The sequence below is a fragment of the Oncorhynchus kisutch genome, linkage group LG25, assembly GCF_002021735.2.
Source record: "Oncorhynchus kisutch isolate 150728-3 linkage group LG25, Okis_V2, whole genome shotgun sequence".
Classification (NCBI taxonomy): Eukaryota; Metazoa; Chordata; class Actinopteri; order Salmoniformes; family Salmonidae; genus Oncorhynchus; species Oncorhynchus kisutch.
Genome location: NC_034198.2, coordinates 43,269,092 through 43,334,710, shown reverse-complemented (window position 1 = coordinate 43,334,710; position 65,619 = coordinate 43,269,092). Strand labels below are relative to the sequence as shown.

Sequence of the window (65,619 nt, the reverse complement as noted above, 5' to 3'; positions counted from 1 at the left end):
ATTACCCTGGTCTACCATCTACTGTCATTATATTACCTGGTCTACCATCTACTGTCATTATATTACCCTGGTCTACCATCTACTGTCATTATATTACCCTGGTCACCATCTACTGTCATATATTACCCTGGTATTCAATCAACGGTCATTATTTTACTCTGGCGTCCATGTACTGTCATATATTACCCGGGTCTCCCACTACTGTCATTATATTACCCTGATCTCCATCTACTGTCATTATATACCTGGTCTACCATTACTGTCATATTTTACCGGTCTACAATCTACTGTCATTATATTACCGTTCTACCATCTACTGTCATTATATTACCATGGTCTAGAATCTACTGTCATTATATTACCCTGGTCTACCATTACTGTCATGATATTACCCTGGTCTACCTCTACTGTCATATATTACCTGGTATACCCTCTACTGTCATTATATTACCCTGGTCTACCCTCTACTGTCATTGTATTACCCTGGTAATCATCGACTGTCATTATTTTACCCTGATCTACAATCTACTGTCATTATATTAACATGGTCTACCATCTCCTGTCATTATATTACCCTGGTCTACCATCTACTGTCATTACATTACCCTGGTCTACCATCTACTGTCAGTACATTACCCTGGTCTACCATCTACTGTCATTATATTACCTGGTTACCATCTACTGTCTTTATTATATACCCTGGTTACCATCTACTGTCATTATATTACCCTGGTCTACCATCTACTGTCATGATATTACCCATGTTCCATCAACGTCATTATTTTACTCTGGTCTTCCATGTACTGTCATTATATTACCCTGGTCTATCATCTACTGTCATGATATTACCCTGGTCTACCATCTACTGTCATTATATAACCATGGTCTACCATCTACTGTCATATATTACCATGATCTCAATCTACTGTCATTATTATAACAATGGTCTACCAATACTGTCATTATATACCCTGGTATCCCATCTACTGTCATTATATTACCCTGGTCTACCATCTACTGTCATTATATTACCCTGGTCTACCATCTACTGTCATTATATTACCCTGGTCTACCATCTACTGTCAATATATTACCTGGTCTACCATCTACTGTCATGATATTACCCTTGTATTCAATCAACGGTCATTATTTTACTCTGGTCTTCCATGTACTGTCATTATATAACCCTGGTCTCCCCACTACTGTCATTATATTACCCTGATCTCCCATCTACTGTCATTATATTACCCTGGTCTACCATCTACTGTCATTATTTCCTGGTCTACCATCTACTGTCATTATTGCCTGTTCTACCATCTACTGTCATTATATTACCATGGCCTAGAATCTACTGTCATTATATTACCCTGGTCTACCATCTACTGTCATGATATTACCCTGGTCTACCCTCTACTGTCATTATATTACCCTGGTATCCCCTCTACTGTCATTATATTACCCTGGTCTACCCTCTACTGTCATTGTATTACCCTGGTCTATCATCGACTGTCATTATTTTACCCTGATCTACAATCTACTGTCATTATATTAAATGGTCTACCATCTCCTGTCATTATATTACCCTGGTCTACCATCTACTGTCATTACATTACCCTGGTCTACCATCTACTGTCAGTACATTACCCGTGGTCTATACCATCTACTGGTCATGTATATTACCCTGGATCCTACCATCTACTGGTCATTATATTACCCTGGTCGTACCATCTACTTCATTATACTTACCGCTGGTCTATCTACCATTCTACTAGTCATGCATATTACCCATTGTATTCAATCAACGGTCATTATTTTTACTCTGGTACTTCCATTGTACTGGTCATTATATTTACCCTGGGTCTATCATCTTACTGTCAATGATATATACCCCTCAGGTCTACCTGCTACTGTCATTATATAACCATGTCTCCCCAATGACTGTCATTATATTACCCTGATTCCCATCTACTGTCATTATATAACCATGGTCTCCCCAATACTGTCATTATATTACCACTGATATCCCATCTACTGTCATTATATTACCCTGGTCTACCATCTACTGTCATTATATTACCCTGGTCTGCCATCTACTGTAATTATATTACCCTGGTCATTCATCAACTGTCATTATATTACCCTGGTCTACCATCTACTGTCATTATATAACCATGGTTCCCAATACTGTCATTATATACCTGGATCTCCATCTACTGTCATTATATACCCTGGTCTACCATCTACTGTCATTATATAACCTGGTTCCCCACTACTGTCATTATATTACCCTGATCTCCCATCTACTGTCATTATATTACCCTGGTCTACCATCTACTGTCATTATATTACCCTGGTCTACCATCTACTGTCATTATTTTACCCTGGTCTACCATCTACTGTCATATATTACCATGGTCTAGAATCTACTGTCATTATATTACCCTGGTCCCATCTACTGTCATGATATTACCCTGGTCTACCCTCTACTGTCATTATATTACCCTAGTATCCCCTCTACTGTCATTATATTACCTGGTCTACCTCTACTGTCATGTATTACCCTGGTCTATCATCGACTGTCATTATTTTACCCTGATCTACAATCTACTGTCATTATATTAACATGGTCTACCATCTCCTGTCATTATATTACCCTGGTCTACCATTTACTGTCATTATATTACCCTGGTCTACCATCTACTGTCATTATATTACCCTGTTCTACCATCTACTGTCATTATATTACCCTGGTCAACATCAACTGTCATTATATTCCCCTTTTCTACCATCTACTGTCATTATATTGCCCTGGTCTACCACCTACAGTCATTATATTACCCTGGTCTTCCATCTACTGTCATTATATTACCCTGGTCTACCATCTACTGTCATTATTTTACCCTGATCTACAATCTACTGTCATTATATTACCCTGGTCTACCATCTACTGTCATTATATTACCCTGGTCTACCATCTACTGTCATTATATTACCCTGGTCTACCATCTACTGTCATGATATTAACCTGGTATTCAATCAACGGTCATTATTTACTCTGGTCTTCATGTACTGTCATTATATTACCCTGGTCTACCATCTACTGTCATGAATTACCCTGGACAACCATTACTGTCATATATTACCCTGGTCTACCATCTACTGTCATTATATTACCCTGGTATACCATCTACTGTCATTATATTACTGGTCTACCATCTACTGTCATTATATTACCCTGGTATTCAATCAACTGTCATTATTTTACCTGGTCTCCATCTACTGTCATTATATAACCTGGTCTCCCCACTACTGTCATATATTACCCTGATCTCCCATCTACTGTCATTTATTACCCTGGTCTACCATCTACTGTCATTATATTACCCTGGTCTACCATCTACTGTCATTATTTTACCCTGGTCTACCATCTACTGTCATTATATTACCCTGTTCATCTACTGTCATATTACCATGGCCTAGAATCTACTGTCATTATATTACCCTGGTCTACCATCTACTGTCATGATATTACCTGGTCTACCCATCTACTGTCATATTATATACCCTGGTATCCCTCTACTGTCATAATTACCCTGGTCTACCCTCTACTGTCATTATATTACCTGGTCTATCATCTACTGTCATTATTTACCCTGATCTACATCTACTGTCATTATATTAACCTGGTCTACCATCTACTGTCATTATATTACCTGGTCTACCATCTACTGTCATTACATTACCGTGGTACCATCTACTGTCATTATATTACCCTGGTCTACCATCTACTGTCATTATATTACCTGGTTACATCTACTGTCATTATATTACTGGTCTACCTACTGTCATGATATTACCCTGGTCATTCATCAACTGTCATTATATAACCATGGTCTATCCACTACTGTCATTATATTACCTTGGTCTACCATCTACTGTCATTATATAACCATGGTCTCCCCAATACTGTCATTATATTATCCTGATCTCCCGTCTACTGTCATTATATAACCATAGTCTCCCCAATACTGTGCATTATATTACCCTGATCTCCCATCTACTGTCATTATATTACCCTGGTCTACCATCTACTGTCATGATATTACCCTGGTCTACCATCTACTGTCATTATATTACCCTGGTCTACCATCTACTGTCATGATATTACCCTGGTCTACCATCTACTGTCATGATATTACCCGGACAACCATCTACTGTCATTATATTACCCTGGTATCCCCTCTACTGTCATTATATTAACCCTGGTCTTGCCATCTACTGTAATTATATTACCCTGGTCATTCATCAACTGTCATTATATTACCCTGGTCTACCATCTACTGTCATTATATAACCATGGTCTCCCCAATACTGTCATTATATTACCTGATCTCCCTCTACTGTCTTATATTACCTCTGGTCTACCAGCTACTGTCATTATATACCCTGGTCTACCATCTACTGTCATTATTTACCCTGGTCTACCATCTAATGTCATTATTTATACCCTGGTCTACCATCTACTGTCATTATATTACCCTGTTTCCATCTACTGTCATTATATTACCCTGGCCTAGAATCTACTGTCATTATATTACCCTGGTCTACCCTCTACTGTCATTGTATTACCCTGGTCTATCATCGACTGTCATTATTTTACCCTGATCTACAATCTACTGTCATTATATTAACATGGTCTACCATCTCCTGTCATTATATTACCCTGGTCTACCATTTACTGTCATTATATTACCTGGTCTACCATCTACTGTCATTATATTACCTGTTCTACCATCTACTGTCATTATATTACCCTGGTCTACCATCTACTGTCATTATATTACCCTGGTCTACCATCTACTGTCATTATATAACCCTGGTCTCCCCACTACTGTCATTATATTACCCTGATCTCCCATCTACTGTCATTATATTACCCTGGTCTACCATCTACTGTCATTATATTACCCTGGTCTACCATCTACTGTCATTATTTTACCCTGGTCTACCATCTACTGTCATTATATTACCTGTCTACCATCTACTGTCATTATATTACCATGGCCTAGAATCTACTGTCATTATATTACCTGGTCTAAATCCACTACTGTCATGATATTACCCTGGTCTACCCTCTACTGTCATTATATTACCCTAGTATCCCCTCTACTGTCATTATATTACCCTGGTCTACCCTCTACTGTCATTGTATTACCCTGGTCTATCATCGACTGTCATGATTTTAACCTGATCTAACAATCTACTGTCATTACATTAACATGGTCTAAACCATCTACTGTCATTATTTACCCTGTTCTACCATTTACTGTCATTATATTACCCTGGTCTACCATCTACTGTCATTATATTACCCTGTCTACCATCTACTGTCATTATATTACCCTGGTCAACCATCAACTGTCATTATATCCCCTTTCTACCATCTACTGTCATTATATTGCCCTGGTCTACCATCTACTGTCATTATATTACCCTGGTCTTCCATCTACTGTCATTATATTACCCTGGTCTACCATCTACTGTCATTATTTTACCCTGATTACAATCTACTGTCATTATATTACCCTGGTCTACCATCTACTGTCATTATATTACCTGGTCTACCATCTACTGTCATTATATTACCCTGGTCTACCATCTACTGTCATGATATTAACCTGGTATTCAATCAACGGTCATTATTTTACTCTGGTCTTCCATGTACTGTCATTATATAACCCTGGTCTCCCCACTACTGTCATTATATTACCCTGATCTCCCCATCTACTGTCATTATATTACCCTGGTCTACCATCTACTGTCATTATATTACCCTGGTCTACCATCTACCTGTCATTATTTTAACCCTGGTCTACCATCTACTGTCATTATATTACCCTGTTCATCTACTGTCATTATATTACCATGGCCTAGAATCTACTGTCATTATATTACCCTGGTCTACCATCTACTGTCATGATATTACCCTTGGTCTACCCTCTACTGTCATTATATTACCCTGGTATCCCCTCTACTGTCATTATATTACCCTGGTCTACCCTCTACTGTCATTGTATTACCCTGGTCTATCATCGACTGTCATTATTTTACCCTGATCTACAATCTACTGTCATTATATTAACATGGTCTACCATCTCCTGTCATTATATTACCCTGGGTCTACCATCTACTGTCAGTACATTACCCTGGTCTACCATCTACTGTCATTATATTACCCTGGTCCTACCATCTACTGTCATTATATTACCCTGGTCTACCATCTACTGTCATTATATTACCCTGGTCTACCATCTACTGTCATGATATTACCCTGGTCATTCATCAACTGTCATTATATAACCATGGTCCTCTCCACTACTGTCATTATATTACCTTGGTCTACCATCTACTGTCATTATATAACCATGGTCTCCCCAATACTGTCATTATATTATCCTGATCTCCCGTCTACTGTCATTATATAACCATAGTCTCCCCAATACTGTCATTATATTACCCTGATCTCCCATCTACTGTCATTATATTACCCTGGGTCTACCATCTACTGTCATTATATTACCCTGGTCTACCATCTACTGTCATTATATTACCCTGGTCTACCATCTACTGTCATTATATTACCCTGGTCTACCATCTACTGTCATTATATTACCCTGGTACCATCTACTGTCATTATATTACCTGGTCTACCATCTACTGTCATTATATTACCCTGGTCTACCATCTACTGTCATTATATTACCCTGGGTCATTCATCAACTGTCATTATATTACCCTGGTCTACCATCTACTGTCATTATATAACCATGGTCTCCCCTACTGTCATTATATTACCCTGTCTCCATCTACTGTCATTATATTACCCTGGTCTACCATCTACTGTCATTATATTACCCTGGTCTACCATCTACTGTCATTATTTACCCTGGTCTACCATCTACTGTCATTATATTACCCTGGTCTACCATCTACTGTCATTATATTACCCTGGTCTACCATCTACTGTCATTATATTACCATGGCCTAGAATCTACTGTCATTATATTACCCTGGTCTACCCTCTACTGTCATTATATTACCCTGGTCTATCATCTACTGTCATTATTTAACCTGATCTACAATCTACTGTCATTATATTAACATGGTCTACCATCTCCTGTCATTATATTACCCTGGTCTACCATTTACTGTCATTATATTACCCTGGTCTACCATCTACTGTCATTATATTACCCTGTTCTACCATCTACTGTCATTATATTACCCTGGTCTACCATCTACTGTCATTATATTACCCTGGTCTACCATCTACTGTCATTATATTACCCTGGTCTCCCCACTACTGTCATTATATTACCCTGTCTCCCATCTACTGTCATTATATTACCCTGGTCTACCATCTACTGTCATTATATTACCCTGGTCTACCATCTACTGTCATTATTTTACCCTGGTCTACCATCTACTGTCATTATATTACCCTGTTCTACCATCTACTGTCATTATATTACCATGGCCTAGAATCTACTGTCATTATATTACCCTGGTCTACCATCTACTGTCATGATATTACCCTGGTCTACCCTCTACTGTCATTATATTACCCTGGTATCCCCTCTACTGTCATTATATTACCCTGGTCTACCCTCTACTGTCATTGTATTACCCTGGTCTATCATCGACTGTCATTATTTTAACCTGATCTACAATCTACTGTCATTACATTAACATGGTCTACCATCTACTGTCATTATATTACCCTGGTCTACCATTACTGTCATTATATTACCCTGGTCTACCATCTACTGTCATTATATTACCCTGTTCTACCATCTACTGTCATTATATTACCCTGGTCAACCTCACTGTCATTATATTCCCTTTTCTACCATCTACTGTCATTATATTGCCCTGGTCTACCACCTACAGTCATTATATTACCCTGGTCTTCCATCTACTGTCATTATATTACCCTGGTCTACCATCTACTGTCATTATTTACCCTGATCTACAATCTACTGTCATTATATTACCCTGGTCTACCATCTACTGTCATTATATTACCCTGGTCTACCATCTACTGTCATTATATTACCCTGGTCTACCATCTACTGTCATGATATTACCCTGGTATTCAATCAACGGTCATTATTTTACTCTGGTCTTCCATGTACTGTCATTATATTACCCTGGTCTACCATCTACTGTCATGATATTACCCTGGTCTACCATCTACTGTCATTATATTACCCTGGTCTACCATCTACTGTCATTATATTACCCTGGTCTACCATCTACTGTCATTATATTACCCTGGTCTACCATCTACTGTCATTATATTACCCTGGTATTCATCAACTGTCATTATTTTACCCTGGTCTTCCATCTACTGTCATTATATAACCCTGTCTCCCCACTACTGTCATATATTACCCTGGTCTACCATCTACTGTCATTATATTACCCTGGTCTACCATCTACTGTCATTATATTACCCTGGTCTACCATCTACTGTCATTATTTACCCTGGTCTACCATCTACTGTCATTATATTACCTGTCATCTACTGTCATTATATTACCATGGCCTAGAATCTACTGTCATTATATTACCCTGGTCTACCATCTACTGTCATGATATTACCCTGGTCTACCCTCTACTGTCATTATATTACCCTGGTATCCCCTCTACTGTCATTATATTACCCTGGTCTACCCTCTACTGTCATTGTATTACCCTGGTCTATCATCTACTGTCATATTTACCTGATCTACCATCTACTGTCATTATATTACCATGGTCTACCATCTACTGTCATTATATTACCCTGGTCTACCATCTACTGTCATTATATTACCCTGGTCTACCATCTACTGTCATTATATTACCCTGGTCTACCATCTACTGTCATTATATTACCCTGGTCTACCATCTACTGTCATTATATTACCCTGGTCTACCATCTACTGTCATTATATTACCCTGGTCTACCATCTACTGTCATTATATAACCTGGTCTACCAATACTGTCATTATATTACCCTGGTCTACCATCTACTGTCATTATATAACCTGGTCTACCATCTACTGTCATTATATTACCCTGGTACCATCTACTGTCATTATATTACCCTGGTCTACCATCTACTGTCATTATTACCCTGGTCTACCATCTACTGTCATTATTTTACCCTGGTCTACCATCTACTGTCATTATATTACCCTGGTCTACCATCTACTGTCATTATATTACCCTGGTCTACCATCTACTGTCATTATTTACCCTGATCTACCATCTACTGTCATTATATTACCCTGGTTCCATCTACTGTCATTATATTACCCTGGTCTACCATCTACTGTCATTATATTACCCTGGTCTACCATCTACTGTCATTATATTACCCTGGTCTACCATCTACTGTCATTATATTACCCTACCATCTACTGTCATTATATTACCCTGGTCTACCATCTACTGTCATTATATTACCCTGGTCTACCATCTACTGTCATTATATTACCCTGGTCTTCCATCTACTGTCATTATATTACCCTGGTCTACCATCTACTGTCATTATATTACCCTGGTCTACCATCTACTGTCATTATATTACCCTGGTCTACCATCTACTGTCATTATATTACCCTGGTCTACCTCTACTGTCATTATATTACCCTGGTCTACCATCTACTGTCATTATATTACCCTGGTCTACCATCTACTGTCATTATATTACCCTGGTCTACCATCTACTGTCATTATATTACCCTGGTCTCCACTACTGTCATTATTTACCCTGGTCTACCATCTACTGTCATTATATAACCATGGTCTCCCCAATACTGTCATTATATTACCCTGGTCTCCATCTACTGTCATTATATTACCCTGGTCTACCATCTACTGTCATTATATTACCCTGGTCTACCATCTACTGTCATTATATTACCCTGGTCTACCATCTACTGTCATTATATTACCCTGGTCTACCATCTACTGTCATTATATTACCCTGGTCTACCATCTACTGTCATTATATTACCCTGGTCTACCATCTACTGTCATTATATTACCCTGGTCTACCATCTACTGTCATTATATTACCCTGGTCTCCGCTCTACTGTCATTATATTACCTGGTCTCCCTCTACTGTCATTGTATTACCCTGGTCTACCATCTACTGTCATTATATTACCCTGGTTACCATCTACTGTCATTATTTTACCTGGTCTACCATCTACTGTCATTATATTACCCTGGTCTACCATCTACTGTCATTATATTACCCTGGTCTACCATCTACTGTCATTATATTACCCTGGTCTACCATCTACTGTCATTATATTACCCTGTTCTACCATCTACTGTCATTATATTACCCTGGTCTACCATCTACTGTCATTATATTACCCTGGTCTACCATCTACTGTCATTATATAACCCTGGTCTCCCCACTACTGTCATTATATTACCCTGATCTCCCATCTACTGTCATTATATTACCCTGGTCTACCATCTACTGTCATTATATTACCCTGGTCTACCATCTACTGTCATTATATTACCCTGGTCTACCATCTACTGTCATTATATTACCCTGGTCTACCATCTACTGTCATTATATTACCCTGGTCTACCATCTACTGTCATTATATTACCCTGGTCTACCATCTACTGTCATGATATTACCCTGGTCTACCCTCTACTGTCATTATATTACCCTGGTATCCCTCTACTGTCATTATATTACCCTGGGTACCCTCTACTGTCATTGTATTACCCTGGTCTATCATCTACTGTCATTATTTACCTGATCTCATCTACTGTCATTATATTAACATGGTCTACCATCTACTGTCATTATATTACCCTGGTCTACCATCTACTGTCATTATATTACCCTGGTCTACCATCTACTGTCATTATATTACCCTGGTCTACCATCTACTGTCATTATATTACCCTGGTCAACCCTCAACTGTCATTATATTACCCTTTTCTACCATCTACTGTCATTATATTGCCCTGGTCTACCATCTACTGTCATTATATTACCCTGGTCTTCCATCTACTGTCATTATATTACCCTGGTCTACCATCTACTGTCATTATTTTACCCTGATCTACAATCTACTGTCATTATATTACCCTGGTCTACCATCTACTGTCATTATATTACCCTGGTCTACCATCTACTGTCATTATATTACCTGGTCTACCATCTACTGTCATGATATTAACCTGGTCTTCAATCTACTGTCATTATTTTACTCTGGTCTTCCATGTACTGTCATTATATTACCCTGGTCTACCATCTACTGTCATGATATACCTGGTCTACCATCTACTGTCATTATATTACCCTGGATCACCATCTACTGTCATTATATTACCCTGGTCTCCCATCTACTGTCATTATATTACCCTGGTCTACCATCTACTGTCATTATATTACCCTGGTCTACCATCTACTGTCATTATATAACCCTGGTCTCCCCACTACTGTCATTATATTACCCTGCTCTCCATCTACTGTCATTATATTACCCTGGTCTACCATCTACTGTCATTATATTACCCTGGTCTACCATCTACTGTCATATATTACCCTGGTCTACCATCTACTGTCATTATATTACCCTGGTCTATCATCTACTGTCATTATTTTAACCTGATCTACATCTACTGTCATTATATAACCTGGTCTACCATCTACTGTCATTATATTACCCTGGTCTACATCTACTGTCATTATATTACCCTGGTCTACCATCTACTGTCATTATATTACCCTGTCTACCATCTACTGTCATTATATTACCTGGTCTACCATCTACTGTCATTATATTACCCTGGTCTACCATCTACTGTCATTATATAACCCTGGTCTCCCCACTACTGTCATTATATTACCCTGATCTCCCATCTACTGTCATTATATTACCCTGGTCTACCATCTACTGTCATTATATTACCCTGGTCTACCATCTACTGTCATTATATTACCCTGGTCTACCATCTACTGTCATTATATTACCCTGTTCTACCATCTACTGTCATTATATTACCATGGCCTAGAATCTACTGTCATTATATTACCCTGGTCTACCATCTACTGTCATGATATTACCCTGGTCTACCCTCTACTGTCATTATATTACCCTGGTATCCCCTCTACTGTCATTATATTACCCTGGTCTACCCTCTACTGTCATTGTATTACCCTGGTCTATCATCGACTGTCATTATTTTACCCTGATCTACAATCTACTGTCATTATATTAACATGGTCTACCATCTCCTGTCATTATATTACCCTGGTCTACCCTCATTACTGTCATTATATTACCCTGGTCTACCATCTACTGTCATTATATACCTGTTCTACCATCTACTGTCATTATATTACCTGGTCAACCCATCAACTGTCATTATATTCCCCTTTCTACCATCTACTGTCATTATATTGGCCCGTGGTCTACCATCGTACAGTCATTATATTACTCCCTGGTCTGTTCCATCTACTGTCATTAGATTACCCTGGTCTACCAGCTACTGTAATTATTTACCCTGATCTACAATCTACTGTCATTATATGACCTGGTCTCACTCCATCTACTGTCATTATATTACGCGCCTGGTGCTACCGATCTACTGTCATTATATTAACCGGGTCTACCATCTAACTGTCATGATCTTAACCTGGTAGTGTCAATCAACGGTCCATTATTTTACTCTGGTCTTCCATGTACTGTCATTATATTACCCTGGTCTACCATCTACTGTCATGATTTACCCTGGTCTACCATCTACTGTCATGATATTACCCTGGACAACATCCGTACTGTCATGATATTACCCTGGTATCCCCTCTACTGTCTTTATATAACCCTGGTCTACCCATTACTGTCATTATATGACCCTGGTCTACCATCTACTGTCAATTATATAACCCTGGTCTCCCCACTACTGTCATTATATTTACCTGATCTACCATCTACTGTCATTATATTACCATGGTCTAGAATCTACTGTCATTATATTACCTGGTCTACCATCTACTGTCATGATTATTACCCTGGTCTACCCTCTACTGTCATTGTATTACCCTGGTCTATCATCGACTGTCATTATTTAACCTGATCTAAATCTACTGTCATTATATTAACATGGTCTACCATCTCCTGTCATTATATTACCCTGGTCTACCATTTACTGTCATTATATTACCCTGGTCTACCATCTACTGTCATTATATTACCCTGGTCTACCATCTACTGTCATTATATTACCCTGGTCTACAATCTACTGTCATTATATTACCCTGGTCTACCATCTACTGTCATTATATAACCATGGTCTCCCCACTACTGTCATTATATTACCCTGATCTCCCATCTACTGTCATTATATTACCCTGGTCTACCATCTACTGTCATTATATTACCCTGGTCTACCATCTACTGTCATTATATTACCCTGGTCTACCATCTACTGTCATGATATTACCCTGGTCTACCATCTACTGTCATTATATTACCCTGGTCTACCATCTACTGTCATGATATTACCCTGGACAACCATCTACTGTCATTATATTACCCTGGTATCCCCTCTACTGTCATTATATTACCCTGGTCTACCATCTACTGTCATTATATTACCCTGGTCTACCATCTACTGTCATTATTTTACCCTGGTCTACCATCTACTGTCATTATATTACCTGTTCTACCATCTACTGTCATTATATTACCTGGTCCTAGAATCTACTGTCATTATATTACCCTGGTATACCCTCTACTGTCATTGTATTACCCTGGTCTATCATCGACTGGCATTATTTTAACCTGATCTCAATCTACTGTCATTATATTAACATGGTCTACCATCTCTTGTCATTATATTACCCTGGTCTACCATTTTACTGTCATTATATTACCCTGGTCTACCATCTACTGTCATTATATTACCCTGTTCTACCATCTACTGTCATTATATTACCCTGGTTCTACCATCTACTGTCATTATATTACCCTGGTCTACCATCTACTGTCATTATATAACCCTGGTCTCCCCACTACTGTCATTATATTACCCTGATCTCCCATCTACTGTCATTATATTACCCTGGTCTACCATCTACTGTCATTATATTACCCTGGTCTACCATCTACTGTCATTATTTTACCCTGGTCTACCATCTACTGTCATTATATTACCCTGTTCTACCATCTACTGTCATTATATTACCATGGCCCTAGAATCTACTGTCATTATATTACCCTGGTCTACCATCTACTGTCATGATATTACCCTGGTCTACCCTCTACTGTCATTATATTACCCTGGTATCCCCTCTACTGTCATTATATAACCCTGGTCTACCCTCTACTGTCATTGTATTACCCTGGTCTATCATCGACTGTCATTATTTTAACCTGATCTACAATCTACGTGTCATTACATTAACATGGTCTATACCATCTCCTGTCATTATATTACCCTGGTCTACCATTTACTGTCATTATATTACCCTGGTCTACCATCTACTGTCATTATATTACCCTGTTCTACCATCTACTGTCATTATATTACCCTGGTCAACCCTCAACTGTCATTATATTCCCCTTTTCTACCATCTACTGTCATTATATTGCCCTGGTCTACCATCTACAGTCATTATATTACCCCTGGTCTTCCATCTACTGTCATTATATTACCCTGGTCTACCATCTACTGTCATTATTTTACCCTGATCTACAATCTACTGTCATTATATTACCCTGGTCTACCATCTACTGTCATTATATTACCCTGGTCTACCATCTACTGTCATTATATTACCCTGGTCTACCATCTACTGTCATGATATTAACCTGGTATTCAATCAACGGTCATTATTTTACTCTGGTCTTCCATGTACTGTCATTATATTACCCTGGTCTACCATCTACTGTCATGATATTACCCTGGTCTACCATCTACTGTCATGATATTACCCTGGACCAACCATCTACCTGTCATGATATTACCCTGGTATCCCTCTACTGTCTTTATATACCCTGGTCTACCATCTACTGTCATTATATTACCCTGGTCTACCATCTACTGTCATTATATAACCCTGGTCTCCCCACTACTGTCATATATTACCCTGATCTCCCATCTACTGTCATTATATTACCATGGCCTAGAATCTACTGTCATTATATTACCCTGGTCTACCATCTACTGTCATGATATTACCCTGGTCTACCCTCTACTGTCATTGTATTACCCTGGTCTATCATCGACTGTCATTATTTTAACCTGATCTACAATCTACTGTCATTATGTTAACATGGTCTACCATCTCCTGTCATTATATTACCCTGGTCTACCATTTACTGTCATTATATTACCCTGGTCTACCATCTACTGTCATTATATTACCCTGTTCTACCATCTACTGTCATTATATTACCCTGGTCTACCATCTACTGTATTATATTACCCTGGTCTACCATCTACTGTCATTATATAACCCTGGTCTCCCCACTACTGTCATTATATTACCCTGATCTCCCATCTACTGTCATTATATTACCCTGGTCTACCATCTACTGTCCATTATATTACCCTGGTCTACATCTACTGTCATTATTTTACCCTGGTCTACCATCTACTGTCATTATATTACCCTGTTCTACCATCTACTGTCATTATATTACCATGGCCTAGAATCTACTGTCATTATATTACCCTGGTCTACCATCTACTGTCATTATATTACCCTGGTATCCCCTCTACTGTCATTATATTACCCTGGTCTACCCTCTACTGTCATGTATTACCCTGGTCTATCATCGACTGTCATTATTTTAACCTGATCTACAATCTACTGTCATTACATTAACATGGTCTACCATCTCCTGTCATTATATTACCCTGGTCTACCATTTACTGTCATTATATACCCTGGTCTACCATCTACTGTCATTATATTAACCCTGTTTCTACCATCTACTGTCATTATATTACCCCTGGTCAACTCTCAACTGTCATTATATTCCCCTTTTCTACCATCTACTGTCATTATATTGCCCTGGTCTACCATTTACAGTCATTATATTACCTGGTCTTCCATCTACTGTCATTATATTACCCTGGTCTACCATCTACTATCATTATTTTACCCTGATCTACAATCTACTGTCATTATATTACCCTGGTCTACCATCTACTGTCATTATATTACCCTGGTCTACCATCTACTGTCATTATATTACCCTGGTCTACCATCTACTGTCATGATATTACCCTGGACAACCATCTACTGTCATTATATTACCCTGGTATCCCCTCTACTGTCATTATATTACCCTGGTCTACCATCTACTGTCATTATATTACCCTGGTCTACCATCTACTGTCATTATTTTACCCTGGTCTACCATCTACTGTCATTATATTACCCTGTTCTACCATCTACTGTCATTATATTACCATGGCCTAGAATCTACTGTCATTATATTACCCTGGTCTACCCTCTACTGTCATTGTATTACCTGGTATATCATCGACTGTCATTATTTTAAACCTGATCTACAATCTACTGTCATTATATTAACATGGTCTACCATCTCTTGTCATTATATTACCCTGGTCTACCATTTACTGTCATTATATTACCCTGGTCTATGCCATCTACTGTCATTATATTACCCCTGTTCTAACCATCTACTGTCATTATATTACCCTGGTCTACCATCTACTGTCATTATATTACCCTGGTCTACCATCTACTGTCATTATATAACCCTGGTCTCCCCACTACTGTCATTATATTACCCTGATCTCCCATCTACTGTCATTATATTACCCTGGTCTACCCATCTAACTGTCATTATATTACCCTGGTCTACCATCTACTGTCATTATTTTACCCTGGTCTACCATCTACTGTCATTATATTACCCTGTTCTACCATCTACTGTCATTATATTACCATGGCCTAGAATCTACTGTCATTATATTACCCTGGTCTACCATCTACTGTCATGATATTACCCTGGTCTACCCTCTACTGTCATTATATTACCCTGGTATCCCCTCTACTGTCATTATATACCCTGGTCTACCCTCTACTGTCATTGTATTAACCCTGGTCTATCATCGACTGTCATTATTTTAACCTGATCTACAATCTACTGTCATTACATTAACATGGTCTACCATCTCCTGTCATTATATTACCCTGGTCTACCATTTACTGTCATTATATTACCCTGGTCTACCATCTACTGTCATTATATTACCCTGTTCTACCATCTACTGTCATTATATTACCCTGGTCAACCCTCAACTGTCATTATATTCCCCTTTTCTACCATCTACTGTCATTATATTGCCCTGGTCTACCATCTACAGTCATTATATTACCCTGGTCTTCCATCTACTGTCATTATATTACCCTGGTCTACCATCTACTGTCATTATTTTACCCTGATCTACAATCTACTGTCATTATATTACCCTGGTCTACCATCTACTGTCATTATATTACCCTGGTCTACCATCTACTGTCATTTATTTACCCTGGTCTAGACCATCTACTGTCATGATATTAAACCTGGTATTCAATCAACGGCATTATTTTACTCTGGTCTTCCCATGTACTGTCATTATATTACCCTGGCTACATCTGACTGTCATGATATTACCCTGGGTACCATCTACTGTCATGATATTACCCCTGGGGCAACCATCTACTGTCATTACAACCTGGTCTACACCCCTGTAGTATTACCGCCCTGGTCTAACATCTACTGTCATTATATTACCCTGGTCCTACCATCGTACTGTCATTATATTACCCTGGGTCTACCATCTACTGTCATTATATAAAACCACTGGTCTCCCCACTTACTGTCATTATATTACCCTGGTCTCCCATCTACTGTCATTATATTACCCCTGGCCTCCCCCACTACCTGTCATTATATTACCCTGAATCTACCATCTACCCTGTCATAATATTACCCTGGCTACCCTGCTACTTGTCCATTAATTACCCTGGTCTATACATCGACTGTCATTATTTTAACCTGATCTACAATCTACTGTCATTATGTTAACATGGTCTACCATCTCCTGTCATTATATTACCCTGGTCTACCATTTACTGTCATTATATTACCCTGGTCTACCATCTACTGTCATTATATTACCCTGTTCTACCATCTACTGTCATTATATACCCTGGTCTACCATCTACTGTCATTATATTACCCTGGTCTACCATCTACTGTCATTATATAACCCTGGTCTCCCACTACTGTCATTATATTACCCTGATCTCCCATCTACTGTCATTATATTACCCTGGTCTACCATCTACTGTCATTATATTACCCTGGTCTACCATCTACTGTCATTATTTTACCCTGGTCTACCATCTACTGTCATTATATTACCCCTGTTCTACCATCTACTGTCATTATATTACCATGGCCTAGAATCTACTGTCATTATATTACCCTGGTCTACCATCTACTGTCATTATATTACCCTGGTATCCCCTCTACTGTCATTATATTACCCTGGTCTACCCTCTACTGTCATTGTATTACCCTGGTCTATCATCGACTGTCATTATTTTAACCTGATCTACAATCTACTGTCATTACATTAACATGGTCTACCATCTCCTGTCATTATATTACCCTGGTCTACCATTTACTGTCATTATATTACCCTGGTCTACCATCTACTGTCATTATATTACCCTGTTCTACCATCTACTGTCATTATATTACCCTGGTCAACTCTCAACTGTCATTATATTCCCCTTTTCTACCATCTACTGTCATTATATTGCCCTGGTCTACCATTTACAGTCATTATATTACCCTGGTCTTCCATCTACTGTCATTATATTACCCTGGTCTACCATCTACTATCATTATTTTACCCTGATCTACAATCTACTGTCATTATATTACCCTGGTCTACCATCTACTGTCATTATATTACCCTGGTCTACCATCTACTGTCATTATATTACCCTGGTCTACCATCTACTGTCATGATATTAACCTGGTATTCAATCAACGGTCATTATTTTACTCTGGTCTTCCATGTACTGTCATTATATTACCCTGGTCTACCATCTACTGTCATGATATTACCCTGGACAACCATCTACTGTCATTATATTACCCTGGTCTACAATCTACTGTCATTACATTACCCTGGTCTACCATCTACTGTCAGTACATTACCCTGGTCTAACATCTACTGTCATTATATTACCCTGGTCTACCATCTACTGTCATTATATTACCCTGGTCTACCATCTACTGTCATTATATTACCCTGGTCTACCATCTAATGTCATTATATTACCCTGGTCTACCATCTACTGTCATTATATTACCCTGGTCTCCCCACTACTGTCATTATATTACCCTGATCTCCCATCTACTGTCATTATATTACCCTGGTCTACCATCTACTGTCATTATATTACCCTGGTCTACCATCTACTGTCATTATTTTACCCTGATCTACAATCTACTGTCATTATGTTAACATGGTCTACCATCTCCTGTCATTATATTACCCTGGTCTACCATTTACTGTCATTATATTACCCTGGTCTACCATCTACTGTCATTATATTACCCTGTTCTACCATCTACTGTCATTATATTACCCTGGTCTACCATCTACTGTCATTATATTACCCTGGTCTACCATCTACTGTCATTATATAACCCTGGTCTCCCCACTACTGTCATTATAACTCACCCTTCCAAGCATTGGTGTTCAGTGTAGAATCTCGCCTGCCACGCGGGAGGCCCGTTCGATTCCCGGCCAATGCAAGAAGTTTTGAACATGTAATTTTGACAAGTATGCAAACCCTGAGGAGGAAATCTGTGTTAGATTGCCAGGCCAACAGAAATCTCTGGTCTTGGGCGAATTCTCAACTGACTCTTGAAAAATACGACTTTGCTTTCATTACAGTTTGACATTTACTCATTCTCAGTAGACTTTGGTGAATCCATTGCAGATTTCCAGTGTGTGGGTGGAAAAGAGTAACCAACTTGTCATTGACAACAGTCTTGAGGTTGGGATTTGTGACAATGTCCTGGGATTTCCCACAAACGCCTCACCTTCTAACTAGTATTGTGTGGCCTGTGAGCGGTATAGAGCAAAATCGATTACATGTACGTGTCTGTGAGAGTCTCAGCTTTCCATAGAGGGGTCGTAGTAGTTCCTAGCTCCAACCATTCAGTCTCTACAGATATTTATGTTAGAAGGGTTTAAGCCCAACACGCCAAACTTAGGGTTAGTACCAATGCTCCACGTTTTTTCAAAGGTATGACCCACCTGCTCCTCGTTAGTATAGTGGTGAGTATCCCCGCCTGTCACGCGGGAGACCGGGGTTCAATTCCCCGACGGGAGAAAGGACTGCTTTTTTTAGGGTGAACAATGTAGCTGAGCCCACAAGTGGAAAATATTCTTGGAAAAAAAGCTTTATGATACGATTTCCAGCCTTTGGGGTTAACTCACCCTTCCAAGGCATTGGTTGTTCAGTGGTAGAATTCTCGCCTGCCACGCGGGGGCCCGGTTCGATTCCCGGCCAATGCAAGAAGTTTTGAACATGTAATTTTGACAAGTATGCAAACCCCTGAGGAGGAAATCTGTGTTAGATTGCCAGGCCAACAGAAATCTCTGGTCTTGGGCGAATTCTCAACTGACTCTTGAAAAATACGACTTTGCTTTCATTTACAGTTTGGACATTTACTCATTCTCAGTAGACTTTGGTGAATCCATTGCAGATTTCCAGTGTGTGAGGTGGAAAAGAGTAACCAACTTGTCATTGACAACAGTCTTGGTTGGATTTGTGACAATGTCCTGGGATTTCCCACAAACGCCTCACCTTCTAACTAGTATTGTGTGGCCTGTGAGCGGTATAGAGCAAAATCGATTACATGTACGTGTCTGTGAGAGTCTCAGCTTTCCATAGAGGGGTCGTAGTAGTTCCTAGCTCCAACCATTCAGTCTCTACAGATATTTATGTTAGAAGTGTTTTAAGCCCCAACACGCCAAACTTAGGGTTAGTACCAATGCTCCACGTTTTTTCAAAGGTATGACCCACCTGCTCCTCGTTAGTATAGTGGTGAGTATCCCCGCCTGTCACGCGGGAGACCGGGGTTCAATTCCCCGACGGGGAGAAAGGACTGCTTTTTTTTTTAGGGTGAACAATGTAGCTGAGCCCACAAGTGGAAAATATTCTTGGAAAAAAGCTTTATGATACGATTTCCAGCCTTTGGGGTTAACTCACCCTTCCAAGGCATTGGTTGTTCAGTGGTAGAATTCTCGCCTGCCACGCGGGAGGCCCGGGTTCGATTCCCGGCCAATGCAAGAAGTTTTGAACATGTAATTTGACAAGTATGCAAAACCCTGAGGAGGAAATCTGTGTTAGATTGCCAGGCCAACAGAAATCTCTGGTCTTGGGCGAATTCTCAACTGACTCTTGAAAAATACGACTTTGCTTTCATTTACAGTTTGGACATTTACTCATTCTCAGTAGACTTTGGTGAATCCATTGCAGATTTCCAGTGTGTGAGGTGGAAAAGAGTAACCAACTTGTCATTGACAACAGTCTTGAGGTTGGGATTTGTGACAATGTCCTGGGATTTCCCACAAACGCCTCACCTTCTAACTAGTATTGTGTGGCCTGTGAGCGGTATAGAGCAAATCGATTACATGTACGTGTCTGTGAGAGTCTCAGCTTTCCATAGAGGGGTCGTAGTAGTTCCTAGCTCCAACCATTCAGTCTCTACAGATATTTATGTTAGAAGTGTTTAAGCCCAACACGCCAAACTTAGGGTTAGTACCAATGCTCCACGTTTTTTCAAAGGTATGACCCACCTGCTCCTCGTTAGTATAGTGGTGAGTATCCCCGCCTGTCACGCGGGAGACCGGGGTTCAATTCCCCGACGGGGAGAAAGGACTGCTTTTTTTTTTAGGGTGAACAATGTAGCTGAGCCCACAAGTGGAAAATATTCTTGAAAAAAAGCTTTATGATACGATTTCCAGCCTTTGGGGTTAACTCACCCTTCCAAGGCATTGTTGTTCAGTGGTAGAATTCTCGCCTGCCACGCGGGAGGCCCGGGTTCGATTCCCGGCCAATGCAAGAAGTTTTGAACATGTAATTTTGACAAGTATGCAAACCCCTGAGGAGGAAATCTGTGTTAGATTGCCAGGCCAACAGAAATCTCTGGTCTTGGGCGAATTCTCAACTGACTCTTGAAAAATACGACTTTGCTTTCATTTACAGTTTGGACATTTACTCATTCTCAGTAGACTTTGGTGAATCCATTGCAGATTTCCAGTGTGTGAGGTGGAAAAGAGTAACCAACTTGTCATTGACAACAGTCTTGAGGTTGGGATTTGTGACAATGTCCTGGGATTTCCCACAAACGCCTCACCTTCTAACTAGTATTGTGTGGCCTGTGAGCGGTATAGAGCAAAATCGATTACATGTACGTGTCTGTGAGAGTCTCAGCTTTCCATAGAGGGGTCGTAGTAGTTCCTAGCTCCAACCATTCAGTCTCTACAGATATTTATGTTAGAAGTGTTTAAGCCCAACACGCCAAACTTAGGGTTAGTACCAATGCTCCACGTTTTTTCAAAGTATGACCCACCTGCTCCTCGTTAGTATAGTGGTGAGTATCCCCGCCTGTCACGCGGGAGACCGGGGTTCAATTCCCCGACGGGGAGAAAGGACTGCTTTTTTTTTAGGGTGAACAATGTAGCTGAGCCCACAAGTGGAAAATATTCTTGGAAAAAAAGCTTTATGATACGATTTCCAGCCTTTGGGTTAACTCACCCTTCCAAGGCATTGGTTGTTCAGTGGTAGAATTCTCGCCTGCCACGCGGGAGGCCCGGGTTCGATTCCCGGCCAATGCAAGAAGTTTTGAACATGTAATTTGACAAGTATGCAAACCCCTGAGGAGGAAATCTGTGTTAGATTGCCAGGCCAACAGAAATCTCTGGTCTTGGGCGAATTCTCAACTGACTCTTGAAAAATACGACTTTGCTTCATTTACAGTTTGGACATTTACTCATTCTCAGTAGACTTTGGTGAATCCATTGCAGATTTCCAGTGTGTGAGGTGGAAAAGAGTAACCAACTTGTCATTGACAACAGTCTTGAGGTTGGGATTTGTGACAATGTCCTGGGATTTCCCACAAACGCCTCACCTTCTAACTAGTATTGTGTGGCCTGTGAGCGGTATAGAGCAAAATCGATTACATGTACGTGTCTGTGAGAGTCTCAGCTTTCCATAGAGGGGTCGTAGTAGTTCCTAGCTCCAACCATTCAGTCTCTACAGATATTTATGTTAGAAGTGTTTAAGCCCAACACGCCAAACTTAGGGTTAGTACCAATGCTCCACGTTTTTTCAAAGGTATGACCCACCTGCTCCTCGTTAGTATAGTGGTGAGTATCCCCGCCTGTCACGCGGGAGACCGGGGTTCAATTCCCCGACGGGGAGAAAGGACTGCTTTTTTTTTTAGGGTGAACAATGTAGCTGAGCCCACAAGTGGAAAATATTTTGGAAAAAAAGCTTTATGATACGATTTCCAGCCTTTGGGGTTAACTCACCCTTCCAAGGCATTGGTTGTTCAGTGGTAGAATTCTCGCCTGCCACGCGGGAGGCCCGGGTTCGATTCCCGGCCAATGCAAGAAGTTTTGAACATGTAATTTGACAAGTATGCAAACCCCTGAGGAGGAAATCTGTGTTAGATTGCCAGGCCAACAGAAATCTCTGGTCTTGGGCGAATTCTCAACTGACTCTTGAAAAATACGACTTTGCTTTCATTTACAGTTTGGACATTTACTCATTCTCAGTAGACTTTGGTGAATCCATTGCAGATTTCCAGTGTGTGAGGTGGAAAAGAGTAACCAACTTGTCATTGACAACAGTCTTGAGGTTGGGATTTGTGACAATGTCCTGGGATTTCCCACAAACGCCTCACCTTCTAACTAGTATTGTGTGGCCTGTGAGCGGTATAGAGCAAAATCGATTACATGTACGTGTCTGTGAGAGTCTCAGCTTTCCATAGAGGGGTCGTAGTAGTTCCTAGCTCCAACCATTCAGTCTCTACAGATATTTATGTTAGAAGTGTTTAAGCCCAACACGCCAAACTTAGGGTTAGTACCAATGCTCCACGTTTTTTCAAAGGTATGACCCACCTGCTCCTCGTTAGTATAGTGGTGAGTATCCCCGCCTGTCACGCGGGAGACCGGGGTTCAATCCCCGACGGGGAGAAAGGACTGCTTTTTTTTTAGGGTGAACAATGTAGCTGAGCCCACAAGTGGAAAAATTCTTGGAAAAAAAGCTTTATGATACGATTTCCAGCCTTTGGGGTTAACTCACCCTTCCAAGGCATTGGTTGTTCAGTGGTAGAATTCTCGCCTGCCACGCGGGAGGCCCGGGTTCGATTCCCGGCCAATGCAAGAAGTTTTGAACATGTAATTTTGACAAGTATGCAAAACCCTGAGGAGGAAATCTGTGTTAGATTGCCAGGCCAACAGAAATCTCTGGTCTTGGGCGAATTCTCAACTGACTCTTGAAAAATACGACTTTGCTTTCATTTACAGTTTGGACATTTACTCATTCTCAGTAGACTTTGGTGAATCCATTGCAGATTTCCAGTGTGTGAGGTGGAAAAGAGTAACCAACTTGTCATTGACAACAGTCTTGAGGTTGGGATTTGTGACAATGTCCTGGGATTTCCCACAAACGCCTCACCTTCTAACTAGTATTGTGTGGCCTGTGAGCGGTATAGAGCAAAATCGATTACATGTACGTGTCTGTGAGAGTCTCAGCTTTCCATAGAGGGGTCGTAGTAGTTCCTAGCTCCAACCATTCAGTCTCTACAGATATTTATGTTAGAAGTGTTTAAGCCCAACACGCCAAACTTAGGGTTAGTACCAATGCTCCACGTTTTTTCAAAGGTATGACCCACCTGCTCCTCGTTAGTATAGTGGTGAGTATCCCGCCTGTCACGCGGGAGACCGGGGTTCAATTCCCCGACGGGGAGAAAGGACTGCTTTTTTTTTAGGGTGAACAATGTAGCTGAGCCCACAAGTGGAAAATATTCTTGGAAAAAAAGCTTATGATACGATTTCCAGCCTTTGGGGTTAACTCACCCTTCCAAGGCATTGGTTGTTCAGTGGTAGAATTCTCGCCTGCCACGCGGAGGCCCGGGTTCGATTCCCGGCCAATGCAAGAAGTTTTGAACATGTAATTTTGACAAGTATGCAAACCCCTGAGGAGGAAATCTGTGTTAGATTGCCAGGCCAACAGAAATCTCTGGTCTTGGGCGAATTCTCAACTGACTCTTGAAAAATACGACTTTGCTTTCATTTACAGTTTGGACATTTACTCATTCTCAGTAGACTTTGGTGAATCCATTGCAGATTTCCAGTGTGTGAGGTGGAAAAGAGTAACCAACTTGTCATTGACAACAGTCTTGAGGTTGGGATTTGTGACAATGTCCTGGGATTTCCCACAAACGCCTCACCTTCTAACTAGTATTGTGTGGCCTGTGAGCGGTATAGAGCAAAATCGATTACATGTACGTGTCTGTGAGAGTCTCAGCTTTCCATAGAGGGGTCGTAGTAGTTCCTAGCTCCAACCATTCAGTCTCTACAGATATTTATGTTAGAAGTGTTTAAGCCCAACACGCCAAACTTAGGGTTAGTACCAATGCTCCACGTTTTTTCAAAAGTATGACCCACCTGCTCCTCGTTAGTATAGTGGTGAGTATCCCGCCTGTCACGCGGGAGACCGGGGTTCAATTCCCCGACGGGGAGAAAGGACTGCTTTTTTTTTAGGGTGATATAATGACAGTAGAGGGCAGACCAGGGTAATATAATGACAGGAGATGGTAGACCAGGGTAATACAAGTGACATTAGAGGGTCAAATAATGACAGTAGAGGGGAGATCAGGGTAATATAATGACAGTAGATGGTAGAACAGGGTAATATAATGACAGTAGATTGTAGACCAGGGTAAAATAAATGACAGTAGATGGTAGACCAGGGTAATATAATGACAGTAAATGGTAGACCAGGGTAATATAATGACAGTAGAGGGGAGATCAGGGTAATATAATGACAGTAGTGGGGAGACCAAGGTAATATAATGAGAGTAGATGGTAGACCAGGGTAATATAATGAGTAGATGGTAGACCAGGGTAATATAATGACAGTAGAGGGGAGATCAGGGTAATATAATGACAGTAGATGGTAGAACAGGGTAATATAATGACAGTAGATTGTAGACCAGGGTAAAATAATGACAGTAGATGGTAGACCAGGGTAATATAATGACATTAGATGGTAGACCAGGGTAATATAATGACAGTAGATGGGAGATTAGGGTAATATAATGACAGTAGTGGGGAGACCAGGATTATATAATGACAGTAGATGGTAGACCAGGGTAATATAATGACAGTAGATGGTAGACCAGGGTAATATAATGACAGTAGATGGGAGATCATAGTAATATAATGACAGTAGATGGTTGTCCAGGGTAATATCATGACAGTAGATGGTAGACCAGTATAATGACAGTACATGGAAGACCAGAGTAAAATAATGACCGTTGATTGAATACCAGGGTAATATCATGACAGTAGATGGTAGAACCAGGGTAATATAATGACTGTAGATGGTAGACCAGGGTAATATAATGACAGTAGATGGTAGACCAGGGTAATATAATGACAGTAGATGGCAGACCAGGGTAATATCAGGGTAATATAATGACAGTAGATGGAAGACCAGGGTAAAATAATGACAGTAGATGGTAGACCAGGGTAATATAATGACAGTAGATGGGAGACCAGGGTAATGTAATGACAGTAGATGGTAGACCAGGGTAATGTACTGACAGTAGATGGTAGACCAGGGTAATGTAATGACAGTAGATGGTAGACCAGGGTAATATAATGACAGTAGATGGTTGTCCAGGGTAATATAATGACAGTAGATGGTAGACCAGGGTAATGTAATGACAGTAGATGGAAGACCAGGGTAATATAATGACAGTAGATTGTAGATCAGAGTAAAATAATGACAGTAGATGGTAGACCAGGGTAATATAATGACAGTAGATGGAAGACCAGGGTAATATAATGACAGTAGATGGTAAACCAGGGCAATATAATGACAGTAGATGGTAGAAAATGGTAATATAATGACAGTTGAGGGTTGACCAGGGTAATATAATGACAGTAGATGGTAGAACAGGGTAATATAATGACAGTAGATGGTAGACCAGGGTAATATAATGACAGTAAATGGTAGACCAGGGTAATATAATGACAGTAGAGGGGAGATCAGGGTAATATAATGACAGTAGTGGGGAGACCAAGGTAATATAATGAGAGTAGATGGTAGACCAGGGTAATATAATGAGTAGATGGTAGACCAGGGTAATATAATGACAGTACAGGGTAGACCAGGGTAATATAATGACAGTACAGGGTAGACCAGGGTAATACAATGACAGTAGATGGAAGACCAGGGTAATATAATGGCAGTAGATGGGAGACCAGGGTAATGTAATGACAGTAGATGGTAGACCAGGGTAATGTACTGACAGTAGATGGTAGACCAGGGTAATGTAATGACAGTAGATGGTAGACCAGGGTAATATAATGACAGTAGATGGTTGTCCAGGGTAATATAATGACAGTAGATGGTAGACCAGGGTAATATAATGACAGTAGATGGTAGACCAGGGTTATATAATGACAGTAGAGGGGATACCAGGGTAATATAATGACAGTAGATGGTTGTCCAGGGTAATATCATGACAGTAGATGGTAGACCAGCGTAATATCATGACAGTAGATGGTAGACCAGGGTAATATAATGACAGTACATGGAAGACCAGAGTAAAATAATGACAGTTGATTGAATACCAGGGTAATATCATGACAGTAGATGGTAGAACCAGGGTAATATAATGACAGTAGATGGCAGACCAGTGTAATATAATGACAGTAGATGGCAGACCAGGGTAATATAATGACAGTAGATGGTAGACCAGGGTAATATAATGACAGTAGATGGCAGACCAGGGTAATATCAGGGTAATATAATGACAGTAGATGGAAGACCAGGGTAAAATAATGACAGTAGATGGTAGACCAGGGTAATATAATGACAGTAGATGGGAGACCAGGGTAATGTAATGACAGTAGATGGTAGACCAGGGTAATGTACTGACAGTAGATGGGAGACAAGGGTAATGAAATGACAGTAGATGGTAGACCAGGGTAATATAATGACAGTAGATGGTAGACCAGGGTAATATATTGACATTAGATGGTAGACCAGGGTAATATAATGACAGTAGATGGGAGATTAGGGTAATATAATGACAGTAGTGGGGAGTCCAGGGTTATATAATGACAGTAGATGGTAGACCAGGGTAATATAATGACAGTAGATGGTAGACCAGGGTAATATAATGACAGTAGATGGGAGATCATAGTAATATAATGACAGTAGTGGGGAGACCAGGGTTATATAATGACAGTAGATGGCAGACCAGGGTAATATAATGACAGTAGAGGGGAAACCAGGGTAATATTATGACAGTAGATGGTAGACCAGGGTTATATAATGACAGTAGAGGGGAGATCAGGGTAATATAATGACAGTAGATGGCAGACCAGGGTAAAATAATGACAGTAGATGGTAGACCAGGGTAATATAATGACATTAGAGGGTCAAATAATGACAGTAGAGGGGAGATCAGGGTAATATAATGACAGTAGATGGTAGAACAGGGTAATATAATGACAGTAGATTGTAGACCAGGGTAAAATAATGACAGTAGATGGTAGACCAGGGTAATATAATGACATTAGATGGTAGACCAGGGTAATATAATGACAGTAGATGGGAGATTAGGGTAATATAATGACAGTAGTGGGGAGACCAGGATTATATAATGACAGTAGATGGTAGACCAGGGTAATATAATGACAGTAGATGGTAGACCAGGGTAATATAATGACAGTAGATGGGAGATCATAGTAATATAATGACAGTAGTGGTGAGACCAGGGTTATATAATGACAGTAGATGGCAGACCAGGGTAATATAATGACAGTAGATGGCAGACCAGGGTAATATAATGACAGTAGATGGCAGACCAGGGTAATATAATGACAGTAGATGGTAGACCAGGGTTATATAATGACAGTAGAGGGGATACCAGGGTAATATAATGACAGTAGATGGTTGTCCAGGGTAATATCATGACAGTAGATGGTAGACCAGGGTAATATAATGACAGTAGATGGTAGACCAGGGTAATATAATGACAGTAGATGGTAGACCAGGGTAATATAATGACAGTAGATGGCAGACCAGGGTAATATCAGGGTAATATAATGACAGTAGATGGAAGACCAGGGTAAAATAATGACAGTAGATGGTAGACCAGGGTAATATAATGACAGTAGAATGGAGACCAGGGTAATGTAATGACAGTAGATGGTAGACCAGGGTAATGTACTGACAGTAGATGGTAGACCAGGGTAATGTAATGACAGTAGATGGTAGACCAGGGTAATATAATGACAGTAGATGGTTGTCCAGGGTAATATAATGACAGTAGATGGTAGACCAGGGTAATGTAATGACAGTAGATGGAAGACCAGGGTAATATAATGACAGTAGATTGTAGATCAGAGTAAAATAATGACAGTAGATGGTAGACCAGGGTAATATAATGACAGTAGATGGAAGACCAGGGTAATATAATGACAGTAGATTGTAGATCAGAGTAAAATAATGACAGTAGATGGTAGACCAGGGTAATATAATGACAGTAGATGGAAGACCAGGGTAATATACTGACAGTAGATGGTAAACCAGGGCAATATAATGACAGTAGATGGTAGAAAATGGTAATATAATGACAGTTGAGGGTTGACCAGGGTAATATATTGACAGTAGATGGTAGAACAGGGTAATATAATGACAGTAGATGGTAGACCAGGGTAATATAATGACAGTAGAGGGGAGATCAGGGTAATATAATGACAGTAGTGGGGAGACCAAGGTAATATAATGAGAGTAGATGGTAGACCAGGGTAATATAATGAGTAGATGGTAGAAAATGGTAATATAATGACAGTTGAGGGTTGACCAGGGTAATATATTGACAGTAGATGGTAGAACAGGGTAATGTACTGACAGTAGATGGTAGACCAGGGTAATGTAATGACAGTAGATGGTAGACCAGGGTAATATAATGACAGTAGATGGTTGTCCAGGGTAATATAATGACAGTAGATGGTAGACCAGGGTAATATAATGACAGTAGATGGAAGACCAGGTAATATAATGACAGTAGACTGTAGATCAGGGTAAAATAATGACAGTAGATGGTAGACCAGGATAATACAATGACAGTAGAGGGTAAAATAATGACAGTAGAGTGGAGACCAGGGTAATATTATGACAGTGATGGTTGAAAGGGGTAATATAATGACAGTAGAGGGGAGATAAGGGTAATATAATGACAGTAGTGGGGAGACCAAGGTAATATAATGAGAGTAGATGGTAGACCAGGGTAATATAATGAGTAGATGGTAGACCAGGGTAATATAATGACAGTACAGGGTAGACCAGGGTAATATAATGACAGTACAGGGTAGACCAGGGTAATACAATGACAGTAGATGGAAGACCAGGGTAATATAATGGCAGTAGATGGGAGACCAGGGTAATGTAATGACAGTAGATGGTAGACCAGGGTAATGTACTGACAGTAGATGGTAGACCAGGGTAATGTACTGACAGTAGATGGTAGACCAGGGTAATATATTGACAGTAGATGGTTGTCCAGGGTAATATAATGACAGTAGATGGTAGACCAGGTTTAATATAATGACAGTAGATGGAAGACCAGGTAATATAATGACAGTAGACTGTAGATCAGGGTAAAAAAATGACAGTAGATGGTAGACCAGGGTAATACAATGACAGTAGAGGGTAAAATAATGACAGTAGAGTGGAGACCAGGGTAATATTATGACAGTGATGGTTGAAAGGGGTAATATAATGACAGTAGATGGTAGACCAGGGTTATATAATGACAGTAGAGGGGAGATCAGGGTAATATAATATGACAGTAGTGGGGAGACCATGGTAATATAATGACAGTGATGGTTGAAAGGGGTAATATAATGACAGTAGATGGTAGACCAGGGTAATATAATGACAGTAGATGGTAGACCAGGGTAATATAATGACAGTAGATGGCAGACCAGGGTAATATAATGACAGTAGATGGTAGACCAGGGTTATATAATGACAGTAGAGGGGATACCAGGGTAATATAATGACAGTAGATGGTTGTCCAGGGTAATATCATGACAGTAGATGGTAGACCAGCGTAATATCATGACAGTAGATGGTAGACCAGGGTAGTATAATGACAGTACATGGAAGACCAGAGTAAAATAATGACAGTTGATTGAATACCAGGGTAATATCATGACAGTAGATGGTAGAACCAGGGTAATATAATGACAGTAGATGGCAGACCAGTGTAATATAATGACAGTAGATGGCAGACCAGGGTAATATAATGACAGTAGATGGCAGACCAGGGTAATATAATGACAGTAGATGGCAGACCAGGGTAATATCAGGGTAATATAATGACAGTAGATGGAAGACCAGGGTAAAATAATGACAGTAGATGGTAGACCAGGGTAATATAATGACAGTAGATGGGAGACCAGGGTAATGTAATGACAGTAGATGGTAGACCAGGGTAATGTACTGACAGTAGATGGTAGACAAGGGTAATGTAATGACAGTAGATGGTAGACCAGGGTAATATAATGACAGTAGATTGTTGTCCAGGATAATATAATGACAGTAGATGGTGGACCAGGGTAATGTAATGACAGTAGATGGAAGACCAGGGTAAAATAATGACAGTAGATTGTAGATCAGGGTAAAATAATGACAGTAGATGGTAGACCAGGGTAATATAATGACAGTAGATGGAAGACCAGGGCAATATAATGACAGTAGATTGTAGAAAAGGGTAATATAATGACAGTAGAGGGTTGACAAGGGTAATATCATGACAGTAGATGGTAGACCAAGGTAAAATAATGACAGTAGATTGTAGAGCAGGGTAAAATAATGACAGTCGGTGATAGACCAGGGTAATATAATGATAATAGATTGTAGATCAGGGTAAAATAATGACAGTAGATGGTAGAAAAGGGTAATATAATGACAGTTGAGGGTTGACCAGGGTAATATCATGACAGTAGATGGTAGACCAAGGTAAAATAATGACAGTAGATTGTAGAGCAGGGTAAAATAATGACAGGCGGTCATAGACCAGGGTAATACAATGACAGTAGCGGGTAGACCATGGTAATATAATGACAGTAGAGGGGATACCAGGGTAATATAATGACAGTAGAGGTTAGACAAGGGTAATATAATGACAGTAGATGGCAGACCAGTGTAATATAATGACAGTAGATGGCAGACCAGGGTAATATAATGACAGTAGATGGCAGACCAGGGTAATATAATGACAGTAGATGGTAGACCATGGTAATATAATGACAGTAGATGGCAGACCAGGGTAATATCAGGGTAATATAATGACAGTAGATGGTTGACCAGGGTAATATAATGACAGTAGATGGCAGACCAGGGTAATATCAGGGTAATATAATGACAGTAGATGGAAGACCAGGGTAATATAATGACAGTAGATGGTAGACCAGGGTAATATAATGACAGTAGATGGCAGACCAGGGTAATATAATGACAGTAGATGGAAGACCAGGGCAATATAATGACAGTAGATGGTAGAAAAGGGTAATATAATGACAGTTGAGGGTTGACAAGGGTAATATCATGACAGTAGATGGAAGACCAGGGCAATATAATGACAGTAGATGGTAGAAAAGGGTAATATAATGACAGTTGAGGGTTGACAAGGGTAATATCATGACAGTAGATGGTAGACCAAGGTAAAATAATGACAGTAGATTGTAGAGCAGGGTAAAATAATGACAGTCGGTGATAGACCAGGGTAATATAATGACAGTAGATTGTAGATCAGGGTAAAATAATGACAGTAGATGGTAGAAAAGGGTAATATAATGACAGTTGAGGGTTGACCAGGGTAATACAATGACAGTAGAGGGTAGACCAGGGTAATATAATGACAGTAGAGGGGATACCAGGGTAATATAATGACAGTAGAGGTTAGACCAGGGTAATATCATGACAGTAGATGGTAGTCCAGGGTAAAATAATGAGAGTTGATTGAATACCAGGGTAATATAATGACAGTAGATGGAAGACCAGGGTAAAATAATGACAGTAGATGGTAGACCAGGGTAATATAATGACAGTAGATGGGAGACCAGGGTAATGTAATGACAGTAGATGGTAGACCAGGGTAATGTAATGACAGTAGATGGTAGACCAGGGTAATATAATGACAGTAGATGGTAGACCAGGGTAATATAATTACAGTATATGGTTGTCCAGGGTAATATAATGACAGTAGAGTGTAGACCAGGGTAATATAATGACAGTAGATGGTAGACCAAGGTGATATAATGACAGTAGAGGGGATACCAGGGTAATATAATGACAGTAGATGGTAGACCAGGGTAATATCATGACAGTAGATGGTAGACCAGGGCAATATAATGAAAGTAGATGGTAGACCAGGGTAATATATTGACAGTAGATTCTAGACCTAACCTCTCTTGAAAAAGCCAAACCTTGACCCAGAAAATATAAAAAACTATCGGCCTATATCGAATCTTCCATTCCTCTCAAAAAATTTTGAGAAGGCTGTTGCGCAGCAACTCACTGCCTTCCTGAAGACAAACAATGTATACGAAATGCTTCAGTCTGGTTTTAGACCCCATCATAGCACTGAGACGGCACTTGTGAAGGTGGTAAATGACATTTTAATGGCATCGGACCGAGGCTCTGCATCTGTCCTCGTACTCCTAGACCTTAGTGCTGCTTTTGATACCATCGATCACCACATTCTTTTGGGGGGATTGGAAACCCAAATTGGTCTACACGAACATGTTCTGGCCTGGTTTAGATCTTATCTGTCGGAAAGATATCAGTTTGTCTCTGTGAATGGTTTGTCCTCTGACAAATCAACTGTAAATTTCGGTGCTCCTCAAGGTTCCGTTTTAGGACCACTACTGTTTTCACTATATATTTTACCTCTTGGGGATGTTATTCGAAAACATAATGTAAACTTTCACTGCTATGCGGATGACACACAGCTGTACATTTCAATGAAACATGGTGAAGCCCCAAAATTGACCTCGCTAGAAGCATGTGTTTCAGACATAAGGAAGTGGATGGCTGCAAACTTTCTACTATTAAACTCGGACAAAACAGAGATGCTTGTTCTAGGTCCCAAGAAACAAAGAGATCTTCTGTTGAATCTGACAATTAATCTTAATGGTTGTACAGTCGTCTCAAATAAAACTGTGAAGGACCTCGGCGTTACTCTGGACCCTGATCTCTCTTTTGAAGAACATATCAAGACCATTTCGAGGACAGATTTTTTCCATCTACGTAACATTGCAAAAATCAGAAACTTTCTGTCCAAAAATGATGCAGAAAAATTTATCCATGCTTTTGTCACTTCTAGGTTAGACTACTGCAATGCTCTATTTTCCGGCTACCCGGATAAAGCACTAAATAAACTTCAGTTAGTGCTAAATACGGCTGCTAGAATCCTGACTAGAACCAAAGAATTTGATCATATTACTCCAGTGCTAGCCTCTCTACACTGGCTTCCTGTCAAAGCAAGGGCTGATTTCAAGGTTTTACTGCTAACCTACAAAGCATTACATGGGCTTGCTCCTACCTATCTCTCTGATTTGGTCCTGCCGTACATACCTACACGTACGCTACGGTCACAAGACGCAGGCCTCCTAATTGTCCCTAGAATTTCTAAGCAAACAGCTGGAGGCAGGGCTTTCTCCTATAGACCTCCATTTTTATGGAACGGTCTGCCTACCCATGTCAGAGACGCAAACTCGGTCTCAACCTTTAAGTCTTTAATGAAGACTCATCTCTTCAGTGGGTCATATGATTGAGTGTAGTCTGGCCCAGGAGTGGGAAGGTGAACGGAAAGGCTCTGGAGCAACGAACCGCCCTTGCTGTCTCTGCCTGGCCGGTTCCCCTCTTTCCACTGGGATTCTCTGCCTCTAACCCTATTACAGGGGCTGAGTAACTGGCTTGCTGGGGCTCTCTCATGCCGTCCCTGGAGGGGGTGCGTCACCTGAGTGGGTTGATTCACTGTTGTGGTCATCCTGTCTGGGTTGGCGCCCCTCCCCCTTGGGTTGTGCCGTGGCGGAGATCTTTGTGGGCTATACTTAGCCTTGTCTCAGGATGGTAAGTTGGTGGTTGAAGATATCCCTCTAGTGGTGTGGGGGCTGTGCTTTGGCAAAGTGGGTGGGGTTATATCCTTCCTGTTTGGCCCTGTCCGGGGGTGTCCTCGGATGGGGCCACAGTGTCTCCTGACCCCTCCTGTCTCAGCCTCCAGTATTTATGCTGCAGTAGTTTATGTGTCGGGGAGCTGGGGTCAGTTTGTTATATCTGGAGTACTTCTCCTGTCCTATTCGGTGTCCTGTGTGAATCTAAGTGTGCGTTCTCTAATTCTCTCCTTCTCTCTTTCTTTCTCTCTCTAGGAGGACCTGAGCCCTAGGACCATGCCCCAGGACTACCTGACATGATGACTCCTTGCTGTCCCCAGTCCACCTGGCCATGCTGCTGTTCCAGTTTCAACTGACCTGAGCCCTAGGACCATGCCCCAGGACTACCTGACATGATGACTCCTTGCTGTCCCCAGTCCACCTGGCCATGCTGCTGCTCCAGTTTCAACTTCCACCTGACTGTGCTGCTGCTCCAGTTTCAACTGTTCTGCCTTATTATTATTCGACCATACTGGTCATTTATGAACATTTGAACATCTTGGCCATGTTCTGTTATAATCTCCACCCGGCACAGCCGGAAGAGGACTGGCCACCCCACATAGCCTGGTTCCTCTCTAGGTTTCTTCCTAGGTTTTGGCCTTTCTAGGGAGTTTTTCCTAGCCACCGTGCTTCTACACCTGCATTGCTTGCTGTTTGGGGTTTTAGGCTGGGTTTCTGTACAGCACTTTGAGATATCAGCTGATGTACGAAGGGCTATATAAATAAATTTGATTTGATTTGATTTGATTAGACCAGGGTAATACAATGACAGTAGAGGGTAAAATAATGACAGTAGAGGGGAGACCAGGGTAATATTATGACAGTAGATGGTAGACCAGGGTAATATAATGACAGTAGATGGTAGACCAAGGTAATATAATGAAAGGAGATGGTAGACCAGGGTAATATAATGACAGTAGAGGGGATACCAGGGTAATATATTGACAGTAGATTCTAGACGAGGGTAATATAATGACAGTAGATGGTAGACCAGGGTAATATATTGACAGTAGATTCTAGACCAGGGTAATACAATGACAGTAGAGGGTAAAATAATGACAGTAGAGGGGAGACCAGGGTAATATAATGACAGTAGATGGTAGACCAGGGTAATATAATGACAGTAGATGGTAGACCAGGGTAATATATTGACAGTAGATTCTAGACCAGGGTAATACAATGACAGTAGAGGGTAAAATAATGACAGTAGAGGGGAGACCAGGGTAATATAGTGACTGTAGATGGTAGACCAGGGTAATACCAGGGTAATATAATGACAGTAGATGGTAGACCAGGGTAATGTAATGACAGTAGATGGTAGACCAGGGTAATACAATGACAGTAGAGGGTAAAATAATGACAGTAGAGTGTAGACCAGGGTAATATAATGACAGTAGATGGTAGTCCAGGGTAATAGAATGACAGTAGATGGTAGACCAGGGTAATATAATGGCAGTAGATGGTAGACCAGGGTAATAGAATGACAGTGGATGGCAGACCAGGGTAATATAATGACAGTAGATGGTAGACCAGGGTAATATAATGACAGTAGATGGTAGACCAAGGTAATATAATGAAAGGAGATGGTAGACCAGGGTAATATAATGACAGTAGATGGTAGACCAAGGTAATATAATGAAAGGAGATGGTAGACCAGGGTAAGATAATGACAGTAGAGGGGATACCAGGATAATATAATGACAGTAGATGGTAGACCAGGGTAATATCATGACAGTAGATGGTAGACCAGGGTATTATCATGACAGAAGATGGTAGACCAGGGTAATATATTGACAGTAGATTCTAGACGAGGGTAATATAATGACAGTAGATGGTAGACCAGGGTAATATAATGACAGTAGATGGTAGACCAAGGTAATATAATGAAAGGAGATGGTAGACCAGGGTAATATAATGACAGTAGATGGTAGACCAAGGTAATATAATGAAAGGAGATGGTAGACCAGGGTAAGATAATGACAGTAGAGGGGATACCAGGATAATATAATGACAGTAGATGGTAGACCAGGGTAATATCATGACAGTAGATGGTAGACCAGGGTATTATCATGACAGAAGATGGTAGACCAGGGTAATATATTGACAGTAGATTCTAGACGAGGGTAATATAATGACAGTAGATGGTAGACCAGGGTAATATATTGACAGTAGAGGGTAAAATAATGACAGTAGAGGGGAGACCAGGGTAATATAATGACAGTAGATGGTAGACCAGGGTAATATAATGACAGTGGAGGGGAGACCAGGGTAATATAATGACAGTAGATGGTAGACCAGGGTAATATAATGACAGTAGAGGGTAGACCAGGGTCATATAATGACAGTAGAGTGTAGACCAGGGTAATATAATGAGAGTCGAGAGGACACTAGGGCAATACAATGACAGTAGATGGTAGACCAGGGTAATATAATGACAGTAGATGGTAGACCAGGGTAATATATTGACAGTAGATTCTAGACCAGGGTAATACAATGACAGTAGAGGGTAAAATAATGACAGTAGAGGGGAGACCAGGGTAATATAATGACAGTAGATGGTAGACCAGGGTAATATAATGACAGTAGATGGTAGACCAGGGTAATATATTGACAGTAGATTCTAGACCAGGGTAATACAATGACAGTAGAGGGTAAAATAATGACAGTAGAGGGGAGACCAGGGTAATATAGTGACTGTAGATGGTAGACCAGGGTAATACCAGGGTAATATAATGACAGTAGATGGTAGACCAGGGTAATGTAATGACAGTAGATGGTAGACCAGCATAATGTAATGACAGTAGATGGTAGACCAGGGTAATATAATGACAGTAGATTGTAGATGAGGGTAAAATAATGACAGTAGATGGTAGACCAAGGTAATATATTGACAGTAGATGGTAGACCAAGGTAATATAATGAAAGGAGATGGTAGACCAGGGTAATATAATGACAGTAGACGGTAGACCAAGGTAATATAATGAAAGGAGATGGTAGACCAGGGTAAGATAGTGACAGTAGAGGGGATACCAGGATAATATAATGACAGTAGATGGTAGACCAGGGTAATATCATGACAGTAGATGGTAGACCAGGGTAATATCATGACAGAAGATGGTAGACCAGGGTAATATATTGCCAGTAGATTCTAGACGAGGGTAATATAATGACAGTAGATGGTAGACCAGGGTAATATATTGACAGTAGATTCTAGACCAGGGTAATACAATGACAGTAGAGGGTAAAATAATGACAGTAGAGGGGAGACCAGGGTAATATAATGACAGTAGATGGTAGACCAGGGTAATATAATGACAGTAGATGGTAGACCAGGGTAATATATTGACAGTAGATTCTAGACCAGGGTAATGCAATGACAGTAGAGGGTAAAATAATGACAGTAGAGGGGAGACCAGGGTAATATAGTGACTGTAGATGGTAGACCAGGGTAATACCAGGGTAATATAATGACAGTAGATGGTAGACCAGGGTAATGTAATGACAGTAGATGGTAGACCAGCATAATGTAATGACAGTAGATGGTAGACCAGGGTAATATAATGACAGTAGATTGTAGATCAGGGTAAAATAATGACAGTAGATGGTAGACCAAGGTAATATAATGACAGTAGATGGTAGACCAAGGTAATATAATGAAAGGAGATGGTAGACCAGGGTAAGATATTGACAGTAGAGGGGATACCAGGATAATATAATGACAGTAGATGGTAGACCAGGGTAATATCATGACAGTAGATGGTAGACCAGGGTAATATCATGACAAAAGATGGTAGACCAGGGTAATATATTGACAGTAGATTCTAGACGAGGGTACTATAATGACAGTAGATGGTAGACCAGGGTAATATATTGACAGTAGATTCTAGACCAGGGTAATACAATGACAGTAGAGGGTAAAATAATGACAGTAGAGGGGAGATCAGGGTAATATAATGACAGTAGATGGTAGACCAGGGTAATATAATGAGAGTCGAGAGGACACTAGGGCAATATAATGACAGTAGATGGTAGACCAGGGTAATATAATGACAGTAGATGGTAGACCAGGGTAATAGAATGACAGTAGATGGTAGACCAGGGTAATATAATGACAGTAGATTGTAGATCAGGGTAAAATAATGACAGTAGATGGTAGACCAGGGTAATATAACAACAGTAGATGGTAGACCAAGGTAATATAATGAAAGGAGATGGTAGACCAGGGTAATATAATGACAGTAGATGGTAGACCAAGGTAATATAATGAAAGGAGATGGTAGACCAGGGTAATATAATGACAGTAGAGGGGATACCAGGGTAATATAATGACAGTAGATGGTAGACCAGGGTAATATAATCACAGTAGATGGTAGACCAGGGTAATATATTGACAGTAGATTCTAGACCAGGGTAATACAATGACAGTAGAGGGTAAAATAATGACAGTAGAGTGTAGACCAGGGTAATATAATGACAGTAGATGGTAGTCCAGGGTAATAGAATGACAGTAGATGGTAGACCAGGGTAATATAATGGCAGTAGATGGTAGACCAGGGTAATAGAATGACAGTGGATGGCAGACCAGGGTAATATAATGACAGTAGATGGTAGACCAGGGTAATATAATGACAGTAGATGGTAGACCAAGGTAATATAATGAAAGGAGATGGTAGACCAGGGTAATATAATGACAGTAGATGGTAGACCAAGGTAATATAATGAAAGGAGATGGTAGACCAGGGTAAGATAATGACAGTAGAGGGGATACCAGGATAATATAATGACAGTAGATGGTAGACCAGGGTAATATCATGACAGTAGATGGTAGACCAGGGTATTATAGACCAGGGTATTATCATGACAGAAGATGGTAGACCAGGGTAATATATTGACAGTAGATTCTAGACGAGGGTAATATAATGACAGTAGATGGTAGACCAGGGTCATATAATGACAGTAGAGTGTAGACCAGGGTAATATAATGAGAGTCGAGAGGACACTAGGGCAATATAATGACAGTAGATGGTAAACCAGGGTAATATAATGACAGTAGATGGTAGACCAGGGTAATAGAATGACAGTAGATGGTAGACCAGGGTAATAGAATGACAGTAGATTGTAGATCAGGGTAAAATAATGACAGTAGATGGTAGACCGGGGTAATATAACAACAGTAGATGGTAGACCAAGGTAATATAATGAAAGGAGATGGTAGACCAGGGTAATATCATGACAGAAGATGGTAGACCAGGGTAATATATTGACAGTAGATTCTAGATGAGGGTAATATAATGACAGTAGATGGTAGACCAGGGTAATATATTGACAGTAGATTCTAGACCAGGGTAATACAATGACAGTAGAGGTTAAAATAATGACAGTAGAGTGGAGACCAGGGTAATATAATGACAGTAGATGGTAGACCAGGGTAATATAATGACAGTAGAGGGGAGACCAGGGTAATATAATGACAGTAGATCAAATCAAATCAAATTTATTTATATAGCCCTTCGTACATCAGCTGATATCTCAAAGTGCTGTACAGAAACCCAGCCTAAAACCCCAAACAGCAAGCAATGCAGGTGTAGAAGCACGGTGGCTAGGAAAAACTCCCTAGAAAGGCCAAAACCTAGGAAGAAACCTAGAGAGGAACCAGGCTATGTGTGTTGGCCAGTCCTCTTCTGGCTGTGCCGGGTGGAGATTATAACAGAACATGGCCAAGATGTTCAAATGTTCATAAATGACCAGCATGGTCGAATAATAATAAGGCAGAACAGTTGAAACTGGAAAAGCAGCATGGCCAGGTGGACTGGGGACAGCAAGGAGTCATCATGTCAGGTAGTCCTGGGGCATGGTCCTAGGGCTCAGGTCCTCCGAGAGAGAGAAAGAAAGAGAGAAGGAGAGAATTAGAGAACGCAGACTTAGATTCACACAGGACACCGAATAGGACAGGAGAAGTACTCCAGATATAACAAACATGGTCTTGCTCACATTGAGGGAGAGGTTGTTGTCCTGGTACCACACTGCCAGTTCTCTGACCTCCTCCGTACAGGCTGTCTTCTTATTGCTGGTGATCAGGCCTACCACTGTTGTGTCGTCAGAAAACTTAAACATGGTGTTGGAGTCGTGTTTGGCCACGCAGTCGAGGGTGAACAGGGAGTACTGCCCCCTTTGGCAGTTCTATCTTGACGGAAAATGTTATAGTTGGGTATGGAAATCTCCGAATTTTTGTTGGCCTTCCTAAGCCAGGATTCAGACACGGCAAGGACATCAGGGTTGGCAGAGTGTGCTAAAGCAGTGAGTAAAACAAACTTAGGGAGGAGGCTTCTGATGTTGACATGCATGAAACCAAGGCTTTTTCGATCACAGAAGTCAACAAATGAGGTTGCCTGGGGACATGCAGGGCCTGGGTTTACCTCCACATCACCCGCGGAACAGAGGAGGAGTAGTATGAGGGTGCGGCTAAAGGCTATCAAAACTGGTCGCCTAGAGCGTTGGGGACAGAGAATAAAAGGAGCAGATTTCTGGGCATGGTAGAATATATTCAGGGCATAATGCGCAGACAGGGTTATGGTGGGGTGCGGGTACAGCGGAGGTAAGCCCAGGCACTGGGTGATGATGAGAGGTTGTATCACTGGACATGCTGGTTGTAATGGGTGAGGTCACCGCATGTGTGGGAGGTGGGACAAAGGAGGTATCAGAGGTATGAAGAGTGGAACTAGGGGCTCCATTGTAAACAAACAATGATAACTAACCTGAACAACAGTATACAAGGCATATTGATATTTGAGAGAGACATACAGCGAGGCATACAGTAATCACAGGTGTTGATTGGGAGAGCTAGCTAAAAACAACAGGTGAGACAACAGCTAATCAGCTAACACAACAACAGCAGGTAAAATGGCGATGACTAGGCAGAGAGGGTCGGATTAACTACACACAGAGTTCGTGGCTGGGTCCGACAGATAAAAAATAAATAAATAGAATGGAGTACCGTGATTAATGGACAGTCCAGCAGGCATCAGCTATGTAGCCAAGTGATCATAGTGTCCAGAGGGCAGCAGTAGATGGAACAGGGGAGCCGCCACTACGCTAGCACTCGGGTGACACAGCGTTTAAAGTTAGTAGCCCTCCGACGGAGGCCGGTTGAAGGCACAGCGGATGGAGTATTTGTCGGTAGACCAGTCGTGGTGGTGCGGCGGGGCGCCGTGTCGACAGAGAATCCAAACCAGATGGCGAAAGAGGTATTGTAGAATTTAGTTTGCTAGTCGGTAGATGCGCCTGGCTCACGGCTAACTGGTGCTAGCTTCGTGGCAGTGGCATTAGCCACTATAGCCAATCGGTAGCAGCGGTGAACCGGTGCCAAGGTCCAGAGTTTACAGCAAGGATCCGGTGGAGTATTGGGCTCTAGCCGTGAGTGAGTGGGGTTCAGGTGAGCAGCTGAGTAGGCCAGGAGCTAATTAGCTGGTTAGCTTCTGGAGGTTCTTGAATGTGTTCTAAAGTTACATTTTGTTTTAGGTAAAATCAAATTAAAAATCAAAAAGAGATTGAAAATAAAGTTGAAATATATATACAAAAAATATGAAAAATACAAAAGTACACGAGACACAAACAAAACACGGCTTCACTGCTACGCCATCTTGGATCATGGTTGGCTGTTGGCCAGTCTGGTTGGCTGTTGGGATGAAAATGGACAAATCCAGCTTCTTTGCAATCTGTAATCAGGACAACATGCTTTCCCTCCCTACAGTATACTGACAGTGTTGATATACTGCTGCAGCCTGTGAGTAATTCCACTGGCAGGCCTGAAACAAGACACACAGAGGCCTGAGCATGGCAGGCTGGCAGACACAGGGCTTCAGTCTAGCCAATCAGAGTTAAGACAGACACGTGGCTTTCAGTCGAGCCAATCAGAGTCATGACAGACACAGGGTTTCAGTCTAGCCAATCAGAGTTAAGACAGACAGATGGCTTTCAGTCGAGCCAATCAGAGTCATGACAGACACAGGGCTTTCAGTCTATCAGAGCCATGGCAGACACAGGGCTTCAGTCTAGCCAATCAGAGTTAAGACAGACACAGGGCTTTCAGTCGAGCCAATCAGAGTCAAGACAGACACGTGGCTTTCAGTCTAGCCAATCAGAGTCATGACAGACACAGGGCTTTCTGACTAGCCAATCAGTCATGACAGACACAGGGCTTTCAGTCTATCAGAGCCATGGCAGACACAGGGCTTTCAGTCTAGCCAATCAGAGTCATGACAGACACAGGGCTTTCAGTCTAGCCAATCAGAGCCATGACAGACACAGGGCTTTCATTCTAGCCATTCAGAGCCATGACAGACACAGGGCTTTCATTCTAGCCAATCAGAGCCATGACAGACACAGGGCTTTCAGTCTAGCCAATCAGAGCCATGACAGACACAGGGCTTTCATTCTAGCCATGGTGGATACAAACAGACAGAACCACATGGGACCATGAAACGCCAGGACTAGGCCACTCCCCATCCTGTATTTTTATCCAATGATTTTACAGCATTGGAATCCTTTCGTAGGACAACCACTCCAAAGTCACTATCCTGTCTGTAGTTTCTCCAGCGGTTTCACAGCCTCGCTCCTCCACTGGTTGTCAGCATGGTGACAGAACCTCTCGCCTTGACGACCATAAAGACGGGAATAAAAACAACACCATGGTTACCATGATGACTATATTGCTCATAGGCTGCCATCCTGAGCTGCACAGTGTCCCACCTGGCACCCTACTCCTATGGGCCCTGGTCTAAAGTAGTGCACTATAAAGGGAACAGGGAGCCATTTGGGAGAAGACCCTGGGCTGGCCTCGCTGTGGAATGCCAGCCTGTTTTACAGTGAATATTAGTGGTCACTGTAAAGTGAAGTTCTCTGGGAGTTTTCTTGGAGTCAGTTACATTACCTAGTTAGTTTGGTATCCGGGGCCTCACACATACATACATACATACACGAATACACACATACATACATACATACGCACAAGCGCGCACGCACACATACATGCAGACACACAAAGTCTTGTATCAAAATCCTATTTTCCCTAATCCCAACCCTAACCCTAATCCCAACCCATTTTTTTTCCTACTGTGTTATTGACTGTATGTTTGTTTATGTGTAACTCTGTGTTGTTTGTGTCGCACTGCTTTGCTTTATCTTGGCCAGGTCACAGTTGTAAATGAGAACTTGTTCTCAACTGGCCTCCCTGGTTAAATAAAGGTGAAATAAAAAAATAACCTTAAATCTAATCCTAGATCCAAACCTAATTCTTACCTTAACCCTAAACCCTGTAAAAATAGCATTTAACCTTGTGGGGACTAACAAAATGTACCCAGTTGGTATGACTGATTGGCTGGCTGACTGGCTGGTTGGCTGGCTGGCTGACTGGTTGGCTGGCTGACTGGTTGGCTGGCTGGCAGACTGGTTGACTGGCTGACTGACGGATTGGCTGGCTGGCTGACTGGCTGGCTGGCTGGCTGGTTGGTTGGCTGACTGGTTGGCTGTCTCAAGACTCAATCAAGGACACTCTTACTGACAGTTGTGGCTGCTTTGCGTGATGTATTGTCGTCTCTACCTTCTTGCCCTTTGTGCTGTTGTCTCTACCTTCTTGCCCTTTGTGCTGTTGTCTGTGCCCAATCATGTTTGTACCATGTTTTGTGCTGCTACCATGTTGTGTTGCTACCATGTTGTTGTCATGTTGCATTGCTACCATGTTGTTGTCATGTTGCACTGCTACCATGTTGTTGTCATGTTGCGTTGCTACCATGTTGTTGTCATGTTGCGTTGCTACCATGTTGTTGTCATGTTGCGTTGCTACCATGTTGTTGTCATGTTGCATTGCTACCATGTTGTTGTCATGTTGCACTGCTACCATGTTGTTGTCATGTTGCATTGCTACCATGTTGTTGTCATATTGTGTTGCTGCCATGTTGTTGTCATGTTGCACTGCTACCATGTTGTTGTCATGTTGCATTGCTACCATGTTGTTGTCATGTTGCGTTGCTACCATGTTGTTGTCATGTTGCACTGCTACCATGTTGTTGTCATGTTGCGTTGCTACCATGTTGTTGTCATGTTGCACTGCTACCATGTTGTTGTCATGTTGCATTGCTACCATGTTGTTGTCATGTTGCATTGCTACCATGTTGTTGTCATGTTGCACTGCTACCATGTTGTTGTCATGTTGCATTGCTACCATGTTGTTGTCATATTGTGTTGCTGCCTTGCTATGTTCGTGTAGTGTTGTGTTGCTGCCTTGCTATGTTATTTTCTCAGGTCTCTCTTCGTGTTGTGTTGTCTCATTGGGTGGGTTCACATATACTAGCTAAACTAGCTAGCTAAACAATGAACCCACATGTTTGTTCTACATTTATATAGGTTTTATTTGTAATCCTAGCCCCCGTCCCCATTGAGGCCTTTTGCCTTTGGCAGGACGTCTTTGTAAATAAAGCATTTGTTCTTAACTGACTTGTCTAGTTAAATAAAGGATAAATAAACAAAACAAAAATAATTCTACGTGTAGATTCATGTTAGTAACATGGTGGTTTATGGTTCATTGTTTAGCTAGCTAGTTTAGCTAGTTTATGGTTCATTGTTTAGCTAGCTAGTTTAGCTAGTTTATGGTTCATTGTTTAGCTAGCTAGTTTAGCTAGTTTATGGTTCATTGTTTAGCTAGCTAGTTTAGCTAGTTTATGGTTCATTGTTTAGCTAGCTAGTTTAGCTAGTTTATGGTTCATTGTTTAGCTAGCTAGTTTAGCTAGTTTATGGTTCATTGTTTAGCTAGACTCTGTATTCAAGTAATCATAATCACCCACAAGGGTGTGTCCTCAGTCCCCTCCTGTACTCCCTGTATACCCATGACTGACTGGCCTCACACACTTCCAACTCCATCATCAAGTTCCTATATCGAATCTTCCATTCCTCTCAAAAATTTTAGAGAAGGCTGTTGCGCAGCAACTCACTGCCTTCCTGAAGACAAACAATGTATACGAAATGCTTCAGTCTGATTTTAGACCCCATCATAGCACTGAGACGGCACTTGTGAAGGTGGTAAATGACATTTTAATGGCATCGGACCGAGGCTCTGCATCTGTCCTCGTGCTCCTAGACCTTAGTGCTGCTTTTGATACCATCGATCACCACATTCTTTTGGAGAGATTGGAAACCCAAATTGGTCTACACGGACATGTTCTGGCCTGGTTTAGATCTTATCTGTCGGAAAGATATCAGTTTGTCTCTGTGAATGGTTTGTCCTCTGACAAATCAACTGTAAATGTCGGTGTTCCTCAAGGTTCCGTTTTAGGACCACTATTGTTTTCACTATATATTTTACCTCTTGGGGATGTTATTCGAAAACATAATGTAAACTTTCACTGCTATGCGGATGACACACAGCTGTACATTTCAATGAAGCATGGTGAAGCCCCAAAATTGCCCTCGCTAGAAGCATGTGTTTCAGACATAAGGAAGTGGATGGCTGCAAACTTTCTACTATTAAACTCGGACAAAACAGAGATGCTTGTTCTAGGTCCCAAGAAACAAAGAGATCTTCTGTTGAATCTGACAATTAATCTTAATGGTTGTACAGTCGTCTCAAATAAAACTGTGAAGGACCTCGGCGTTACTCTGGACCCTGATCTCTCTTTTGAAGAACATATCAAGACCATTTCGAGGACAGCTTTTTTCCATCTACGTAACATTTCTGTCCAAAAATGATGCAGAAAAATTTATCCATGCTTTTGTCACTTCTAGGTTAGACTACTGCAATGCTCTATTTTCCGGCTACCCGGATAAAGCACTAAATAAACTTCAGTTAGTGCTAAATACGGCTGCTAGAATCCTGACTAGAACCAAAAAATTTGATCATATTACTCCAGTGCTAGCCTCTCTACACTGGCTTCCTGTCAAAGCAAGGGCTGATTTCAAGGTTTTACTGCTAACCTACAAAGCATTACATGGGCTTGCTCCTACCTATCTCTCTGATTTGGTCCTGCCGTACATACCTACACGTACGCTACGGTCACAAGACGCAGGCCTCCTAATTGTCTCTAGAATTTCTCAAAGTGCTGTACAGAAACCCAGCCTAAAACCCCAAACAGCAAGCAATGCAGGTGTAGAAGCACGGTGGCTAGGAAAAACTCCCTAGAAAGGCCAAAACCTAGGAAGAAACCTAGAGAGGAACCAGGCTATGTGGGGTGGCCAGTCCTCTTCTGGCTGTGCCGGGTGGAGATTATAACAGAACATGGCCAAGATGTTCAAATGTTCATAAATGACCAGCATGGTCAAATAATAATAAGGCAGAACAGTTGAAACTGGAGCAGCAGAATGGCCAAGGTGGACTGGGGACAGCAAGGAGTCATCATGTCAGGTAGTCCTGGGGCATGGTCCTAGGGCTCAGGTCTTCCGAGAGAGAGAAAGAAAGAGAGAAGGAGAGAATTAGAGAATGCACACTTAGATTCACACAGGACACCGAATAGGACAGGAGAAGTACTCCAGATATAACAAACTGACCCTAGCCCCCTGACACATAAACTACTGCAGCAGAAATACTTGAGGCTGAGACAGCCCCTCCCCTGCCCTCCTCTGTCCTCCCTTCTCTTCCCCTCCTCTGTCCTCCCTTCTCATCCCCTCCCCTGCCCTCCTCTGTCCTCCCTTCTCATCCCCTCCCCTGCCCTCCTCTCCCCTCCCCTCTCATCCCCTCCCCTGCCCTCCTCTGTCCTCCCTTCTCATCCCCTCCCCTGCCCTCCTCTGTCCTCCCTTCTCATCCCCTCCCCTGCCCTCCTCTGTCCTCCCTTCTCATCCCCTCCCCTGCCCTCCTCTGTCCTCCCTTCTCATCCTCTCCTCTGTCCTCCCTTCTCATCCCCTCCCCTGCCCTCCTCTGTCCTCCCTTCTCATCCCCTCCCCTGCCCTTTTCTGTCCTCCCTTCTCATCCCCTCCCCTGCCCTCCTCTGTCCTCCCTTCTCATCCCCTCCCCTGCCCTCCTCTGTCCTCCCTTCTCATCCCCTCCCCTGCCCTCCTCTGTCCTCCCTTCTCACCCCCTCCCCTGACCTTTTCTGTCCTCCCTTCTCATCCCCTCCCCTACCCTCCTCTGTCCTCCACTCTCATCCCCCCTTTTTCTCTCTCCCTTCCTCCTTCCCCCTCATCCCTGACTTCTGGGCTGGGTCACTGCATTTTCCTCTCCCTTTTCCTTAAGGAATTAGGTATCACAGACCACTAGGATGATTTGAATCTAGTCTCATAACATAGGTAAATACTTCAGCCGAAAGCAACAGTGAAGTGACTGTTTGAGTCCAAATCAACTGCGCGTCTGAGTGTGTGTGTGTGTTGGTGCTTGTGTGTCGGAGTGTTTGTGTTCTAGCTTACGTGTCTGAGTGTGTGTGTTCATGCTTGCGTGTTTGAGTGTGTGTTCGTGCTTGCATGTGTGCGTGTGTGTGTGTGTGTTCGTGCTTATGTGTCTGAGTTTGTGTGTGTGTACGTGCTTGCGTGTCGGAGTGTGTGTGTTCATGTTTGCGTGTTTGAGAGTTCTTGATTGCGTTTCTGTTCCAGCTTGGTTCTCCTTTAAATTCTGGAAATTATTAGCAGATCCTGTCCAATTATTTCCGCAGGCCTTCCCAGACTCCTCAGAAACGACTTAGTGACATTGTTCCCCTCCTTGTTCCCTTCCCAGACTCCTCAGAAACGACTTGGTGACATTGTTCCCCTCCTTGTTCCCTTCCCAACATCCTCAGCATTATAAAGAGGTTCTTGATGTTATTCTGAAGTACTCGGCAATGGCCCAAATGACACCCTATTCTCTATTTAGTGCACTACTTTAGACAAGAGGCCTATGACACCCTATTCCCTATTTAGTGCACTACTTTAGACCAGAGGCCTATGGCACCCTATTCCCTATATAGTGCACTACTTTAGACCAGAGGCCTATGGCACCCTATTCCCTATAAAATGCACTACTTTTGACCAGAGTCGTGTGGAAAATAGGTTGTCATTTGGGACGAAGTCCTCTCTTCCCCGCTGCACTTTTCTCTTATTGTCTCATGATGAAGTGTTGACATGATTTCTGGTAGAAAGACAGGGATTCAGCATTGGGCAGTAGAGTGAATAGACTCTTGCCATGCCACGTGATATCACAAGCAGTCTGTAGACGTACTAAGAGACCCACTACCCCCGAGAGTCTTAACAACAGCCAATGGAGATCAAGGCATGTAACAGCCAACAGCCAATGGAGATCAAGGCATGTAACAGCCAATGGAGATCAAGGCATGTAACAGCCAACAGCCAATGGAGATCAAGGCATGTAACAGCCAACAGCCAATGGAGATCAAGGCATGTAACCGCCAACAGCCAATGGAGATCAAGGCATGTAACCGCCAACAGCCAATGGAGATCAAGGCATGTAACAGCCAACAGCCAATGGAGATCAAGGCATGTAACAGCCAACAGCCAATGTAGATCAAGGCATGTAACCGCCAACAGCCAATGGAGATCAAGGCATGTAACAGCCAGCATCCAATGGAGATCAAGGCATGTAACAGCCAACAGCCAATGGAGATCAAGGCATGTAACAGCCAATGGAGATCAAGGCATGTAACAGCCAACAGTCAATGGAGATCAAGGCATGTAACAGCCAACAGCCAATGGAGATCAAGGCATGTAACAGCCAACAGTCAATGGAGATCAAGGCATGTAACAGCCAACAGCCAATGGAGATCAAGGTATGTAACAGCCAACAGCCAATGGAGATCAAGGCATGTAACAGCCAACAGCCAATGGAGATCAAGGCATGTAACAGCCAACAGCCAATGTAGATCAAGGCATGTAACCGCCAACAGCCAATGGAGATCAAGGCATGTAACAGCCAGCATCCAATGGAGATCAAGGCATGTAACAGCCAACAGCCAATGGAGATCAAGGCATGTAACAGCCAATGGAGATCAAGGCATGTAACAGCCAACAGTCAATGGAGATCAAGGCATGTAACAGCCAACAGCCAATGGAGATCAAGGCATGTAACAGCCAACAGTCAATGGAGATCAAGGCATGTAACAGCCAACAGCCAATGGAGATCAAGGTATGTAACAGCCAACAGCCAATGGAGATCAAGGCATGTAACAGCCAACAGCCAACAGCCAGGTGGAGCAGACAAGCTAGCTTGTACTTTTAGCTAGAAACATTACAAGTATGAGGATTCTGAGACGATGTGTGCTGGGGACTGAGGGAGAAAGTTGGTTTCATGAAGGCTAGAGAGCAAACGAAGAGTCATTACGTGTGTGTGTGTGTGTGTGTGTGTGTGTGTGTGTGTGTGTGTGTGTGTGTGTGTGTGTGTGTGTGTGTGTGTGTGTGTGTGTGTGTGTGTGTGTGTGTGTGTGTGTGTGTGTGTGTGTGTGTGTGTGTGTGTGTGTGTGTGTGTGTGTGTGTGTGTGTGTGTGTGTGTGTGTGTGTGTGTGTGTGTGTGTGTGTGTGCACGAGAGAGGGAGAGCAGGGCCTAGGATCCTTTAGTGAGGAGTGCTTTCAGATCAGTTCTACAGCCCTGGTGGTGGTTGTTGTTGTTGTTGGCCTTCTAGCCATCTGGGCTCTGTCCAGAATCTACTACTCCCTCTTTCTCTGGTGGTGAGAGCAGTAAGACATGGAACAACACTGTTGGGAACAGACAGAGAACATACACATAGGGATCCTGTCTTTAGGGAGAGTTCCCGGGCCTATAGCAAGTCTTAGCCTAGCGAATGTCCTGCATGTCTCAGGAATCAGAATGATCCATATTGATCTCAGTGGCTTCTTCTGACTGAGAGTGGAGAGACCAGTGGCACTCTCCCTGTTTGTGTCCGTGGCAGAGTTATACTCAAAATTGATATTCTTGCAAATATCAGATCAAGTTATCATCCAGAGTCTGTCTCCCTGGTGTGAATGAAAAGCACTAGTGAGGTTTCTGTCTTATCTAGACTTTACCAGGCGATTCAGATGCTGGAGAGCAGAGACCAGTGTTTTCTCCTCTCTCCTCAAGTAGTTCTCCTCACCACTGCCACACTGTGGTGACAAATGGAACCTCTCTTCGATGTCACAGATTCTTGTGTCTGAACACATTTTGCTCTTTAAAAAATCTACAGATCTGCCACAACAATAAACAGAAAACCTTCTTGTTCACTGTGAACATCAAATCAAATCAAATGTATTTATATAGCCCTTCGTACATCAGCTGGTATCTCAAAGTGCTGTACAGAAAGCCAGCCTAAAACCCCAAACAGCAAGCAATGCAGGTGTAGAAGCACCAAACATAGGCTACAAAACGCACTGTGGGTGTTTTTTTTTAGCTGAGGCTGAGTTTCCCCTTGTTTCTGTGCCCTGCTCTCTCTCTCTCAACTCTGTTACAGTCTTGGCAGGGTTTTTGAGCTTCTTGCTGCGTCATGTTCTGTTCAGCTCTGAGCTGAAGTGATCCAACTTAGATCGGGTTTTTTAAAGACCCACAATCCACACAGCAAATTAGTGGCTGTTAAAATATTGGTGTTAAGGTAAAAAGTACTGTGAGTGTTGATTCTAGTGGGATTAACACCAGTGTTATATCTGAGTGTTGATTCTAGTGGTGTTAACAGCAGTGGTATATCTGAGTGTTGATTCTAGTGGGGTTAACACCAGTGGTATATCTGAGTGTTGATTCTAGTGGGGTTAACACCAGTGGCATATCTGAGTGGTGAGTCTAGTGGTGTTAACACCGGTGTTATACCTGAGTGTTGATTCTAGTGGGGTTAACACCAGTGGTATATCTGAGTGTTGATTCTAGTGGTGTTAACACCGGTGTTATACCTGAGTGTTGATTCTAGTGGGGTTAACACCAGCGGTATATCTGAGTGTTGATTCTAGTGGGGTTAACACCAGAAATTGACACCACCTGCAGTGAATTAATGAAATGTTATTTGAATCACTGCGGAATAAACAATGCATGATGTTGTAAAAATGGATTGTGTTTTTCTGTTTGTTTATCTGCGTTGTTTGTAGCCTATTCTATTACCATTTTTGTGCATAATGTTGTCTATAAAAAAAAAAAGTTGTCAGATGAAGCAGATGCTAAGCTACAGGACTGTTTTGCACAGACTGGAATATGTTCCGGGATTCTTCCAATGGCATTTTTTTTTTTTTTTTTTTTCCACCTTTATTTAACCAGGTAGGCTAGTTGAGAACACCTTTATATAACCAGGTAGGCTAGTTGAGAACACCTTTATTTAACCAGGTAGGCTAGTTGAGAACAAGTTCTCATTTGCAACTGCGACCTGGCCAAGATAAAGCATAGCAGTGTGAGCATACAACAAAGAGTTACACATGGAGTAAACAATTAACAAGTCAATAACACAGTAGAAAACAAAGGGGGGGTCTATATACAATGTGTGCAAAAGGCATGAGGAGGTAGGCAAATAATTACAATTTTGCAGATTAACACTGGAGTGATAAAAGATCAGATGGTCATGTACAGGTAGAGATATTGGTGTGCAGAAGAGCAGAAAAGTAAATAAATAAAAACAGTATGGGGATGAGGTAGGTGAAAAGGGTGGGCGATTTACCAATAGACTATGTACAGCTGCAGCGATCGGTTAGCTGCTCAGATAGCTGATGTTTGAAGTTGGTGAGGGAGATAAAAGTCTCCAACTTCAGCGATTTTTGCAATTCGTTCCAGTCACAGGCAGCAGAGTACTGGAACGAAAGGCGGCCAAATGAGGTGTTGGCTTTAGGGATGATCAGTGAGATACACCTGCTGGAGCGCGTGCTACGGATGGGTGTTGCCATCGTGACCAGTGAGCTGAGATAAGGCGGAGCTTTACCTAGCATAGACTTGTAGATGACCTGGAGCCAGTGGGTCTGGCGACGAATATGTAGCGAGGGCCAGCCGACTAGAGCATACAAGTCGCAGTGGTGGGTGGTATAAGGTGCTTTAGTGACAAAACGGATGGCACTGTGATAGACTGCATCCAGTTTGCTGAGTAGAGTGTTGGAAGCCATTTTGTAGATGACATCGCCGAAGTCGAGGATCGGTAGGATAGTCAGTTTTACTAGGGCTGAGGAGTACACCACATCAGTCACTGGCTTCATCAATAAGTGCATTGATGACGTCGTCCCCACAGTGACCGTACGCACATATCCCAACCAGAAACCATGGATTAGAGGCAGCAACTGCATTGAGCTAAAGGCTAGAGCTGCGGGACTCTAACTCGGAAGATTACAACAAACCCGCTATGCCCTCCGACGAACCATCAAACAGGCAAAGCTTCAAAACAGGACTAAGATCGAGTCGTATTACACCGGTTCTGATGCTTGTCGGATGTGGCACGGCCTGCAAACCATTACAGACTGCAAAGGGAAGCACAGCCGAGAGCTGCCCAATGACACAAGCCTACCAGACGAGCTAAACTACTTCTATGCTCGCTTCAATGCAAATAACACAGAAACATGCATGAGGGCATCAGCTGTTCCAGATGACTGTGTGATCACGCTCTCTGCAGCAGACGTAAGTAAGACCTTTAGACAGGTAAACAGGTCAACATTCAGAAGCCCGCAGGGCCAGACGGATTACCAGGATGTGTACTGCAAGCATGCGCTGACCAACTAGCAAGGGTCTTCACTGACATGTTCTACCTCTCCCTGTCCGAGTCTGTAATACCAACATGTTTTAAGCAGACCACCATAGTGCCTGTGAACAAGAACACTAAGGTAACCTGCCTAAATGACTACTGGCCCGTAGCACTCACGTCTGTAGCCATGAAGTGCTTTGAAAGGCTGGTCATGGCTCACATCGACACCCTCATCCCAGAAACCCTAGACCCACTCCAATTTGTATACAGCCCAAACAGATCCACAGATGATGCTGTCTCTATTGCACTCCACACTGCCCTTTCCCACCTGGTCAAAAGGAACACTGACGTGAGAATGCTATTCATTGACTACAGCTCAGTGTTCAACACCATTGTACCCTCAAAGCTCATCACTAAGCTAAGGACCGTAGGACTAAACACCTCCCTCTGCCACTGGATCCTGGACTTCCTGACGTGCCGCCCCCAGGTGGCAAGGGTAGGTAACAACACATCCGCCACGCTGCTCCTCAACATAGGTGTCCCTCCTGTACTCCCTGTTCAATCATGACTGCACGGCCTGACACGACTCCAAAACCATCATTAAGTTTGCCGATGACACAACAGTGGTAGGCCTGATCACCAACAATGAGGAGACAGCCTATAGGGAGGAGGTCAGAGACCTGTCAGTTTGGTGCCAGGATTACAACCTCTCCCTCAACGTGATCAAGACAAAGGAGATGTTTGTGGACTAGAAGAAAAAGAGGACCGAGCACACCCCCATTCTCATCGAAGTGGCTGCAGTGGAGCAGGTTGAGAGCTTCAAGTTCCTTGGTGTCCACAGCACCAACAAACTAACTTGGGATCTGAGACTGAGGAGATGTGGCATGGATCCTCAGATACTCAAAAGGTTTTACAGCTGCACCATCGAGAGCATCCTGACGGGTTGCATCACTGCCTGGTATGGCAACTGTTCGGCCTCTGACCGCAGAGGGTAGTGCATACAGCCCAGTACATCACTGGGGCCAAGCCTCCTGCCATCCAGGACCTCTATACCAGGCGGTGTCAGAGGAAGGGCCTAAAAATGGTCAGACTCCAGTCACCTTAGTCATAGACTGTTCTCTCTGCTACCGCACTGCAAGCGGGAACTGGAGCACCAAGTCTAGGTCCAAGAGGCTTCTAAACAGCTTCTACCCCCAGGCCATAAGACTCCTGAACATCTAATCAAATGGCTCCCCAGACTATTTGCTTTGCCCCTCCCCTATTTTATGCTGCTGCCACTCTTGTTATTATCTATGCATAGTCACTTTAATAACTCTACCTACATGTACATAGTACCTCAATTGAGGTAACATGGGAGCTGACCTCCAGTGATATGGTGAACTGGGAGCTGACCTCCAGTGATATGCTGAACTGGGAGCTGACCTCCAGTGATATGGTGAACTGGGAGCTAACCTCCAGTGATATGGTGAACTGGGAGCTGACCTCCAGTGATATGGTGAACTGGGAGCTCACCTCCAGTGATATGGTGACCTGGGAGCTGACCTTCAGTGATATGGTTGGTCAACTTTACGTGGGTAAGAATAGTCAGTTGCCCATTGAGCTTTTCAATAAGCTTTGCAATGCTTTGCAATTACGACACATTTGGTTGTAAATGTTCATTGAAATAGAAAGGGCTTATGCTTCCAAACATACTCTAAATTTAATTACCAAAAGTCTAGATGATGTAAATCCACCTCGAGACTGATGGAAAGAAGTTTGACAGGCATGCATTATTGTGGAGTACTGGATTTCTCAACATTTCAAGCCTCCTTATTCTGTTTAGTTTGGATGTGTTTCCCCTCTGAGGGGAATGTAGCTCGTAGTTGACACAGACTTCTAACTGCGTCTTTCACCAGGCGATATAACATTGTAACTTAAGTCTTCAGTCCTCTATAGAATCAACGTTTCAAATAACAATATAGAGCAACATTTTAACAGGGGAAATAGCTGTCCAGTTGGGAGGTGTATGGACACAGTCATATGAGTCTCCTGTCTTCATGAGAACCAACAAACACCCAGAACATTAAAAAGGTAGAAGACATATTTCCTGTAAATTTAATTCCAAAATCAAATAAAAAGTAACACAATACAACAATAATTAAGCCATCTGGTTGGGTGTTGCATAGATATGTCTTTGTCTATGTCATTATCTCATGTCATGTGATAGGAAGTTAGTCCCCACGTCATGTCATAGGAAGTTAGTCATTAACCACTTCTTATGGTATAGGGGACGGTCGCGTCCCAAAAACAGGGAAAATGCAGCGCGGCAAATTTTTAAAAATTATATAAAAATCTAACTTTTATTAAATCACACATGTAAGACACTCAATTAAAGCTACACTCGTTGTGAATCCAGCAAACATGTCAGATTTTCAAAAGGCTTTTCGGCGAATGCATAAGAAGCTATTATCTGACGATAGCACAACAGTAAACAAAGAGGATAGCATATTTCAACCCTGCAGGCGCTACACAAAACGCAGAAATAAAATATATAACATGCATTACCTTTGACAAGCTTCTTTTGTTGGCACTCCAATATGTCCCATAAACATCACAATTGGTCCTTTTGTTCGATTAATTCCGTCCATATATTTCCAAATGTCCATTTATTTGATGCGTTTGATCCAGAAAAAACAGCTTCCAAAAAACGCAACGTCACTACAAAATATTTCAAAAGTTGCCTAGAAACTTTGCCAAAATATTTTAAACTACTTTTGTAATACAACTTTAGGTATTTTTAACCGTTAATAATCGATCAAATTGTAGACGGGTCTGTCTGTGTTCAATACAGGAAGACAACAAACCAACGCTACTTTTCACGTCTTACTCACTCTCAACAGTGTTACCCAGTTCCTAGATGGCCTACTTCTTCATTGCACAAATGAATAACCTCAACCAAATTCCAAAGACTGGTGACATCCAGTGGAAGCGGTAGGAACTGAAAACAGGTTCCTAATAAATATAATATGCCAATGAGATATCAGTGAACAGACAGAGAACAAAAACAAAAACATTCTGAACGGTTTGTCCTCTGGGTTTTGCCTGCTACATAAGTTCTTTTTACTCACAGACATGATTCAAACAGTTTTAGAAACTTCAGAGTGTTTTCTATCCAAATCTACTAATAATATGCATATCTTATATTCCTGGCATGAGTAGCAGGATGTTGAAATTGGGCACGCTGTTTATCCAAAAGTGAAAATGCTGCCAGCTATACCTTAAGAAGTTTTAAGGATATAACTGCCATGAGACTTCTTGAGAACCATAGTCACAGTACTCTGAGCATAAAACAGATGGGGAAAGGTTGGGTGATTGGGTGATGAATAGGTATGGCTTTCTAGTTGTCACGCCCTCATTTGTTTCACCTGTTCCTGTAATTGTCTCCACCCCCCAGGTGTCGCTTATTTTCCCCAGTTTATTTATCCCTGTGTTTCCTGTCTCTCTGTGTAAATTCGTCTTGTATGTTTAGTCAAGTCAACCAGCGTGTTGCTCCCATACTCCTTTTGCTATTCTCCTTATTCTAGTCCTCCCAGTTTTGACCCTTGCCTGTTTTCTGGACTTTGTGCCTGCCTTGACCACGAGCCTGTATGCCACTCTGTGCCTCCTGGACTCTGATCTGGTTTTGACACTTTTTCCTGTCCATGACCATTCTCTTGCCTTTGGATTATTAAACATTGTAAAACTCCAACCATCTGCCTCCTGTGTCTGCATCTGGGTCTCGCCTTGTGCCTTGATAGTAGTAGGTTTTGTAACGGGCACGGCTTTCTGACGGGCACGGCTTTCTAACGGGCACGGCTTTCTGATGGGCACGGCTTTCTGACGGGCACGGCTTTCTAACGGGCACGGCTTTCTAACGGGCACGGCTTTCTGACGGGCACGGCTTTCTAACGGGCACGGCTTTCTAACGGGCACGGCTTTCTAAATTCACATAGCGTGAAAAGGTAGGGAAAGTATTTTCCCGTGAAGCCAGACACTTGAGTGTTGAAGGGGCTTATTGTGATAGTAACTCTAAATGTCTCGAGAAATAAAATCAGATAAATCTTCTTAGGGATAGGGGGCAGTATTTGGAAGTTCGGATGACTGAGGTGCCCAAAGTAAACTGCCTGTTATTCAGGCCCAGAAGCTAGGATATGCATATAATTGGTAGTATTGGATAGAAACCACTCTGAAGTTTCTAAAACTGTTAAAATAATGTCTGTGATTATAACATAACTGATATGGCAGGCAAAAACCAGAGGAGAATCAATCCGTAAATATTTATTTTCAGGTCACCACACATTGAAATGGCTGTCTATGGGAAAATCAAAGGAAATCCTCCCAGATTGCCGCTCCTATGACCTCCACTAGATGTCAACAGTCTTTAGAAAAGGTTTCAGGCTTGTTTTTTTTTAAATGAGCTAGAATTTGTAGTTTTTCTAAGTGTCTCCCATTATGACTGTAGGCGCGTGTGGTTGAGGGCACCACCCCCCAACTAAATCCCTGCCCATCACCACCCCCCAACTAAATCCCTGCCCATCACCACCCCCCAACTAAATCCCTGCCCATCACCACCCCCCAACTAAATCCCTGCCCATCACCACCCCCCCTCTGCACTCTGTTATTTATCTCCAGTATTGAACACACTATTCTCTGTCTTAAATGTCATTGTTTATTTACGTATTAGGGTACCTGAGGACTGATTAGTTGTTTGACTTGTTTGGACAAAGTTTATTGGTAACTTTTGGGACTCCATTGTATGCATTTTGAACGAGGGAAACCGGTGGATTACTGAATCAAGCGCGCAAACTAAACAGACTTTTTTGGGATATAAAGAAGGACTTTATCGAACAAAACAGCCATTTGTTATATAGCTGGGATCCTTGGGATTGCAAACAGAGGAAGATCTTCAAAGAAGAGTGATTTATTGTATCGCTACTTCTGACTTTCGTGACACCTCTGCTTGGTTGGAAAATGTTTGTAATGCTTTTGTATGTGGGGCGCTGTCCTCAGATAATCGCATGGTATGCTTTCGCCGTAAAGCCTTTTTGAAATCTGACAAAGCGTCTGGATTAACATTTAGCTTTTAGACAATGTAAGACACTTGTATTTTCATGAATGTTTAATATTACGATTTTTGTATTTTGAATTTCGTGCTCTACAATTTCACTGGATGTTGTCGAGGTGTTCCGCTAGACATCCCGTCTAGCCCAAAGAGGAAAACTTAGAGATCCAATAATTTGAGTGGTTTATTTAGGTGGTGATGGGCAGGGCTTTAGTTGGGGGGTGGTGATGGGCAGGGGTTTAGTTGGGTGGTGGTGATGGGTAGGGATTTAGTTGGGGGTGGTGGTGATGGGCAGGGATTTAGTTGGGGGTGGTGATGATGGGCAGGGAATTAGTTGGGGGTGGTGATGATGGGCAGAGCTTTAGTTGGGTGGTGGTGATGGGCAGGGGTTTATTTAGGTGGTGATGATGGGCAGGGATTTAGTTGGGTGTTGGTGATGGGCAGGGGTTTATTTAGGTGGTGATGGGCATGTCACACCCTGGTCGAAGTATATTATGTTTGTCTTCATTTATTTGGTCAGGCCAGGGTGTGACATGGGTTATTGTGGTGCGTTTTTGTCTTGGGGTTTTGTGGGGTGTCTAGCATAGGCTATGGCTGGCTGAGGCGGTTCTCAATCAGAGTCAGGTGATTATCGTTGTCTCTGATTGGGAACCATATTTAGGTAGCCTGGGTTTCACTGTGTGTTTGTGGGTGATTGTTCCTGTCTCTGTGTTTGTTGTCACAAGATCGGCTGTATAGGTTTTCACGTTCCGTTTGTTGTTTTGTAGATTTAAGTTACTTCATGTATCGTTCATTTTCCATTAAAGAACATGAGTAACCACCACGCTGCATTTTGGTCCGCTTCTCCTTCTACAGACGAACGTTGTTACAGGGCAGGGGTTTATTTAGGTGGTGATGGGCAGGGGTTTATTTAGGTGGCGATGGGCAGGGGTTTATTTAGGTGGTGATGGGCAGGGGTTTATTTAGGTGGTGATGGGCAGGGGTTTATTTAGGTGGTGATGATGGGCAGGGCTTTAGGTGGGGTGGTGGTGGTGATGGGCAGGGATTTAGTTGGGTGGTGATAGGCAGGGATTTAGTTGGGTGGTGGTGATGGGCAGGGATTTAGTTGGGTGGTGAAGATGTGCAGGGCTTTAGTTGGGTGGTGGTGATGGGCAGGGCTTTAGTTGGATGGTGGTGATGGGCAGGGATTTATTTAGGTGGTGATGATGGGCAGGGCTTTAGTTGGGTGGTGATGATGGGCAGGGCTTTAGTTGGGTGGTGATGAAGGGCAGGGCTTTAGTTGGGTGGTGATGTTGGGCAGGGCTTTAGTTGGGGGGTGGTGATGGGCAGGGCTTTATTTAGGTGGTGATGATGGGCAGGGCTTTAGTTGGGTGGTGGTGATGGGCAGGGCTTTAGTTGGGTGGTGGTCATGGGCAGGGATTTATTTAGGTGGTGATGATGGGCAGGGCTTTAGTTGGGTGGTGGTGATGGGCAGGGCTTTAGTTGGATGGTGAAGATGTGCAGGGATTTAGTTGGGTGGTGGTGATGGGCAGGGCTTTAGTTGGATGGTGGTGATGGGCAGGGATTTATTTAGGTGGTGATGATGGGCAGGGCTTTAGTTGGGTGGTGATGATGGGCAGGGCTTTAGTTGGGTGGTGATGAAGGGCAGGGCTTTAGTTGGGTGGTGATGTTGGGCAGGGCTTTAGTTGGGGGGTGGTGATGGGCAGGGCTTTATTTAGGTGGTGATGATGGGCAGGGCTTTAGTTGGGTGGTGGTGATGGGCAGGGCTTTAGTTGGGTGGTGGTCATGGGCAGGGATTTATTTAGGTGGTGATGATGGGCAGGGCTTTAGTTGGGTGGTGGTGATGGGCAGGGCTTTAGTTGGATGGTGGTGATGGGCAGGGATTTATTTAGGTGGTGATGATGGGCAGGGCTTTAGTTGGGTGGTGATGATGGGCAGGGCTTTAGTTGGGTGGTGATGAAGGGCAGGGCTTTAGTTGGGTGGTGATGTTGGGCAGGGCTTTAGTTGGGGGGTGGTGATGGGCAGGGCTTTATTTAGGTGGTGATGATGGGCAGGGCTTTAGTTGGGTGGTGGTGATGGGCAGGGCTTTAGTTGGGTGGTGGTCATGGGCAGGGGTTTAGTTGGGTGGTGGTGATGGGCAGGGCTTTATTTAGGTGGTGATGATGGGCAGGGCTTTAGTTGGGTGGTGGTGATGGGCAGGGATTTAGTTGGGCGGTGGTAATGGGCAGGGATTTAGTTGGGTGGTGGTGATGGGCAGGGCTTTAGTTGGGTGGTGGTGATGGGCAGGGCTTTAGTTGGGTGGTCGTGATGGGCAGGGATTTAGTTGGGGGGTGTTGGTGATGGGCAGGGATTTAGTTGGGGGTGGTGGTAATTGGAGGGTATTTAGTTGGGCGTGGTGGTGATGGGCAGGGCTTTAGTTGGGTGGTGGTGATGGGCAGGGATTTAGTTGGGTGGTGGTGATGGGCAGGGATTTAGTTGGGGTGGTGGTGATGGGCAGGGCTTTAGTTGGGTGGTGGTGATGGGCAGGGATTTAGTTGGGGGGTGTTGGTGATGGGCAGGGATTTAGTTGGGGGTGGTGGTAATTGGAGGGTATTTAGTTGGGCGTGGTGGTGATGGGCAAAGATTTAGTTGGGGGGTGGTGATTGGAGGGTATTTAGTTGGGGGTGGTGGTGATGGGCAGGGATTTATTTAGGTGGTGATGATGGGCAGGGCTTAATTTAGGTGGTGATGATGGGCAGGGATTTATTTAGGTGGTGATGATGGGCAGGGCTTTAGTTGGGTGGTGATGATGGGCAGGGCTTTAGTTGGGTGGTGATGAAGGGCAGGGCTTTAGTTGGGTGGTGATGATGGGCAGGGCTTTAGTTGGGGGGTGGTGATGGGCAGGGCTTTATTTAGGTGGTGATGATGGGCATGGCTTTAGTTGGGTGGTGGTGATGGGCAGGGCTTTAGTTGGGTGGTGGTCATGGGCAGGGATTTAGTTGGGTGGTGGTGATGGGCAGGGATTTAGTTGGGGTGGTGGTGATGAGCAGGGCTTTAGTTGGGTGGTGGTGATGGGCTGGGATTTAGTTGGGGGGTGTTGGTGATGGGCAGGGATTTAGTTGGGGGTGGTGGTAATTGGAGGGTATTTAGTTGGGGGTGGTGGTGATGGGCAGGGATTTATTTAGGTGGTGATGATGGGCAGGGCTTAATTTAGGTGGTGATGATGGGCAGGGCTTTATTTAGGTGGTGATGATGGGCAGGGCTTTAGTTGGGTGGTGATGATGGGCAGGGCTTTATTTGGGTGGTGGTGATGGGCAGGGGTTTAGTTTGGTGGTGGTGATGGGAAGGGATTTAGTTGGGTGGTGGTGATGGGAAGGGATTTAGTTGGGTGGTGTTGATGGGCAGGGATTTAGTTGGGGGTGGTGATGGGCAGGGCTTTAGTTGGGGGGGGGGGGTGATGGGCAGGGATTTAGTTGGGGGGGTGGTGGTGATTGGAGGGTATTTAGTTGGGGGTGGTGGTGATGGGCAGGGATTTTTTTTGGGGGGGGGGTGATGGGCAGGGCTTTAGTTGGGGGGGGGGTGATGGACAGGGATTTAGTTGGGGGTGGTGGTAATTGGAGGGTATTTAGTTGGGGGTGGTGGGGATGGGCAGGGATTTAGTTGGGGTAGGGGGTGATTGGAGGGTATTTAGTTGGGGGGGTGATGGGCAGGGATTTAGTTGGGTGGTGGTGATGGGCAGGGCGTTCTCTAATTCATTCTGTCTGACTTCTCACCAATCTGAGAACAGGACTGGGCCTGTGGCATGAAAGGAGATTTATCTGATGCCTTAGGGGTGGTGGGTGTGCCATGCATCTGCTCACTGGCAGTGTGTGTGTATGTGTATGTGTATGTGTGTGTGTGTGTGTGTGTGTGTGTGTGTGTGTGTGTGTGTGTGTGTGTGTGTGTGTGTGTGTGTGTGTGTGTGTGTGTGTGTGTGTGTGTGTGTGTGTGTGTGTGTGTGTGCGTGCGTGTGTGTGTGTGTGCGTGCGTGCACTGATCCACGTATAGTACACACCTGCTCCAAACACTGAGCCTCAACAAAATGTGAACACTGACTCAGGGATTACACACACACACCAGCCTGATCTCTAGAAATTGATTTCAGACATTTTAAAATGTCCTGAGAATGCCTTCATCGGTGCTCACTCAATAACCGATTTCCCAGCAAACTCATGATGTTCCGATCTGAAGCACACTGCTCAGATCAATGCGCTACTGCAGTTCACAATGCTCTAGCACACCCTGAGAATACTGTTGATACTTGATGGTAATATTGAGTCGTTTTGTATTCTTTTGTTTTAAGCCTTCCCCAAACCACAGCCCTAACCTTAAACAATTAACCCTGTAACCATGTGGAATTAACCCTGTCACCACGCGGAATTAACCCTGTAACCAAGGAGAATTAACCCTCTAACCATGGAGAATTAACCCTGTAACCACGTGGAATTTACCCTGTAACCAAGCGGAATTAACCCTGTAACCATGCGGAATTAACCCTGTAACCACGTGGAATTAACCCTGTAACCACGTGGAATTAACCCTTTAACCACGCGGAATTAACCCTGTAACCACGTGGAATTAACCCTGTAACCACGTGGAATTAACCCTTTAACCACACGGAATTAACTCTGTAACCATGGAGAATTAACCCTGTAACTATGGAGATTTAACCCTGTAACCACGTGGAATTAATGTGGGGAAAAAATGTACGTTCATCCATAATACGTAGAATTTCGTTAAGATGTTATTTTCCCGGGTATCATTGTCACTTGTGTGGCTTTTTTAAAGCAGAGCAACGTCTAAACATGAAGCCCTGCTTTCCATATGAAAGGCCTTTTTAATTAAAACTGGTATTCATTAAAAGTGTTCCTCTGACCCAGAGCAGAAACATGAATAGGTTAGTCCTCTCTGCTTGCTAAGCAACACAGACTGCAGAAGGATATATTTGCATGGCGTGTGCAGCCCATCAAAGGGTTAGAGCAGGAGCACAGTGCAGAGGTGTGGGTGGCTGTTCGCTGTTCATCCTTCCGTCAGACTATTGACGAAGGCTTATCAGATGAAACTGGAAAAACAGGACAATGTTTACCAATAGTCTTGCTTGCCAAGCTCATGACAAGACAGATGTCAGAAGACACTAGTTTAGCAACTATACTAGCAAACTTGTTTGTTTTTTGGGGCTGTCTGAGGTAAGTGGAATGCAGAGTGATCTGATGTGTCAGAGAAATTGTGTTATCAGATGAAACTGAAGAATGGCCTCCTTGTGGTCTGAGACTGTCTGAGACTGCCCGAGGATGTGCAGAGTGATTGGAATTGGCAGGGAACGCATGACAGACATAGTTGGGAAATGCTGGTAAAATAAAACCCATAAAATTTTCAGAAACATCAAGATCACCAGTGTGCTGGATTTATCCATTATTTTCTGGGATTGGGAAGACATGGCTGCAGAGAGGTTGCATGGTCCTCAAAGGCATCGTCTGTGTCTGTGGAGGAAGAATGTACATGATCTCTCCTGCAGGCTGCTGTGCTGCTGCTGCTCCTGTGTGGGAGGTGAGGACAAAGAACTACTACCAGACCAGAGCCAGAGAGGGCAGAGCGGGGAGAGGGATACACAGCCGGAGTGGACCTGTCTGGGGGACGACCAGGGGATCTCAGGGGAGGGAGAGGCCAGTGCTATCCACATCACGGTGGAGGATCTTGGGCTGGCCAACCCTAGCTTCACTCTGACCAAAGAGGTTGCACCAGTCCAGATGCTCAGTGCTGTTAGTCCATCTTCCAGCTCTGTGTCGGCCGTACGCAGGGCACTGAAGAAGAAAAGACTGCTGAAGCCTCTGTCCTCCCTTCCTCTCCAGCAGAGAGGAGACCAGCCGGGAGGAGACCAGCCGGGAGGAGAGCAGACAAAGAGGAGAAGCCCAGCCAGCGAGGAAGAGCCTGGGGCACACCAGAGGAGAAACATTACAGGTGAGGGGGAGCAGAGTGAGGCAATGGAGGAGCAGGAGCAGGAGACGGAGGTAGCGGAGGAGGAGGACTCAATTCTGTTTGACACACCTGGCGGCTCAGGTACAGGTAGCCTCCTCACCCCACCTGTCATCAACCTGATCCCTCCCACTCCCTCTGACGTCATCGATGAAGACCAGTTCTTTGATGACATCATCTCGGACGAGGAGAGCGTCGCGCACACGTATGGGATAGGTAGTGATGGGAGTAGCAACACCGCCGGAGACCGGGAAGAAGAGGAAAAGGAGGAGAGGATGGAGGATTTGGACCAGGAGCCTGAAGAGGAAGGGACCAAGAGAGATGCAGAGACCCAGGAGAGGCAAATG

General features: G+C 42.7%; 14 non-coding genes across 14 annotated transcripts; all 14 read left to right on the top strand.

Annotated features, from left to right (window-relative positions):
* Positions 1-20,405: 20,405 nt before the first annotated feature.
* On the top strand, positions 20,406-20,477 carry trnad-guc (transfer RNA aspartic acid (anticodon GUC)). Its single transcript has one exon. It is a non-coding gene; the product is annotated as a tRNA-Asp (tRNA).
* Positions 20,478-21,177: 700 nt separating this feature from the next.
* Positions 21,178-21,249, top strand: trnad-guc (transfer RNA aspartic acid (anticodon GUC)). The gene has a single exon. It is a non-coding gene; the product is annotated as a tRNA-Asp (tRNA).
* Positions 21,250-21,368: 119 nt separating this feature from the next.
* trnag-gcc (transfer RNA glycine (anticodon GCC)) lies at positions 21,369-21,439 on the top strand. Its single transcript has one exon. It is a non-coding gene; the product is annotated as a tRNA-Gly (tRNA).
* Positions 21,440-21,953: 514 nt separating this feature from the next.
* trnad-guc (transfer RNA aspartic acid (anticodon GUC)) lies at positions 21,954-22,025 on the top strand. The gene has a single exon. It is a non-coding gene; the product is annotated as a tRNA-Asp (tRNA).
* Positions 22,026-22,144: 119 nt separating this feature from the next.
* On the top strand, positions 22,145-22,214 carry trnag-gcc (transfer RNA glycine (anticodon GCC)). The gene has a single exon. It is a non-coding gene; the product is annotated as a tRNA-Gly (tRNA).
* A 515-nt stretch (positions 22,215-22,729) lies between these two features.
* trnad-guc (transfer RNA aspartic acid (anticodon GUC)) lies at positions 22,730-22,801 on the top strand. The gene has a single exon. It is a non-coding gene; the product is annotated as a tRNA-Asp (tRNA).
* A 118-nt stretch (positions 22,802-22,919) lies between these two features.
* trnag-gcc (transfer RNA glycine (anticodon GCC)) lies at positions 22,920-22,990 on the top strand. Its single transcript has one exon. It is a non-coding gene; the product is annotated as a tRNA-Gly (tRNA).
* Positions 22,991-23,504: 514 nt separating this feature from the next.
* On the top strand, positions 23,505-23,576 carry trnad-guc (transfer RNA aspartic acid (anticodon GUC)). Its single transcript has one exon. It is a non-coding gene; the product is annotated as a tRNA-Asp (tRNA).
* A 119-nt stretch (positions 23,577-23,695) lies between these two features.
* Positions 23,696-23,766, top strand: trnag-gcc (transfer RNA glycine (anticodon GCC)). Its single transcript has one exon. It is a non-coding gene; the product is annotated as a tRNA-Gly (tRNA).
* A 515-nt stretch (positions 23,767-24,281) lies between these two features.
* On the top strand, positions 24,282-24,352 carry trnad-guc (transfer RNA aspartic acid (anticodon GUC)). The gene has a single exon. It is a non-coding gene; the product is annotated as a tRNA-Asp (tRNA).
* A 118-nt stretch (positions 24,353-24,470) lies between these two features.
* Positions 24,471-24,541, top strand: trnag-gcc (transfer RNA glycine (anticodon GCC)). Its single transcript has one exon. It is a non-coding gene; the product is annotated as a tRNA-Gly (tRNA).
* Positions 24,542-25,057: 516 nt separating this feature from the next.
* Positions 25,058-25,128, top strand: trnad-guc (transfer RNA aspartic acid (anticodon GUC)). The gene has a single exon. It is a non-coding gene; the product is annotated as a tRNA-Asp (tRNA).
* Positions 25,129-25,246: 118 nt separating this feature from the next.
* trnag-gcc (transfer RNA glycine (anticodon GCC)) lies at positions 25,247-25,316 on the top strand. The gene has a single exon. It is a non-coding gene; the product is annotated as a tRNA-Gly (tRNA).
* Positions 25,317-25,832: 516 nt separating this feature from the next.
* On the top strand, positions 25,833-25,903 carry trnad-guc (transfer RNA aspartic acid (anticodon GUC)). The gene has a single exon. It is a non-coding gene; the product is annotated as a tRNA-Asp (tRNA).
* The last annotated feature ends 39,716 nt before the right edge of the window (positions 25,904-65,619 follow it).